Consider the following 72089-nt stretch of genomic DNA (forward strand, 5'->3'; position numbering starts at 1 on the left):
GGATTAGCCTTAAATACCTAGAATGAAGATTATCTAAGCAAAAATTCAAAGACTTGGCTTGAAACTCTTGAACCCTAGCTTCTCCTCTTCTCTCCAATCCTTGCTCTCAAAAGTTTTGGGTGTTTAATGAGAGAAAAAATCTTTTAGAAACTGATAAGGGATAGAGTTTGGTCCCAAACATCTTGGGTTAGGTATAGGAGGGGTGGGGAAAAGACAAGAAGGCCCCTCATTAAAACTAGAAACGGACAAAAAAAATACTTGGAAATCGCATTCAGGAAATGCAATTTATGAACAACTCTAAACTTGCATTCTTGGAATGCGATTTATAGCCAATTTTGAGTTTTAGCCAGATTTCGAGAAAAAATGCATTATGGGGGAGCAGTTCCACGACGCGGACTGGTCGTGCACCTTTTTGAAAATGCAATTTGCCCCAAAAATTTATCTTTTGATCCAGTTGGCCTAAAATTTAATCGAGATCAATTTCCTACATGATTTTCTCTGGTAGATATTCCGACCTCGGATTGGCCAAAAAAGTTAGTGATGATATGTTATGCGAGCGCGCTATCCTCTAGAGGTATTTTGGTAATTTTTGAGGCATAACATTATCTCCCCCTTAGAATCATTTGTCATCAAATGATGAGTAAATCAATGATGAACTCGTGGCATGAATAACAATCAAGACTCAATCATTCAACCAATCAAATGCTTTAAACAATCAACTATTTAAACTCAAGGATGGACATATCAATTCGAATTAAGAATAAGGAAATTACCTTCAACATTCTCCTCGATGGGCACAAATAGATGTTAAATCTGAAATGCGAGGGGCTATAATCTCAACGCTTTCATGAAGATTCTCCATAACCTTCTGTAAAAGAATTTCTATCATGGTCTACTAGAGACTTCTGACTATGAAGTACTGATAGGATCTAAGTGTATGAGTCAACTAATGTGGGTTCATAAAGCCTGAACATTTACGATCTGGTCAAGAGTTATACTTTGTCTGGAGCTATTTGACAGAAATATGGGTACCTCGGGCATGGAATAAGAATAGAGATACTATGTGTTAAGCAATATGATTGATCGCTTTCGAGCTTGGCGACTCTTCTTAACTACACTCTTCTTTCTATATACAATTCTTCATCAGCTGCAACTCATAACTCCCATAAGGATAAATATGACTACTTTTGTCAAGGTCTAATTCTAACTGCATGCTCTTATTGTGTTCAAGCCTAACTCAAAGTTGCAAGGTGCTACACATAAAATGTTCATGCTAATCTACACCACAAGCTTCATGTTCTATACCTCTATAGAGGATTTCATCCCAAGAGTACGACTCCTTACAACCACATCTAACACACCTCGAGTCCTAATCAACAAACACCCAATGCACTGTGCATTCATCCACATTCTATCAACACCACATTCAAGCCTAATTCTATAACCTCTCCAATTCACTCACTTAAAACCCTTAACAAGGAGTCTTAATAGCCTACTATAATCACTAACATAAAGACAACCACACATTGAAGCCTATCATTCTAACCACTTCATTTTTTTTTTTGAGGTCAAAATTATTTAAGAATTTTCATGTCTACCTTAGCATCTCTACATCCTCAATTGCATTGACTCCTACTAAGAATCACCAATATACTCTTTCCTATTTATTGCAAACAACAAGATCCCATCCCGCTCTTTCTCTATGCCTATAACCTTAAATGTAATAAGCATACCAAAACTATAACAATAAGGAACATCCACTCTTTCTCATCTACCATAACTCATTTACTATCATCAACGTCGCTGTCAAGACTGAAAAGAAAGGATAACTGAAAGGGCTTAGCGCAAAAGAACATAAGCATAATTCATTCAAGAAATCTGATCTGAGGACATTCATAACGTAATATGATCTCACTAGCATTTAAGGCCTATCATGAGTTTGTGAAACTGAGCATACCGTGAAACATGATTGTAAAGGTCATGTTTCATATATCATAGGGCTAGAAAATCTTAGATTCATGAAATAAAATCGGGATCCCTGAACGAAGTTACCACTTCTCAATCTAGGAACTGAGCATAAACATGAATGAACATAAAGTGCCTGGGTCTGGGCCATGGGTATGGCACTTATACACTAGACAGGAGTAGGGTATCGCCTCAACTGAAGTATAAAGAATGTAAGAGATGAAAAAACACTGATGTCTCATCCTGATCAACTTATCACTTCTTTAAACTCAAGACCTACTTTGGTTCAATACCTCATCATCTCCCCCTTAGCTCGAAGGTCACTACCTTGAGACTACAAACTGATTCTCTACACAAATCTAAGCTATAAGCACATTACTCCACCCAGTTATACTATACTCAAAGATATAAAACCGCTAATAGGTCTTCCTTCTAAGATATTTCTCATAACTTCTTTCTATCTACTAGGCATCTTTCTATCATCGTTGCTCTTACCGGTGCACATAACCGCTTTACCTAACTTCTAATAGTCTGACATTCCCCTTCTTAGCCTATTAATACCATCCTTCTAAGTTCATATCTACCTAACTGAAGGAAACTTGAACTGTAATGAGAGACTCACCATCATTAATATATAATCCCTTCATACAATTCTTATGAATACTATATAAAAATATAAGGCATAATAGATCATGACCCCCTAAACTTGTTGACTTTTATTTGATGTATACCTAAACTTTGTGTTGAATTAATTACTCCCTCAACTTGGTAATTTGATAGTCGCGCCCTCCTGAATGCTGACAACTCATGGATGTGTAATACACGCGCTTCCACACGAATTTTCTTTGTCCATGTGACTTTTTTAGAATAAAATATATATTTTTATCTTTTTAAGATCATTAATTATTTAATCATCTTTTCAAGGTCAATTTTGTGTTAAAAAATTGAAATAATGATATTTTAACTATATTTCTTTTTATTTGGGAAAAGATAATGATATTTTAATCAAGACCAGGAAAAAAAGAAATACAAATTAGAAAGAATAATTATTGTATCTAAAGAAGAACTAAATAAAATTTAAAATATTTTATTTATTTGGTCCCAAAAAGGAATAATACACAATTGAAATAAATAAACATTGCATGAAGAAAAAACATAATTTTTTTATAGAAAATATCTGTTTGAATTTCTTTATTTTGGCTAAACCTTCTATTAATATGGATAAAATAAATAAAGTTTCAACTAATAATCATTGCTTAAAATATATTCAGAATAGAATATGCAATGTATGTTAAGGAAAAGTACAGAGAAATATGATTAAAATAAATAAATCATTATATTGATTGTGTGGCATTGAATAGTTGAAAATACCCACTTGAAAGTTGTTTTTTTCGATTTTTCTTCCCTCTCACGCGATAAAGAGAGTGCATTCATCTCTTTGCCACATTAGCTTCCAGGGAGGCTGCGATTATCTAATTACCAAGTTGAGGTGGGGAGGGGTTAATTAAGCCAACACAAAGTTTAGGTGTACACCAAATAAAAATCGACAAGTTTAGGGGGGTTTTGATCCATTTTGCCAAAATATAATTATTACCTCAACCTTCTCCCCATTGGCAAGTAACGAATACTAACTAGGTACCAATAGAAATTCATAAACTTAGAGCCTCATACAACTATATACTATCTCAGATACATATCTTAAGTCTCTTCTTACCTAATGACTAGCCACACTTCACTATTTTCACCTAAGGGTCATAACCCCACATTCACAACATCACACTTCTTGCATGAAAAAAACAACAACAACACTTCTTGCATGTTAATATCTTAATTTCTCACATATGTTATGTCAAGCCTACTAGAGCAAATTTCCAAACCAACACTGTCACTCTCATAATGCTATCCTGTGTTCACAATGATCATTTGAAATTCAAGTTTAGAGTCTAGTGCCAACATGTATCTTACATACTTCTCGCATACTATACTATCTTACAATTGATAGGTGAAATTTAAGAAACACTCACCTATTATGACCTCATGACAAGTAATCAATTTCTATCTCATAGTCTATCTAATTACAGTCTATCACCATATCTCCTTTCACAACCTAGATACTATTTAGCCATTCATTACACCTCCTTGCCTATCTATGTTCATGACTTTATGAATATCATGAGGCTTTTCCTACAACATCATAAGTCCATCTTAGATATACCAATTCATGACAACTCATTCTTTTGGTCCACTACCAATAACTATTCTTTACTAACACACTGACACGTCACATAACTTCTTTCTAGGTTCAAGTATACTCTTACTCATTCTAACCAACAACTCTTTCTCTACCTTCTATCATGAAAGCTAGATGATACTTACTATATCTTTTGTCAAAATCAAAGAGACTTGACTTCTAACCCCATTGCTTACCTTATAGATACCTAGCTCTAGGTACATGCCTCAATCAACCACCATTCTCACTATTTGGTTTCTACTCCTCTAACTCTATCTTTCTAGCTCTAGGATCATTCTACGAATCATAACTTACCATGCCTCAAATCACATTCCATCAGATGGTGACACTAATCATTTAGAGACATAATTTTCCTCTCGAGAATAATATCTGAAATAAGGTTTTAGAGAAGGGAGTATGAAAATACATCTTTCTCTACCTCAACGTACGATTCATATAAATATGGTGCATTCTTTCAAACCAATAGACTTGTGCAAACTAACCGGCTTCTCTCAAGCCTGGTGCAATGTCTTTAACCTCTGAACACTTTATCTGAAAGTAACTCATTAATAAGGATATGAGCTTTACTGTTTCAACTATCTTGAGTATGAGGGGTAGTCGAATGGATCTGAGAACGCATGAATCTGGATAAGTTTCTTAGGGGACAACTCTATTGCATGATTTGAATTTTGAAAGAAGGGAAACTTTTATTAAATGTCTATAGTCCCCCATTTATAGAAGTAGGGCCCTCACAATCATAAATAAGATCCTACAGACACGACTTCATAGACACCCTAAGACACTTGAACTTTATGCTCTAATACCAAGTTTGTTACGCTCCAAGAGGGTACCCTAGGCATGGCTGGAACTTGTAAATCAATACTGGTCCCCAAGCGTACTACTTGGTCCGATCACTCATTCAATCAATCAGTGGAAGACTCAATGCAATAACAAGAAACGTTCTAGTGGGCTAACTAATGCAACAACTCAAATAAATAATAGTTTTTAATTAGACAATCTTTGAAAATCAATCCAATCTCATAAATATAAGTTTAAGCAAAAGAGACTCAAAAGGGACGTTAACTCCAATCTACTTAGTCTATTCTATAAAACCTCTATCAACTATCAAAAAGGTATCGAGACAAGCCCACGGCTACCTCGAAAGAAACTACTCATAAACAATGAATAAAATAATTATGATTCCTTCGAAGTTAGGAGGTCTCACAACTATCAGAAAGGAAATAGATCTTCAATGGTACTCCTATCGAGGATCTTTAATACCTAAGTTGCATCATAAAATAATGCAGGTCAAATAACGTCAGTACATGGAATGTACGAGTATGTAAATCGGCAGGAAAATAATTATAATTTTAAAGACTCTTTTAACTCAACTCATGCTCGATTAAATCTCAGTCAGGACAATCACAATTTGTATCTTCAAACTCAATTTATGCATAAAATCAAATACAATCCTCAATTAGTGTTCATGTGAATGAAAACATGAACATGTATCTCAAATAAATTATTCAAGTCATGAATACCATCAATTTGTGTTTAAATAGGCATTAAAAACTTAACAAGATAATAGATAATTCAAGAAACTCGGGATCTCAAACTCAAACTCAATTCAGGTCAATAGAAGTGAAATGGCATGTGGACGAACTCAGTCTAACATTTAGATTAGCCTTAAATATCTGGAATGAAAATTATCTAAGCGAAAATCTAAGAGTTGTCTTGAAACTCTTGAACCCTAGCTTCTCCTCTTCTCTCCAATCCTTGCTCTCAAAAGTTTTGGGTGTTTAATGAGAGAAAAATTCCTTTAGAAACTGATAAGGGATGAATTTTGGTCTCAAACGTCGTGTGTTAAGTATAGGAGAGGCGGGAAAAAGACAAAAATGCCCCTCATTAAAACTGAAAATGGAACCAAAAAAATACATGTAAATCGCATTCCTTGTGATTTATGAACAACTCTTAAATAGCACAACTCAATTCTCCTAATTCAAGACCTAGACATCTATAATTTTTTTGACGATTTCAGCCAGCGGGGAATTGGAGATAAGTCTTTTAAGATTTGGAGGAATATTTATAAGCTTTTTGAATTTTGTCTCGATCATAATTTAGTTGTTGTTGTTGAAGGCAATGTTGATGGGATTCAAAAGAGGAGAAGTTCTACTTTATAGATTTGAATTGCTTTCGTAGGTAAAGATGATGAATTTATTTTTGGGATCAGGTGTTTTTTTAATGCATAATGAGAATACAAAAAAGAATAAAAATCTTAAATTAAAAATTAAAAGAATAAAAATTTGGTGCTGGGGTGGCATGGCATGTGATATCCACCTCACTCCAAGTGGCAAGCCATGTGGATTTTAAATTGTCATGTGGAAATCTATTAAAATGAGGGGTATTTTTGTTAAGTTTCGTAACAGAAGGGGTATGAATAACTCGATCTTAACGAAAAGGGTAAAGTTAACTAATAAATAAAATATATTCAAATTTTGCCTGATTTTCTTACTATAAATAAAATATAAAATAACGGGAGGGGAGATTTGTTAGGATTTTGCCTGATTTTCTTACTATCTTCAAATTTTGCTTTTCTCTGGAAGGAAAGTTAAAACATTACCATAATTGTTTTTACTTTTTCTGAAAGGAAAATATAATTCTCTATTATTTTTGTTTATTTTTTCCTTAGAAAAAAAGCTTGGAACTCTATAACCCTTTTCTCATACCAAAGAACACAATAACATCCACAATGTACGTAGTCGTTAAAAGTGTGTTGTTTATGGAGAGATTTTCTCCCTACATATTTATGCCTTTTTTCAATATTAATTTTATAATATATAGGTCACTAGGCCAAATCATATTAATAATATATTTTTAGTATACTTTTCCTTGTCATTTGATATCACCAACATGATTTGCAATTATAAAGTTCCGCATGACGTCCTGATTATTTTGAACCCAATAGTTAGAGCCCTATGATTCCTAGAAATAATTGCTAAGTGGAAATATACCGTCTAAAAATTGAATATATAAAGTTAATATTTCATAATAAATGACTTAATATACATATAAAAAGATATGGAAAATTGTAGAATTTCTTTTAGATAAAGAGCACATAAATTCTGTCGTCTTATATTTTATATATCTAGCTTAGATTATTATCGAAAAGAAAAAGATGTCAGTGATGACATTCATATATAGCAAGGTTACAAAGCTATAGACATTTAGAGTGTGCTATCACCATACATCATCAATGTTAACTCTTTTTAAGAAAAAAAAATTAAAGTCTAATTTTAGGAGTAATGTATACCATTTATGAAAAGACACAAAAGATGATCTAGTCCTTATCCTGTGTACACATGACATGACATGATATTATAAGCAATCTTGGCAAAAATGAAGAATGTTAAAACATATCAGATAGAGATAGAGATTGTATTCATCAAGAATTGTGACTAGTTTTGTGAGAAAATCAACCATTTTGTTAGCATCTCTATAATAGTAAGAGAAGATGATATCATCTTGAACATTATTTTTAGTAATATCTTGTACAATAACACTTCTCTCTTGTAAAATGAACAATTCACTAAAGAGTCATATATAAGACTCTTTTTTTTGAAGACACATTAAATTTGAAATGCAAATCAAATAAAGAAAAACAAAAAAAATAATCGAGCATATGAGGACCATCAAAGAAGTGCCTCAACGCGCCGTAACCGCGCTACTTTTATTACTCCTTTTGTGCCCTCTTTTATTTAGACTCCACCCAAACCCATTAATTGATTGCGTAAAAGAGGAATTAGATTTTTTTCATTGAGTTAGGTCAAGTCAGGTCTAGAGGAGTACAAAAAATGGGTGATCTAAATTTTAAAGCTACATTACAGTTTTAAATTAAAACAAATCAAGTTTTAAAAGTTTTTCATTAAGTAAATCTTCGCTTGTTAATGAAATAGGTATATATGCACTATTTTTTCAATAAGAAATATATGTTTACTCAAAATCACAAAATTAAAGGGTTATTGGTAATTGGTCTCTTTACCCTTGATCTTACAGTAGTAGTGAACTCATGTCCAAGTCCACCTCATGTAGGGTCCATACCATGATGCCTATTATTATTGTACTTGTATATAAAGGAAGGAGCAGTGCTAGAGAAAATTGAGATAGTGTTAACTAATTAATTTAGTCAATATGTCGAACAGCCAATTACCAATTAGTAGTAGGTCAGAAAAAGAGGGTAATTTTGCATATGCAATGCAATTATTGTCATCATCAGTACTCCCCTTTGTGTTGCATTCAACAGTTGAATTAGAGGTATTTGAGATCCTAGACAAAGCTGATGATACTCAACTTTCTGCTTCTCAAATAGTTTCTAAAATGCCTTGTAATAATAATCCTACTGAAGCAGCCAACATGCTAGACAGAATGCTTTATCTCGTGGCTAGCTATTCATTGCTCACTTGCTCTATTAATAATAATGAACGACTCTACGGTCTGTCACCAGTGGGCAAGTTCTTTGTTCGTGATTATGAAGATGATGCATCTTTGCGGCCACTCTTGGCTCTGCGTCAAAATAAAGTAATCATTAACACCTGGTAATTCTTTTGTCTTACACTAAATATACTGTTACTATAACAAATAAAAGATTTTGCGACATTGAGTATTTATAATTAACACTCTATATATTAATAAGGAAGTATTATTGGGTATATCTAATATATAGTATATCATGTTTAGACTATTATGGACTTATAGAGAATAACTAAATGATAAATTTAAACTATATTTCACAAAGTTCGAAAGCAAATTAGACCATATCTTACTCCTTTCTATCTAATTTGAAATCACAGGTTTGAATTAAACGATGCCATTCTTGAAGGAGGAGTCCCATTTGAGAGGATTCTAGGTGTAAATGCATTTGAATATCTAAAAATGAATCCCATGTTCAGTGATATTTTCAACAAGGCAATGAATGACCATACAATTCTAATCATGAAAAATATACTGAACAACTACAAGGGTTTTGAGAACATCAAGAGTTTGGTTGATGTGGGAGGTGGTCTTGGAATCAACCTCAACATGATTACATCTAAATACCCAACCATTAAGGGTACTAATTTTGATTTGCCTTATGTGGTTCAACATGCCCCTTCCTATAGCGGTACCTTCTCATTCCTGTTTACTTTACTTGTATAAAGTATTCTTAATTTGTGTAATGTGTGAGTTAGAAAATAGCTCAAAAAGAGAGCATTATATTCATATCAAAGTTTTATATTAATTGAAGGGGTGGAACACGTCGGGGGAGATATGTTTGAAAGTGTTCCAGAAGGAGATGCTATTTTTATGAAGGTACGTACGTATCTCATGAAGTTAATTTTTAAAAATCTAGTATGAAAAAGGTTTAGCAAAAATAAAATAAAATAGTATTGTTTCTTCAAAATATTGACAATTTGTGTTTATATGATAGTGGATTCTTCATGACTGGAGTGATAATGAGTGCGTGAAGTTGTTGAAGAACTGTTATAAAGCTATACGTGGTAAAAATGGAAAAGTGATAGTTGTTGAGGCCATTCTACCAGTGAAACCTGATCATACCCATGCCTGTGTTAGTGTTTCACAATTTGATTTGATCATGTTGGCTTATAGTTCCGGAGGCAAAGAGCGCTCTCAACACGAGTTTCGAGCCCTCACAACTGGAGCTGGATTCAAAGGCACTAACTTTATCTGTTGTGTCTCTAACTTTTGGGTTATGGAATTCTACAAGTAGCTACTCTACCTCTACTACTCGACTCTGAATATCATCCATTAACTACTATGCCACTACTTTTGGACTGGAATTGCAGCATATCAATAAGATTATTGTACTAAAACTTTCTGTTACTTTATTTATCTATGAGTGGAGGGCTGGGGGTGGCGGGAGGTGGGATGATCAAGGTGTGAAGGTGGGGGGATTCAGTGGGAGTAGAGGAGACAATAAACTTGGAATGTTAATTATGCAACTTGTTTTTCCTAGCTTTATTAGGAAAATGGAAAATGACCTAAAATAACTTCGAACTATTGGAAATGGTATAAAAATATCATCATCCATTTATTGAGCCTAAAATATTCTTGACATCCACCTTTAGATCCAAAAATGACATAAAATGCCCTCGAACAATTAAAAATGGTACAAAAATGTCTTCATCCTTCTATTGGGCCTAAAATGCCCTTTTCCGTTAAAGAAAATGGTTATTTTTGGACCTAAAGGTGGATGTCAAGGATATTTTAGGCTCAATAAATGGATTAAGGGCATTTTTGTACCATTTTCAATAGTTCGAAAGCATTTTAGCCTCTTTTCCTTTCGAAAAATTATTTTCCTCATTTTCTAGAAACTTATTTTTTTAGAGAAAATATTTTTCAAAAATATCAACCAAACATATGGAAATTACCAAACACACCCTTAGTCGTGAATGATTTGGAATGAGGCAATTGTATCCTTATTTTTTCTCGATTATGAATTGTTAAACATAAATTAATATATAGAATCGTGAAACTAAAAGATTTTCACAATACATATGTAACATTATTTTAATTAAGAAAATTTACTTGAATTCATGAATAGACAAGGGTATAATTCATGAATATATCATTCTTCCTTTTTCACATAAGTCTTTTAATTGAATTATATTCTATAATTTAATTTAACTACCCTAATAATAAATCATCTAATACTTCTGCGGCAAGAACCATCACTTCGATAGTCTACCTAATAATATTATCTTAATGATTTCATGACAAATACTTCAAATTATTGGATTTGTCAACTAAAGACATAATTAGGAAATTATAAGCCATTTTTATTGTATTAGGTTTCAAAAGTGACAAAATTTTAGCTGGCGCTGTTTTCCATGCCCAAATTTCTATTAATAATTAAATTCTAGACATTGAATGTGTCAGCACAGCAATGCATATTGCTCGATGAAATGGCTAGTAATAATGCAGTAGCAATTAAGTATACTCTATATAGAAAATGTCAGTATATAATAAGATTTGATTCCAAAAAGATAAATATAATAAGATCTGCAATATGTCATACATGTCTCACATATAATTGTTTCTATGATTCAAGCATAGCACGAGTACATATACTAGTTTTCATTATTTTTTTCATTTTAATTTTTTTAATCTGATTTTAACTTGATATAGAAGCTTAAGAAAATAAAAACACTCATGTTGGGCCCGGACCGTGACCCTAGCTAGTGATACCTACTATTATTTGTATACTTATATATATGAGTCATGAGTGTGAGGGTTGCGAGATATAAAGGAAATTTAGAAAGTGTTATTAGCTAACTGATTCAAGTCAATATGTCAAACAGCCAATTACCAATTAGTAGTGGGTCACAAAAAGATGAGAATTTTGCTTATGCAATGCAGTTATCGTCATCATCAGTACTTCCTTTTGTGTTGCATTTAAACAGTTGAGTTAGAGGTATTTGAGATCGTAGACAAAGTTGATGATACTCAACTTTCTGCTTCTCAAATAGTTTCTAAAATGCCTTGTAACAACCCTATTGAAGCAGTCAACATGTTAGATAGAATGCTTTATGAACAAAAAGAAGAACAATAAATTTGTTAATGTCCACTACCGACTCCCTAGTCACTATTGTACCCACGCCACCGTAACCACCGCAGTCGGATCCACCGGACATACTTACGGAGGAGACCCAATCAAAGAGGCAATTTTTCAAAGATATTTTACTAGACAAAAAAGATGAACTCAACCACTCCGAACCAACAAGAAAGGAGGTAATGGAAATGGATGATTCCATTATACTTACTGAAGAAGAGAAATAGAGGATCCACCAGCCTTGGAAATTCTCCATCATAGTTAAATTAATGGGTAAGAGAGTTCCTCACATTTACCTAAAGAATAAACTAACAGAACTCTGGAAACCAGTGAGAACCTTACTTTGATAGATTTAGGATGGAACTTCTTCATTGCAATATTCAACATGAAGGCAAACATGGAAAAAGTATTACATAATGGCCCATGGTTCATAGCTGGACATTTTCTTTCAATAAAACAATGGGAACCAAAATTCGCACCTAGAGAATCAACTATAACACAGTGCGATCTGAATTAGGTTACTGCAATTCCCAACAAAGTTCTACGACAAATTCATTCTAGAAAGGGTTGGAAGAAAATTAGGTGCTCCACTTAAAATAGACACTTGCACCTCTGCAACTCTCTGGGGAAGCTATGCGAGAATTTGTATCCAAGTACCAATGGGCAACCCCGATAAAACAAAGGTCCGAATCGAAAATCACTGGCAAGAAGTGGTCTACGAGAGGGAAGGTACTATGTGCAAGGAATGCAGTAGGCTAGGACACACTGAATCCAGATTCTCCTTCACAATCCCCATACCAAAGAAACCTACCACCACAGGTGCTTCAACAAGCGGATCAAAAATAGATCAATGGCAAATAGTTCTTTTTCCCAGGAAACTCAGGGGCCGGAGGACACCACAAGGGCCTCAACAATCGCAGGCCACTGTAGGGTCCAAGGAGACAGGTAATGGTATTAGCAAGACATCCACTCTTCTCTCCCAACAAAAGGTACGTACTTCTCATCCTCACCAGGGCACCGGTAAACCCTCTAACTCAGGTAACTCAACGAAGCTAACAGATAACACCGCTAACTCCGTTAACCATAAACGGACCATTGGCATGACAGAGTCCATTAGTTTGAAATGGATAGTTAACCCTCCAAAAGCCTATGAAGGTACTGGAGGAGACACAGAAGTTAATAAGATGGGACCGTCTCCTAACTCATTTATGGAAGTGGGATCCACTCACACATTAACTCTCATATCTCTCTTTATCCCCAAGAATGCTCTGAAGCTCTCTCCCATAGAGATTTCACTCAGTAGCCCTCCCAAGGTGATGGAGGGTAATCATCACCCTCCCTTTGATGACATGACCATAGTTGTCATGTCAATTAATAGGCCTAACAACCACCCCCAGTTGAAAAATAAGAGGGATGAGATTTCCTCCCTCAAACCACACCTCACAACTCCAATACACTAGCATGGAAAGCCACCAGGAGATAACCCCGCTCCCTCCACTAATATTTGTCACAGATTCATCATCCGAGAACCTCCTCCCAAAATTATGGATGGAGATGGCGCTGTAAGACTTCGCACTGGAACTAGAGTTGAATATGAACCAACAGCCGGTGTCACTGCTTCTGGACAATCCCAAGTACCTAACTCAAATTGTCCGGCAAGCAATTGACCTGGCTATGACAAGACATGGCCACGAACTCTAGAAGAAAACGATCCTCCAAATGCTCTTACCCAATTTACCAACTCAAGCAATCAACCTACTCTTGAACCAGAACCAAGCCGATCTCCCTTTCTTCCCCAACCACCCTACCACTCTCAACCCAATGAGACCTCAATTTTTTCCATGGAGGGTACTAAGGATAGGGCGGAGCCAAGCTTTCAATACTCAGACAAACGCCCGAGAAAGCACACCACAAAACCCACTGGAGGGTTAACTACTCCCTCTGTTTGCGGAGCAAAAAACAGAAGTCTTTCATCTAGTAGACCGCTATCTGAAAGAACTCGAAAAGCACTTCAACAAATTGATTATTGTATGCTGTCTAGAGAGAGTGAGAGGATTCACTATGGATGTGAAGAGTCAGACGATGGACTTTCCCCTAACAGCTACACTGAACCCCCTTTTGGATCTGAACAACCCAAATCAGCGGAATAAGAGGTTAGGTTCTTTGAAAGTGCCATCATCGCAAAGGTACCTCATGAATTTCATAATTTGGAACATGAGAGGGGCTAATAATGCTAGGTTTAAGAGGCATTACAAGGCCCTCGTCAATACCCACAAACCCAGTATGCTAATTCTGTTAGAAACGAAAATGAAGGAACATACAAGTTTGTCAAATGACTTAGTTTTGAGAATCAAATCCAGTCTGCTGCGGAAGGCCTTATAGGAGGAATCGTCATCATGTGGAATGACAAAGATATGAAGCTTGATAATTTCTCTATTTCACCCCCAAGGCATCTACGTTCTTGTGAAGGTTAGTAAACATCCTAACCCTTGAATTCTTTCTGCGATCTATGCTAGTAACAGTCTTGAAAATTGCCTAGCACTTTGAGAAAATCTTACTCAGATCTCCCAGAACTATAAAGGGAATTGGTTCATAGGCGGAGACTTCAATGAAGTCTTGAACGAAAAGGATAAATTAGGAGGTAGAACTGTTAACATCAATCGTGCCAACCATCTTTGGAATTGCCTTAATCAGTGTAGCATGGTAGATTTAAGCTTTAAGAGTAGCAAGTATACTTGGACTATTAAGAGGTACAGTAATAAAAAGAACCTTATCTTCGAAAGGTTAGATAGATGTTTTGCCAATGACTCCTGGTTATTAGCCTATCTTGATGCCTCAATCACTCACCTCACTCGTACCCACTCTGACTATTGCCCCATCCTAGTCAACTGGGCAATGAAAGTCCCATTCATAGAAATAAGCCCTTAAAATTAGAGCCCATGTGGTGTAGCTACCAAGGCTTTAAGGGTCCTATTAGTGAAAACTTCACCACCAACTCCACACTCCTAAAAGCAAGCCATTCCTTTTAAATGAGAGCCATGATATGGAGCAGAACCACCTTTGGAAATATTTTTCGGAGGATGAAGTCCCTGTTAGCACTCTTGAATGGTATCCAAAACTCTCCCAGCTACCACCATAGCACCTTTCTGTAAAATCTAGAAGTTGAGTTAACTGAAGAGTATGACTCATTGCTTAAGCAAGAAGAAGACTTCTAAAAGTTAGATCTAGAATCAATTGTCTCAATGAAGGGGATATAAAAGGTTTTTTCATACAACTACCATTAATAGGAGAAGAAAGAATCACATCCTTTTCCTAAAAGATGACAGTGGTATGGAATACCACTCCCAAGAGGCTATTGAATCCCAAGTGACCCTTTACTATGAGAAACTATACTCCAATGACCATCTCTACTCCCCTAGACCCACCCACCCCCAAAACACTAAACCCTACAGCCTTGATAACCATATGAGAAACCTTGTTGATGCCCCCTTAAGAGATTCTGAAATCCTGGCTGCTCTGAAGTCCTTCAAGCCCTTAAAGGCCCCTAGGCTTGATGGTCTTCACCCTCTCTTGTTTCAAAGATATTGAGAGAATATGGGGACAAAGGCCATGGAATGGTGTAGACAGATCTTTGAAAGGTCTGTAATGGATCCTATCATGAACTCCACTCTACTTTATCTAATTTCTAGTGCCCAAATGCCACTACCCTTAAGAACTTCAGACCTATTGGACTCTGCAACACTTCCTACAAACTCGTTACTAAAATTATTGCTGGTAGATTAAAAGAGTTCCTCCCCCACATCATCAGCCCAAACCAAGCAAGCTTCATTAAAGATAGAAATTCTTCTGATAATGCCATCATTGTCCAAGAATACACTAGCCACTTTAGGAAAATGAAAGGTTCAAAAGCAAATATGATCTTGAAGATTGACCTGGAGAAATCTTTTAATAGGCTTGAATGGGCCTTCATAAAAGACCCTCTAATTTACTTCAACCTCCCCACCAAGCTGATCAATCTCGCAATGTCATGCATTACGTCTTCCTCTATCACTTTCCTAGTTAATGGCTCAAGAACCAAATCTTATTACCCCTCAAGAGGCACTAGACAGGGAGACTCCATCTCCCCTTACATATTCATCATATGTATGAAGAGACTATCCAGGACCATTGATAAGGCTGTCTCTGATAAAACCTGGAACCCCATCAACATTTCTTTCTCTGGTCCAAAATTCTCCCATCTTTTCTTTGTTGATGATTTGACATTGTTTTTCCATGTTACTCCCAACAATTGCAGAACCATTTTACATATCTTCCACTCCTTCTTCAAGGAGTCTAGGCAAAAAGTTAACCTGAACAAATTTAAAGTAGTCTTCCCTAGAAATAGCACCAGGACCAACAACATAAATTGTTCTGCTATTCTGGGCATTCATACAATCCCCCACTTTGGTAAATACCTTGGCTTCCTAATCTTCCACTCTAAACCTTTCCATGGTGACTTCCAATTCATCATTGACAGACAACATGCAAGCTAAGTTAAAAAGCTGAAAAACTAAGTTCTTTACCATGGCTGGAATAGTGGTGCTAGACAAAGCTTCCCTTAGCAGCATACCCTCTCATGTGATGCAGTTCATATATCCACCCTCCAAGAATAGTAAGTCCATTGACAAAATCCAAAAGGACTTTATCTAGGGCACCTCTTTTGAAAAAAGGAAGCTCCACCTCCTCAACTGGAACACTGTTACCAAGTCTAAAAGGGATGGGGGTTTGGGACTCCAAAAGTGTGATGTTAAGAACCAAACACTCCATACTAGCTTAGCATAGAGAATGTACCACAATAGTCAAGCCCTCTGGTCTCAGGTCCTCTACTTTAAACATTACCATAATAAGGATATATTTAGAGGTAGAGCCTTAACCATTGCACCCTGGAGTTGCATTAGGGAAGGGTGGAAAAACTACATGTTAGCATCCAGATGGGTGGTAGGAAATGGGAAAAAAATTAATTTCTTTGATAACAAATGGATTCCTAATCATGACACCATCAGAAGCTTTATCCAAGGACACTTCAATAAAAAAGAACTCAACCTCAAAATTGAGTCCCTAAGGTCTGAAGGTGCTTGGAACCAAACCAATCTCTCTATTACCATCCCTGAGTACATCATCTCTATTATCAAGGATTGCTGCCTCCCAACCCAGATTAATAGAGAAGATAAGTTAATTTGGGACCTCACCAGCAATGGCTTGTTCACTAGTAGTAGTGCTTATAGATTCCAGAATAATCTGAAGCCCCCCCAAGTCATTTCCACCCAGCCAAATTTCAACTAGATTTAGAACCTCCAAAAGCCTCCAAAAATTAAGTTCTTCATCTGGCTACTACAACATGAAAGACTCCCCACAAACTCCTTTCTAAACCATATAGTGTTGAACATAGAACCCATTTGCAAATATTGTGGAAATGCTTCAGAATGCATCAATCATATCTTCTTTCTCTGTCCCAAGGCTATTCTTTTTTGGAGTCAAATTGCAAACCATAGCACACCAGGCATTGCAATTGAATCCACTGTCATCTCCATTACCAACATGCGCCAGGTTTGGAACAGCCTTAGGAGTAAGCCTTTCAATAATTGGATCACATAAGAGGATGTCCTTTCATACTGCTTATGGGGAATCTAGATTAGTAGGAACGACAATGTCTTCAATGACAACAAAAACTGTCCCCAGCCTAGCTTAATCACTTTTTGGGCAATAGAGTACCACTTTGCGGCCTATAGACAGGCTCTCACTAAACATCCCTTGCTAACCATTGCGCTAAAATGGCAACCACCCCTAGAGGGTACCTACAAGTTAAACACAAATGACGTTGCTGGGAGAACAGTTGGCAGGGGTATGATAGGAGGAATTTTTAGAAACCACAAAAAGGACCGGATAAAAAGGTTTTCAAAACACTGTACACATACTACTCCCAAACAAGTTAAACAGCTAGCCATCCTATTTGGTCTAAGGATTGCGGCCAACAGGAACCTAAAGTCCCTTATCATAAACTCCGACTCCAAGGAAGCTATCGCTATGATCCCTAACCGATATTTACCTTTTGATAATATCATCTTGGATTGAAGGTATCTTATACAGGTCCTGGTGTAACACCTCCTAAAATGTTGTATGTGGTGTTTTAATTCTCGATGAAAATAATATTGCTTCTGTATTTTGGGTGTTATGTCGAAAAATGGACTAGAGTTTAAAATCAACTTCAACTTTTATAAAGAAAAAATCAATTTTAGTAAAAGAGAAGTCGCCACTTAATTTTTTAAAAAAATTAAGAAAACTTAATTTAAAAGACTAACAGATTTAAGTCTTACAAATTTAGAGAAAAAGGTACGAGGTTCATATTACTATTTTAAGAAGGTTTTAGCACTTAAAATAGCCGCTAATATGCGGTTGTCCAACGATTTGAAAATTATTTGACTAACTTTGAAAAAATGTGTTTTAACAATAATTAAAGTATTAAACAATTTGAAAGAAATATAAATTTTGAAATATTTTTAGATCATTTATAAGAGTAATAGATTTGCTAAAAAATGATTAAATAAAAAAAGATAATTAAATGAATTAATTAAATTAAACAAACGAACTTAAAAATGGTTTCTCTTTAAGGGATTTAATTAGGTTAAACTAAACAATTAATGTTAGAATTAACACAGGATAAATAAATATTATTAACTAAAAAATATAAAAAAATAAAAAATTAAAGACAATAGAAATTAGTGATACGTAGATGAAAATAATTTAGTTTTTAACATTTAAACTACCCCAAATATATATCAATGAAAATATTTTAGAATATACAGGATAAAATATTTCTATATATTCATATTCTTCGGATCAGTGCCGGCTTATTAATCGAAAGACAAAATATAGTTTTTGTCGTTTTTCTGCTCGGGTCGATTTCCATCATTTCCGAAGGGCCTAACTATCCCTACCCCTCCTATGTTCATTTGTTATTATAATCCTAAAGCGATCTAAAAGAAATAAAAACTAACGTCCTAAAGCGTGTCTATCGACCCAACTTAATGTACAAGAGGCATTGGATATACTATTAGGGTAGGTTTTAGACCAAAGAAAATGCAGGCGTCCTAATTGGGCCCATCGTCAAACAAAATAGATAGGACAAACAGTTAGCACATAAAATATCAAGTAAGCCTCTAGATTAATTAATTTAGCATGCTTGAAAACACAGATAAATAGTTAAGGCTATAATAATCATGTGTGTGCGTACAATCAGACGTAGGTATATAAAAACTTGAATAACATAGATGACAAATTTCATTATTTTAGATATATGAAGGCAATATTAACTACAAAGGGCGATTGTAATAAAAGAAGGCATGCTTGATAATTTAGTTATTTACTAGCAATAATCTTAAAATCTTATTAACATGATTTAGTTAAGAGTATGATGAAAATTTATTAAAATACTATAAATATGATTTCTAAATGAAATGAAAATTTATTAAAATGTAGACATGGCCTCAAAATGGAATAATACAATAAATATTTGTTAGAATCTTATAAACATGATTTTTATACATAATATCATGATAAACATTTATTGAAATTCTATAGGCATAGTTTGGATATAAAAATAATTATTAAAATTCTATTGGTGTGATTCCTAAATAAAATATCAAAGAAAAATCTTTCAAGTTAGGGATTATTTCATATTGAAACTACCTAATAATATTTTTGCCAATATTTATTACATCCATATAACGAGCTTAAAAAATATTTAGCAAGACCCATAATATTATAAATACTTAAATATTCATTAAGTCCTATAGACATGATTTGCTATATGATATTTAACATAAAATCTTATGCACATGATTTCCAAATGACTAGCATGTTAAAAATATTAGTTAAAATATTTAAACATGATATAATTAAAATTGTAAATCCTATGAACATGATGTCTACCCAAAATGGCATTTAAATCTAAATATGATTATTACTACATTCAAAATTATTTAGTAGATCCTACATATATAATATCTAAATAGTTAATATGATAAAGCTATTATTTAAAACTATATTCATAATTTTAGGCTTAAAATACAAGTTATAATGTAGAAATATTATCAAAATAATCATTTAATGAGATTTGTCATAAACAAATATAAGACGTATAAAATAGACAAATTATTTTTTAAACATATATGATGATAAATAATATTTAACAAATTATTTTTAGATCATTTTTTATTTTATTATTTTTTTATTAAAGCAAACCTCTTGTAAAAAATAAAATTTTTGTATCGTGAATAAATGAACTTAAGCATGGGGAAATGAGTAGTATAACTAATTTCACATATATTCAAGCACACATAAATTTAAGATGAACTAAAAATAAATCACTAAAGCAAGTAGCAAGTATATTCCCTCCCCATGTATTCTTCCCCCTTTTATTATATAAAGAGTTTAGTATTACATGCCGAAATGATTAAGAAAAAATAATACAAAAATAGAAATAATAGGACAGGAACTAAAACTATTTGAATCTTGTTCCAAATAAACATCTTCATGTCTTGCATTTGAAATCCAAATCCTGCTAAACCATAAAAAAAAATACAAGCGATATACAAATATATAGAGGTACATCATGATTATGTAATTTTACCACAACAAAGCAAACAAACAAAGCAAGAACACATTTCAAAATAATAAATCAATATATAAAGGGAATTGGTACTAACCTGGATACGATTAATACGAATTTATTAATATGCCAACGGAAAGCGATAACACTATTCGAGATCCAAACAAGTCGAAGTAGCAAAGAGGCAACAGAAAGAACTTAAAAGCACTAAGTATTTTTGTTAAAAAAAACCTTTTGTGTTCTAATGAATATTAGATGTAAAAATGGAAAGTAGAAAATTATTTTTTCTTCCCTGTTTTTCGTCCTTTTCTCTCTGTCTGTTTTGTGTGTCCCCCTCTCCTCAAAATGAGGATGGGTCTTATAGTGGTGAAAGCAATCAAGAAAAAAAACAAGAAAATCCATAAAGAAACGGCTAGGCAAGACTTTTTGCAACATATTATATTTCAAAAAAGGTGGCCAAACTTCAACATTTCTGAGCAAAATCTTCTTAATATATTCTTTCTAAGATTTGGTCCAATTTTTCAACAAGGATGCCTCAAGAGTCAAAAGGCTATGCCCAAAAGGGATCTATTATCATTAATTGTAGGTAAATTATTCAAACATAATGAGAGAAATAGTCAAATTGTAAACAGAAATAAACCTAAAATTAACGTTTACTAGCATATATTGAGATTTACCATGATAAAACAAATGAAGCAATCAGATTCATTTTGGGTAAGGCCAAATTAGTGTATTAATGTATGAGTAATGGCAACACCCAAGTCATTCAAATAAAGGAAGAATCTTATAAAATATGCTAAGTTAATTCACCAAAGTATTTAGCATCCCAAATTATAGCAAATTAACCACAAAGAGATGAGTAACGAAAAAATGAAAACTATTCTACGAGAAGACTGACTCAAAAATTAACGACGACATAAATTTTATTCTTTAAAACTAATTAAGGAAAAGCAATTGAATTGAATAATCAGAAATATGAGGCCAACAATTCCAACAGTGTAAAAGAAAAAATTGGAGGATCTGCTAATACTCATTACCAAAGGAACGGATCATATTCAGACTCATCCAAACAAATGCTTAATAAGACTTAAAGTATAATCACAAAGAATTTCACCCAAAAGAACTTCACAACTACTAATTACTTCAAACATAAACAAGCATGCAATTGAAATAATGAATCTTATATTGAAAAACCACAAGTAAATTAGAAAACCTGTTAAAGAATGAGATAAGAACTTGAATAAATAAGAAAAACGAACCGTGGACAGATCTATTAAGATCTGTCTTTCAGCAAACATATTATTAATATTTCCAATACTTGTTGCCGTCTAGTTCGCCAGAGTTGCTGTTGTTGTCCATCTCGTCGGCATCTATGCGTGTTGTTGCAGCTGGAGAAGGAGATGTGGACTGCTGCAGCTCGTGTCACTGCTCCTGTTGCGCGTCGTGGCCGCTGGATCTGATGGTTCAGAGATGAAGGGCAGCGATTCTCTTTTGTTGTTCATCGTGCGAGCTTGAAGCTCGCTTTTCACCGGAGCTAAAGCTCACTGGTTCGCTATTGTTGTTGATGGAGACGAGGACAACGAATGGGTTTTTGGTGGAGCTGGTTGTTGTCCGTCGATGGTGCTGGCGTCGAAGGCTGCTGTTGGAGCTGCACGTCGTTGCTTCGAGCTCGCTGAAGTCGCGTCGTGGAGCTGCTGGAGAAGCTGCTGCTGCTCGCCGTCGGTGGCTCGCCGTTGCAGCTGCTGTGCGCTGCTGTTGGAGGCTGCTGCGGCTTCTCTTCTTCTCTTTGGAGGAGAAGACCTCAAGAAGAAATGTTTTAGGGTTTTGGGTCTTCTTGTAATTAGAAATAGGAATGCGATCTCAGCCGTTCATCAATTTTGATGAACGGTTGAGATTAGATCTTGACATTTGATAAAAATGGAATGGATGGATATGATTAAAAGGTGGATTTAAGATTTTAGAATGGGTTATATATGAATTTAAATTTGGAAAAAAGACTACACTTAGAATAAAAATAGAGAAAAAATTAAATAGATTGATATTTAATCAATAATCATCATAAATTTTATTTAAGTAGTAGTATGTATATATAACATACGTATGTACATACTAAAATATGTGCATAATTAATATAAGCATATATAATAAACTCCATTAAATAATAACTTTAATGCACGTGTATTAAAATAGATATGCAATATTATAAAATATATTTAGATAAGAAATATATATATAAGACACACGTACATAATATATGCTAAATAGACACGTAAAAATATTTGAACGTATGAGGCCCGTTATTAAAAATAATAAAGATAATAGTTATAATGTTTATAAACTACGAACGTAAAAATATGTGTTTTATTGGATAAAACTAAATGTGAGTTATTTATTTAATAACGAAATAACTTTGAAAAATGTCTATTTATTAAGATAGTAATCTGAAACATAGTTATAAGTTGGTCAAAATTGAGTGTCAACATTGGGCATAACTTTTCAAAAGTTGATCCAAATTAAGTGATTCAAATTAGGTAATAACCCCAACGTTATTACCTAAAACTTTTGTGAATACTATATATTAAGATTCGGAGGATAAGTAAGTCAAATAAATTATTTTTTGTAGGACATGCTGTTGTGATGAAATAAAGTATTTATAGAAGAAAAATTATATCTCATTATAAAATGCTCCAAATTAATTTATTCTTGAACGATATGAAAGTAGACTTCTAGATCTACAATTCATATAAAGACACCAAATCCTAATTAGGAAGTTATTTTGTTTAGACAGCTCCGAAAAAAGGTTTTCCGTTAAAAGAAAGTTCATCTCACCAACCATGGAAAGATCTAGATCCATTTGACTTCACTCATGACATCAATAGTCCTCCATTTGACACCACCCATAACATCACAATATTCCATTGAATTTTCAAGATCATCCCCTGTAATTATTTTTATTTATTTTTAGATCCCTTCTCCACACCTATAAATATTCACCTTATTTTCTCATTTTATTCATCAAACTTTCTCAAGAAACTTTTCTCTCTATACACTTCTTTACTCATTCTCAAATGTAGTTTTAATTTTTAGTAGTGTAGAAATACTATTCCGGTGATTTATAGTCCGGGTAGTACACCAAAACGTTCCGATGAGGAGAAAAGGCTTGGGGTTCAAGAGTGTTCATTGAGTTCTTCAATTCGGAGTAAAGCTTCAGATTCCAGGTATGTAAGACTATTCATAGCATTGGATAGAGTTCGTCCATGCGCCCAATATTTAAATTCATTGTAATTGAGTTATAGTTGAGTTTTACCCTAATTCTTGAATTCTAAATGAGTTAATTCTTCTTTTATTGAGTTAGATATATTTATGCTTTGAGATTATTATTATTTTTATTTCATATATTATTGGAATTATTGTTCATGGCTACTTTCCCATGAACCCTAATTTGATGTTCATAAATATATTTATGCGTGTTTTGAGTAAAAATATTGGCTTTTAATATTCATTAAGAGTGATTTGAATTAATACTATATATGTATTTTATTATGTTTTGAAAGAGCAAAAGAATTGAGTTTAAATGAATTTGATTCTTTGGATGAAATGATGTTTGAGCAGGATGATTTGATGAGATATAAATGATGTTTTGAAGTGTAATGATTGATGAAGACGTAATGAGATGAGTTTGATGTTTTAAATAAAGGTCCAATAAGACTAGATGATGAGGTTAATATGAGCACATATTTTGGGAGTAGTATTGAGCATCGAGTTGGGTAAGAGTTTAATTGATTCAAATTCCAGAACTACGTAGCAAGCGTAGGATGGAGTTTATGCCTCTTAAGTCACAAAAAGAGGACTTTGATGATTGAATCCAAGATGGTGATGTCCTTTACCCGGGCAAGGTATTGGATGGGTGTGGCAACGACATCGCTTCATCATATCATCACTAGCTCATAAGTGATGGTTGTCGGTTAGAGAAACTCTCAACTGAATAAGCATTGCTTATTGTTATTTTTAAACTTGTATTACATATTGATGTTGAGATGATGTTGAGTTCTGAGCTGAGTCTTCCTAAGAGAAGTTTCTTGATATCTTTCCTTACTTTCCTGCCATTTTACATGCTCATACATTTCATGTACTGACGTCATTCAACCTGCATCATTTTATATTGCAAATACATGTGTAGAGATTCTCAATAGACGCATCGTTGAAGATCATTACTTTCCATCTATTTGGTGAGTCCTTCTTGTATTCGGAGGAACTCTTTATCCTTTTATTATTATTGAGTATTATGTTTCTTTTGAGGTAGCCATGGACATGGCATTGGCACCGTCTAATAGTATTAGAGGCTTCGTAGACAGAGTTTGATGATGTAATTGGAGTAGTTCTCCTTTGAAACTACTTCTTCTAAGGGTTATTTCTTTTCTTTGATGTTGATGATGGCGAGCCCACATAAGTGTTCTTATTTTCACTTAAGTCTTCTGCTGATGAACGAATGAGTGATGAGTCAAGTGGTTCTCTCGGAGGCTAGAGATGGTTTCTGAGTACCAGTCACGCCTAGGATACCCTCTCGAGGCGTGACACCTGAAGGGCCCATCAATTGACCACATATTCAGAAAGGAGAACAAGGCGGCAGATAGACTGATAAAAGGAAGGAGCCCAGGAAAACTGCCGAAATTTTGATGTAGTTATGCATGAAGCTCCTCCGTGCTAGTTACTAGATTATCTTCCCATAGATTACTCGGATACTACTATCTCTAGGAAAATTCGGTGTTGTAAGGACCATATAATGGACCAGAATGTGGGGAGACACCCCACCACTTTTGTATTAAACTCTTAATTTTGTTATATAAGTAAATCTAGTTTGAACCAAAAACAAAAGAATGCTTTATCTCGTGGCTACTTATTCATTGCTCACTTGCTCTATTAATAATAATGAACGACTCTACGGTCTGTCACCTGTGGGCAAATTCTTTGTTCGTGATAATGAAGATGGTGCATCTCTGGGCTCCTTTTGGCTTTGCTTCAACATAAAGTAGTCATTAACACCTGGTAATTCTTTTGTCTTACGCATAGCGGGAGCCTTAGTGCATCGGACTGCCCTTTTTATATATCGTTTAACTCTCTGTATTTGAAGGTATTATAGTAAAATGTCAAAAACACATCTAAATTTTTTTTGAGTTTCATATCTGAACTATTGAAAGTATGAATTTCATACATAACACATTTGCTCACCTTTATGGCTAACAAATATTCCCCCTTTTTATTTTTAAAAAATATTATTTAAAAGTTATAAAAAAAAAATGAACAACGAATTTTGAACTCACTCAAACTTTAACAGATTAGGTAAAAAAAAAATTATGGGCTAATTTTATCGTTTCTACCTTTTATTATCAAAGTGGCTCAAAAGTGCCTTTATAGTGACAATAACGAAATGATAAATTTAAACCATTATTGGCAAAGTTCAAAAGTAAATTAAATTAGAATTTAGATCATATCTAACTCCTTTCTATCTAATTTAAAATCACAGTTTTCGATTAAAAGATGTAGTTCTTGAAGGAGGTATTCCATTTGAAAGGATGTATGGTGTAAATGCATTTGAATATCTAAAAACGGATTCTAGATACAGTAATGTTTTCAACAAAGCAATGATTAATCATACAATTTTAGTTATGAAAAATATACTTGACAACTACAAGGGTTTTGAGGACATCAAGACTTTGGTTGATGTGGGAGGTGTCCTTGGAATCAACCTCACCATGATTACATCTAAATACCCAACTATTAAAGGCACAAATTTTGATCTGCCTCATGTTGTTCAACATGCCCCTTCTTTTAACGGTACCTTCTTATTCTTGTTTCTCTTGTTTAATTACTTTCCTTGCATAAACTCGATCTCATGTAGTGTCATATATATATAGTGTCAAGTGACATGGGAAATGGCTTCACGCTCTTAATTCTTGTAGAGTGTGCATTAGAAAATAGGCCCAAAAAAAAGGCATTCATGCATGTTACAGTTTTATTCATTTTTTAAAAATTAATTATTGTAGGATTGGAACACGTCGGGGAGACATGTTTGAAAGTGTTCCACAAGAGATGCTATTTTTATGAAGGTACGTAACTCAAATTAATTAATTAATTAATTAATTATCTAGTATGAAAAAAGATTAGTAGAAAAAGTAATTATTTATAATGACTTGTTGTTTCTTCATATATTGACAATTTTTGTTAATGATGGATATACAAAAGTGAATTCTTCATGATTGGAGTGATAGTCAGTGCGTGAAGTTGCTGAAGAATTGTTATAAGGCTATATCAGCAGAACATGGAAAATTGATAGTTGTTGAGGCCATTCTAGCAATGAAACCTGATCATAATCGACACAAGTTTCGAACACTCGCAATTGAAGCTGGATTCAAAGGCATTAACTTTATATGTTGTGTCTATAACTTTTGGGTCATGGAATTCTACAAGTAGTTCTATTTAATGAACTTCTTAAATACTTTACATTATCTAGGAGAATAATTTGGGAATTTTATAGAAGAGGGGAAGGGGATTAGTAGTGTTGGTCAACTGACGTTCAAATTAGACATTATTAGTACTACACCGTTTTTTATTCTTAATATAAGAATAAAGTCAGGAGGTTGGTAGGAAAGGTGACTTTCTTCTTTTTTTTCCTCCGATTACTTCCTTTAGAACTTCTTGTAAGGTGGAATGGTATGCCTTTGGCACGACCATTTGGCTCCTCGCGAAAGCATAGTTTAAATCCAAACATCTGATTAGGAAACGAGACAACACCCATAAAGCTCCAGTGGAAAGGAAAGGCTTGCCAAGTTATATGTACATGGATACAAAATTCTTTGAAAAAGCATGAACTGACTTGGAGACCTAGAATTTTGTCTTAATAACGAATGAAGAAAAGCTTTTCGAGCTTTCTTCGTCAGTGGCTTATCTAGTGGTCGACCGCCTTTCAATAAAGAAGCTATTGAGATTAATTATCAGTTGTATACACGTATTTTAGTTAGTTACTTACTTAATAGTATTGGTTTGTTAGAGTCAATTAGTTAGCCAGCTGTCACCAGATACTCGACCCTTATCTCAGATGGTCATTTGAATTTAAGAATCTACTTTTTGAAATGTTCACATCTTCAATTCTTGAATCAAAATCTCAGCACTTCCGATTCAATAGAAATTTCCAAAATTGCAGTTTCTTGTTCCTCTCGTTCTTCTACTTGTACTAATTCGTCCTCTTTATCACATAAATTAGTAGTTCCACTCCTTCTTCTACAATAAAATATTCCAGCTGACTCTAACCCATCTGTCAATCTTCATGGATTGTGGTTAAACAATCCTACAGGACATTCTTAGGCATGATGATTGACTCTTTGTTCGTGATGATGAAGATGTTGTATCTTTGCCGCCACTCTTGGCTTTGCTTCAAAATAAAGTAGCCATTAACACCTGGTAATTATTTTTTTAGTATTATGATTTATAGTATTTTTTTTACGTGAATTTTAAATAATCCTAGTCTCAATTTATTTGATAGTGATAGAATTTAAGAGTCAATCAGAAATTATTTTTGAAAATACCAATTAATAAAAATAATATAACAAAATAATCATATCATTCATTATTGTCAAAGTAAAAGTGAACTAGAAAATACTTTGTTTACACAACCTCTCATATAGTTTCAAGTGACATGGAAAGTGGCTTTCACATTTTTAATTCATCTTGTAGTGTGTGCATTAGAAAATAGGCCCAAAAGAAAAAAAAACATTCACGCATGTCACAATTTTATCTATTTTTTAAAAATTAATTATTGCAAGAGTGAAATATGAAGATATATTTGAAAGTGTTCCACAAAGAGATGCCATTTTTATTAAGGTATATACGTACCTCAAATTAAAAATCTATGAAAAAGTAATTGTTAATGACTTATTGTTTGTTTAGAATATTGTTAATGATGGATACATAAAAGTCGATTCACTGGAGTGATAATAAATGCATGAAGTTGCTAAAAAATTGTTATATGATCCATTTTTTTTAATGAATCTCAAAAGAAATGACATAATTTATATTGGGTAAAAATATTCACGTGCACATTTTTTTATGTTGATGTTATTGTTGATAAATATATATAAAACAAATCCATCTCCAACAGTTAATTAGTGAATCACACTATTTCATAATCCTTTTCAAAAATATCTTGGAAATCGAATGAAAAAATATCGTAAGTTAATAATTTGATCTAAAATTATATTTATCGTTAATAGTTTGATTTTAAAATGTCTCTATTATTACTTAATGATTTAAAATGTTATTTTCTAATAAATATATTCTTTATTTTTTAAAAATATATTTTATTCATAATAAAAAAGATATTACTTTTAATTAACCTTATTCTCTTGTCTTTTAAAATCACATATCTTACTAGCATTTTTGTTCATCTGATATATAGTTTAAGAACATTTTTCCGATTTAATAATGGTTTGGCCACACTTTTCAACAAGTGAATCATTTTAACCATAAAGAAAGTAGACTTTAACATAAATGAAGTAGGATTGTTTCATTATAAACAAAAAAGTCAAGTATCGATATTAAAAAAGATATTATTGCATACCTCAATTTGGTAGAATACATCAAAGCCTTAATATGCTGGTAAAAGGACTTCAAAATTTTCAAAAATGAATCAACCCAACAACTAATGAAAAAACAAATTAAAGTTTCATAGCCACCCTAAAACTTTTCATCATACATACAACTAGTAACTTTTCTCTCATAACACTAAAGTACATTCACATGTAGCACTAAAGTCCCATGATCATTATGTACTTATAAAACATGATTAGGGTGTTTTTTTGCAATTTTATTTTAATTGCTATTACTAATATTTTTTTTTTAATTATGATCACTAGATATACAAATGTTGTTTTCACAATTGGCAATGTGAACGCAAAAGATGCTACTACTATTTATTATTCTAATACGGCCGCACGTGCGCAGTCACGGACTTTTAGCTAGTCTCCTTTGACACTTGCGGCTGAAAATGATCCACTGGGTCCCACTTAGTTTTAAAAAGGTTTGTGCAGGTGCATGAACATATCCTGTAGCGGCGACATCTGATAACTGCTCTGAAATTGAGAACCTAACAAGCTATTATCGACCGTTGTGGCGCCGGTAGTGGCATCCATGTAATTAAATGGAAGATCAAGGGTAGCTTTTTCCCAGTCAGTTAGCTTCGGCTCGCTTTGCACTTCCCTCTCGCATGGCGAAAGCACGTGCTCCGAGCAGCTTGAATCGGAGTGGATCTTCGGAACTGAATCTGATGGCAGGTAGAAGAAATCGTTGTGCAACTGCTGCGGCGGAGGTGGTGGAGGTAGCGGTGGTAGAATCTCCGGTTTCTTATCCTCCGGAGATCCAACTGTATCCATATAGCTACTACTAGTATTCATTTTCCGATTCTTTTCAATCGATCCCTTTTTGTTGTATATTCTACATAGAACCCAATCATCCAGCTGTATAAACAAAAAAATAGAAACCGTCAAATCAATCGAAAACACAAATCAATCAATCCAAATTCTGTGTATTTTCATCACTACTCACCCTTAAGCTATTGTTATTCTTACGAGCAGATCGATCAACATCAGCAAGCCTATATTCATGCATGATCCAATTAGTTTTCTCTCCTTTAGGTGCCTTGCCAGAATAAAACACCAATGCTTTCTTAATCCCCACGGCTTTCGGATTTCCAATCGGCTTATCCGCACCAGTAGCCTTCCAATATCCAGTTCCGGCAGCTCGATTTGGACGTGAACCGTTCGGATACTTCCGATCTCGAGGTGAAAAGAAGTACCACTCTTTCTCCCCATACAATGCCCGTTCTGAAACACAAACACAAAAATTTTGGATTAATTCAAATTCTGAATTTCAATTGTCCATTACTAAAACAAAGTTGAAGGAGAAAAATTATTTACCAGGAAGATCCCATGGGTCAAACTTGTAGAGATCAATTTCAGCTACAATTGGTACATCAATTGGCTGTGATGTGCATTTTCGGCATAAATAGTGAATCACAAGCTCTTCATCAGTTGGGTGAAATCTGAACCCTGGAGGTAATTGTAGCTCAGCTGCTGTCATTTTTTTAAAATTTTCTAAATATAAAATCCTTTTTTTTTTTTTTTTAAAGTATAAATACAGAGTATTGAGGGGAAGGAAAGAGAAGAGAAGAGAATGGAATAGGAAAATTGTTGAAAGTTGAAACTTCGGTCACAAGGGAGAGAACCAAATATATAGAAAACGGAAGAGGGACACGTGTCGAAGATAAGCTAATTGATCTAGAATAAACGTGTTTAAATAATTAGAAACAAAATGAAAAATAAAAAAAAATGAATATGAAGTAGTGGACACGTATGCAAAATTGAGTTGTGGGGGTGGGTGGAAGGGGGTAGGGTGCATTGGGTCACTGCTTACGCACTACTTTTTGGACGTAAGTATTAAAAGGCACAAGGTGGCTCGGAGGGTTCATGGAAGTTTCTGGTTCGGAACTATTAGGCTCGGGTAGTGGACACATACACTGGGTGGATGCACGCTCGGTAATTGTGGGACCCACTATGTAATTGTTGATTATTTTAAATAAAATAAAATAATAATAAATTTAAATAAGTGGAACATTTTTTGGTGTGAGGTTGGCAGTTGCAATTGAATGAGAAGGAGATGAGCTAATGTGTCAATAATTAGTGAAGTAACGTTGCTAGGAGTGCCACATATATCACTAATAATGAATTTATTTGGATTGTAAAATAACAAAAAACATGAAAGAAAAAAAACTAAATTTTGAGATTCCTTAAAAGTAAATTTCGATTAAACATGAAGAAATCTAATGTATTTTATTATTTTTTCTCTTTTGAAATTTTGATTCAGTATACAATATCTATATTAAAATTTAATTAATCTGAATTCACATCAATTAAAAAGAAATTGTCCTTATTAAAAAAGTTTTTATATTTAGAATTCAAATTGATATCTTTAATTAAAGAAAAAAACAATTTTATTCAATACACCAATATTTTACGCATCTCTTTGAGGTTCCTTAAAGTAAAAAGGTCTGAACATATTCTTCGAATGATTTTGTATAATCAATTTGAAAGAGTGAGAAAAAAAGAACAAATCTTTTGGTTTGTTTAGACCTTTCGTAATCAGAATATGGTAACTCAACAATTATTTATTGTGAATAGATTCCAATTTGTTCTTCTAAAAGATAAGAGCGTATTTGAATCTCTAATATGATTGGCTAATTTTGAGTCAAATCAAGTCGACTTTTGCGCGGTAGATTATCGTTTCTTCTTATGGTTTTTACTTTATCCGATTCATTTCTTACGTCCTACTTTTTTTAAAGAAAAAAGTTTATTTAAAAATTCGTTTTTTTTTAATATTAAGTAAGTTTTTAATTATAGTTTTCTTATTTCACCATTCTTAATTAATGATACTTTTGTCCGGATGACATCACATCTAAAATTGCAAAATTCAAAGGTACTTTCTATATGTTGTACGCCACTACTAAAAATAAAGACTTTTTCCACATCAAATTTATAAAAAAAAAAGTTTATAAAATATAATTTTTCCATCAAATTTCTATCAATTCAACTTACTGAAAAAGAAAAACATGATGAAAATTAGATGTTTACTGAAATATTAGAAAATTTTCTAACTTTTTAGTAAGAAAATAATAATAAAAAATTAATCAAAATATTTATTATATTTTGTAAATATTTTTTAATTTTGTCATATTTTTTTATTTCTAATTTTCTCTGTTTTAATTTGATTGTCTTACTTTTCTTATTAGTTTGTTCAAAAACATTAACTCTTTTTGACAACTCTTTAATTTTACCTTTCACGTAACATGTTTAAGACGACAAGATTAAAGGACATTTGGTACATTCTACATATATTTAGTTTGGTATCACAAGATTTAAAAATCTTTTTTTATTTTCACAAACTCCGTGTCAAAACCATACAAACAAATTAAAACTGAAAAAATAACATTGGAATTGCAATTTATCTCACTGTCCATGTAACTTAATTGAAATTTAAACCAAAACTAAATGTTTATTCCATGTCCAACTTAAATGTGGGGAAAATAATAATCTTGAATGCAACCATTACACCCTATGTATTTTTCTTGTCCCGGGCAACAATTTATCCCTTTTCAATCAAGCTTTTTCGTGTATAAAGATAGAAAGGTTCAAATAATGGTGATTGTGGATGTCGACTATAAGTAGTGTTGCTAGATAGTAATAGATGTGGAAATTAGCTAGTGATAATAGTTGACATTAATGATTAATGTTAATAATCAATGATAGCGATAATGATGACTGACAATTGTGGTGGATAAAAATGATCAACTATAGCTAATAGTAACAGTAACTAATAACAATGTTTAACCATCTCACCCTAATAGTAATAGTGACCAATAACATAACGATATGTAGTGTTGTTGATATTGGTGATCGTTGATTGTCGTGATAATGTGATTGATAATGATGATTGTATATAATGGGGATGGTTGATTGTGGTAATTGATCGTGAGCGTAACTATTTTTGAGAATAATAGTAATATTTATTGTTGAGAATATTAATTGTGGATAGCGATAGTCGATAATGATAGAAGACGGTGACAATTGTTAACCGTGGAGGTACAATGGCAACAATTATTGATAATAGTGTGCAACAATAATAGTTAATTAACATGAAAGTGGGCAGAGTAATAATAAAATGACACCTTTGCAGAAATCTTTATATGAATAACATATATACAATATTAATTATTTGAACTTATTAAGCGATCATAAAAAATAAAAAAAATAATCTAATGAGAGAAATTTGAAAAAAAATTAAAATTCAAACTTAAAATATAAATATGCTAAATAATTGTTTCTTAGTGCAATGTACTTTTATGTCAAGAAAATATGCAGCCACGTTTAAAGACGCATAAGCATTTAACGTGATTCATTGCCTGGTTAAAGTTAGGTAAAATGTTATTTGACTCTAATCATGGACCTAAAAGATTCGCCAATATCATGGATACGTGGAATTTGGATAAGGGCTTATAAGTTTGGGAGGGGAAATGTATCTAATAATTTAAGTTTTAAAAATAACTTCTGTTTGAATTATGATTTTTATTATAATAACTATGAAATTGTGTTTGAATTGCATGTGTTTTCCATTCTAATAATGCATTTGTTACTTCATAAATATGCTATATCAGAGTCCAATAATGTTGAAATTGCCTCTACCTATGTGAATAACTTAGTTATATCAATGCAGCAACATGTACTAGACTAATTATTTCACTTTTTTATTTGAGAGGTTTTATTTCATCATTTTAGTATAAAAATTATTTTAAAATTAACTAATATTTCAAATCAAACATTAAATAAAGTTAATACTAATTTTATTTTAAAATTATTATTCTTATTCGACGTATCAAATGATCCCTGATTTTATCTCACCATTTATGTTAAAATGATGAAATTATTATCTCACGCAAAAGATGAGATAAAATAATTTCATGAGAGCTCCTTATTTATCCCATCTCACATATTAAATGACAGTCATTTAAATAAATACAATAAATTGTGAATTTCATTCCGGATTAAAAGCCTTCTTAAATTTACATTTTACAATAAACCTCGCAGCACTTTCATGAAGAGTCTTATCACTGTCTTTTTTCTTCTATTATAACTACAAAATTAAATCTATTCATTTTTTACATCAAGCTCGAAAGAAACAAAACCTCTCCCCCTAGCTTTTCTATTCAATTTTTGTTGTTTATGTTTTATTATAATTTCATAACAATCGTTTGATATGAGCTTTGAGAATGAGTTGTATATATACTTTGGAGTAACTAACAGGTACTTATTTTGTGGTATTTTAAAAGTAATTTAAAGTTAATTTCAAGAAGCACACATATTGTACAACACATATATACTTCTAATCTCTTATTCTAAATAAAAATTTATTTTATAATAAATTATATTTATATAAAAGAAATTTGAAAAGATTTTTTTGAATTCAAATTTTTAAATAGCCATAAAAATCATTTCTTCGCAACTTAATAAATTCAAATACGTATGAATAAATTATAAAATTACTTTATGTATTATAAATATTTTCAAAATTTAAATATAAAATTATAATTAAAAATAGAGAGGTAGGAATCTGGTTTCCATCCTATCACAGCCTTTGTGGTGGAATTTGGTTATACATATCTTGATGAGTCAGTCCTCTCATTTTAAAATGAATAAGTTAAAGTGGTCCTTCTCTGGACTATTCATTGTGGTGATCCCCATTTTTGTCCCACCATCAATTTCTATCATTCACAGAAAGAATTTATTGAACTTTTGGAATTGTTTGTTACGTGAGATGTAATAGATATTATTTTAAGAAATTAACTTTTTACTTTTTATATGAGATAAATAAATTTAAAATTATTAATATTTATAACTAAATATGCATGAAGTAAAAGTAATTCTATACTTTATAATAAAACTGTTATCTTTATAACCGCACCAATTAAACGATCAAAACATTTTTCGCTGATCATAATTACATGTTTTCGCTGGTCTTTCACTTTCGGACATAGAGTCGACTGTTTTCCTTTTAAAAAAAAAAATAAGTTCGACGTTATAAACATGTATGAAAACTAAGAGATACCTTTATTTTTTTTCACGTATTACCTTAACATTAATCACTTATTTTTTAATTTATATTCTAAGACGTAATACAAAACATTTCAATTATTATATTTTAACGAGCGTGCAAAATTTGTGGACAAATAAAAGTAAAAGCAGGGAGCAATTTGCTTAGTGGCGTGAATTAACGAAGGGGCATTCAAACCTCAAGAATTCCGGGGGCGGAATGCCAGAACATGTTATTTAACTTATACTCCCTCCGTTTCTATTTATATGTTATCATTTTAGATTTTAAATGTATTAAAAAATTAAGTAAGTTTACTATTCTGTCCTTATTTAATATTTTCTTGAAGTCAAGTTTTTAATCAAAGAACATGAATTAATTCATTTTGATTAATTAATTTGATTAATGGACATGAATTATTTACTTAGTTTTTCTATGTTGATCAAATATATATATTTTCAAAGCTAATAGGAAGAATAGTGTCATTTCTACATTGATTTATGAAATGACAAATATTAAGGACTATTTATTTTTAATAAAAACGACATATAAATAAAACGAAGGCAGTACTGTCTTTTTAAAAGTTTTGTACATATAAATACTACTTCAGACATTCAATGTCCAAAATTAGTCTTTGGACAACACCAAGTATTGGAATTTATATATGAGCGAAAATCATGTATTGTTTTTTAAGTTTAGATAAAAAATAATCGGATTTGGTCATTTTTTATTTGAAGTTAGCTATTTGTGTATGGACTTCGAACCAAACGACTGATCTCAAGCAAAAATAATTAAACTCTAGCAATTGTCCCGAAATGAAGACATCACACAAGCAAAACAATTTAAAAATAAGTACAAATTAAATGACAACATCAAAATCGAATATACGTGTACTTAAGTCCCAATTGGGTTGTAACACTCCACAACGGAAAACACACAAATATTCTAAGGAAATCTATCGTAAGATCCAATAACACAACGACAAAATTAAAATCGACAAAATAAAATAAAAGATTGTGTATGAAACCCCACTGATAATATTGTTATTATCATTTCGTAAAATCTAGTTTTTTCATGCTCTTTCCTTGTCAATTTACTACCGCAACTCTCACCATGTACATGACTTGATTTGAAAATGTACATGAATTTCAAAAGTACATGAATTTCAAAAGTATAAATAAAAATAATTGAAGTATTTGATCACATAGCATGAGTGATACAATCTAGTGATAGAATTATTCAAAGTCATGATAAATATTTGAGTTTGAATCTCATGAGTCTCTAAAAATAAAAATTGAGACTTGTATATTTCATCAGTTATCAGACGGTATTCCTCAATTTTAACTAATGGAATCCCTCATTTTTTTTTGTCTTTCAAGAGCCACCTTTTCCAACATTGTCAAATCTGTCGATTTTTTTGTTCAATTTTGCTTTTTATATTTGGCAGATGTTCATCAACTTTGTCCTTCAATATTAAGTTAACATGTGTTTTGATAGTGATTATCGGAGAGATTATCGGAGAGATTATCTCTTTCTCATATTATATATATAGCTATGATTGTAACCTTATACATATTAAAAAAAAACATTCAAAAACATATCATTCCTCCTATTACTACGCGCTTTACCTTAAACATAACTTGTTTTCTTAAAATCAAATACCTAAGAAAAGGTAACGTCAAAGACAGGCAGACACTCGTGATGAACATAAGTTACTAAAATCAGAAGTGGGGTATGAATGACTTTGTATTTATCACAGGGCTGAAATAATCAATTAAAAAGGTGTCTATGTGAAATGTACCCATGATGGAAATATATAATTTTCAATGCTTTTGTTTTGACTAATGCTCCAAATTAGTAGCAACTTGGCAGTGCCTGATTTGCAAGTTGTAGCCGACGCCGTCCTTTTTACGCCGCCCTCTCTGCAGTCTACAAAAAAATGTTGTTGTTTCTATCCCCACAAGGAATAGTGAAGGGAGAGGATAGTTATTTCGAGATTAATTATTATAGAAAAAATTATTCTATTATATATATGATATAATATATTTTATTATTAAGATATATATAGTTAGATAAATAATTTAAGAATTACTTATTATCTTTAATTAAATGCACAATAAAAATAATTTTACATCTTATTTCAAAGTTATTATATTTTATATTTCACGCTAAATTATTTTATACGGACTTGTGTATCATTTGTATTTCTATTAAGAAATTCATGAAATGTTTCTCATTCTATTTCATTTTATATGACATCTTTTAACTTAGTACAATATTTAAGAGTTTGTTCTTAAAAAATGTAATTTAATATAATTTTTAGATATTTATGTAGCTAAAAAAAAGTTTATTAAGGATAAATAAAAAAATTTAAAGTTAAATTGTTTCTAATTATAGTAAGGTGGTATTCTTTTTGGTAAATCAAAAATAAAAGAATCGCATATCAACTGAGATGAAGGGAGTATTAGTTTATAATTATGAACTCAATTAGTTATTATAATAAAGGATAGTTCGATGCATAAAAGTTTTTGCTATGCGCAGAATTCGGGGAAAGAGATTATTTTTATAAATTATGGATTAGTCAATCTCACCTTCATCCATAACTCAAAAGTTAATTTAAATTTATTCCTCCTCTATATCCTATTTTATGTAGGCCCCTTTTTTTTTAGTTTGTTTTAAAAAAATATTATTTTTATTATAATTAGAAATAATTTAATTTTAAAATTCATTTTTATCCTAAATAAAATTATTTATAGTTGTATAAATATTTAAGAATAATTTAGATCACAAATTATTAATTTTTTTAATTTTAAATACTATATTAAATCAAACAGTACTATATAAAATAAAACATAAAAAGTATGATCTTCTTAACTTGTGGGTCTCATAACTCTACCTAGCTCTTAACGCAATTCTATCGACGCCACAAATTACGTTCTTACTACTAGACCATAGACCAAAGCCAGTGGGCCAATTTATTAACGATCTTTATATGTCCTCAGACACAACCTGCATCTCGAGATTTTAGTGGAGTAGATATATACACATGAGTACTATATAATACGTTAAAAGATGTCATTGATCTATCCTAGAATGACTTGTAGTTTTCTACAACTAGGATAACGTTAACAAAGTTGACGCGTTAATATAATTGGTCTAATGAAGGATAATGACGGCTTGATTTGAATGTTATCGTCCTTGTGTGAAACAAAATATAAATGTTGAATACATCCATAGAATTTATTGATAAATTTTATTTAGATGATAGAAATATAATAGGATCCTACTAATTAAATACATGATAAAACGTATTTGTTAGACATATTTTTCCATTACTAAAATAAAAATTGTATTGCACATGTTTATAAGTTCCTATTTATGTAAAAAAAAAAGAAGTAAAATCACATAAAATGTTTTTTCTTTTAATTATACACATCAACGATAATATATTGAACATGAACAAGACTTTATAACTTGAGGTTAATGCATATAATTAAATGATATGACATATTTTAAATATTAACTTATTTACATAAATATGGATGCTTGAAAACTCAGAAAATATATTTTTAAGGGTGTATGTGGTATGGAAGAATGTTTTTCAATTATTTCAATGTTTGATTGATCAAAGTATTTAAAAAAACATTTTCTATAAAAAAAGTTATTTTAAAAAAAAAAAACTTTATTGGTGAAAGTAAAAACAATAAGTCCCGTAAATGATATAGATGATAATTGTCTTCCTCCTGTTTTGCTTAAATTATTACTATATTTAAAGGAAAAAAGTTTTAATATATCCCCAATTTTGTTATTTAGTATTTGTACGTCCTTTATCATGAAAGTGACTTATATATATTCTTATTGTTACACAAATGCCTTATATATAACCTCTAGCGTTATAAAAGTGATGCACATATACCCTTCACCGTCACCGTTATAAAAGTGGCTCCCTTTTCATCTGAACGAAATGAAAAAATTAATTTTTGAGTTTTAATTTTAAAACAAAATCATGTAGGGGTACATTTTTCGAGAAAGTAAAAAAATTTAAAAAGAATATACCTATACTTACATTTTCTTTCTAGCAAAGTTTAAGGAAATATTTATTTTTTCACACATGAATTATTTTATGATTTTTTTTTATTATCATTATTTGAGTTTCTTATTCCTATTTCATTTTTTCTTTCATTTTTTGGTGTAAAAATAAGAGAAATAAAAAGAAAGAAGTGTGTATGAAAAAAAAGAAAAAAGTAAGAAAATATTTTATACTATTTTTTTGCGGCTATATTGTAATTTAAAACTAATATTTTTGTTGCTTTATTGTAATTTAATTTTTATTATGTAAAAACAAACTTGGAGCATGTATAATAAATTTTACAAGAAAAGTAGTGAGAAAAATAAATTTGACCATCAAAATAATAAATTCAATTTAATCGTTGAATCAAAAAAGTCAATTTTTTTTTATTAAGGATCAAATACACCCCTATATGGATTATTTATTCTAATTAAAAACTTTAAAACATAAATTTAAATTATTTTTTCACTTCTTCTAGAGAAAAAAGGGTGTGTATATATATAGGGGATATATAAGTCACTTTCATAATGAGGCATATATCAATTCCAAATGAGAAAGTTGAAGGGTATATCAATCTCTTTTCCCATATTTAAATGCTCATGAGACGACTAATATGTTATGTTTATTAATCAATAAAACACTAGAAAATTGGATATGTTTTCCATGAGTAAATTGTGAAAGGAGAAGGCAGATTTTGGATAGAGAACTTTGTCAATGCAAGAAGAATCTCTTAAATTGGGTTGAATTTAGTTGACTACAAATGCCTAATGTTATCCTTAGAAATTATTTTAGATAACGCTAGAACATCCGAATATATTACGCCAAAACAAATATTAAATATATTACTATATATATAACTTTCTAAACAGTCTCCTAAATATCTATAATATTTATTTTTTCACGATACATAAAGCTATAGAGCAGTCCGATGCACTAAAGTTTCTGCTATTTACAGAATTTGGAGAAGGTTACCATCACAAGGGCCTATTATATACTGTCTTACTTTACATTTCTGCTAGAGCCTGTTTTCAAAACTTGAACCAGTGACCTCCCGATCACATGGCAGAAAATAAATCATTTATCTTATGTGTCGTCTATGCATCTTATGACTCTTTGGCTTCAAAGACCTTCTGAAATGTTCTTTCCTTTGATCCCTTATTGACCTTTTTCTCCACTGATTTTTTTTGTGCCATAATAAACTCCCTTCACCTTCTTCTTCAATGTCTCTTATAATTTGATGTCTTCTACTTCTTGTCCTTTTTTTCTTGAAGCATAAAAATGTGCAACAACAATCTAAGACTGAAAAGCATGTAGACAAAATGCACCCACATATGCCCAATTTGTATTGCAAATACAAGAACAAGAGAACTGCATATTCACAAAATTAATTAGGACACATAATAACTACTACGATAAATGTACTTATTGTCGATAATATTAGGAAAGCTATCTATGTTTACAAGCAGTAATGTTTGTAATACAGAATTAAACTCACCAAAGTAGAATAGAATTGAGACCATAGCCAGTTTCAGCAAATGAGAGATGCAAAAGTTCTCTATGTAACACGACAAATCCCATGTTGGACCGCATACTCTGCTGAAAAATCAAATAGTATTATCTCAAATTATTCCTTCATAAGGGGAAAAACAAATCCATCGCAGGGTGTAGCCTAGTAGTCAATGGAGTAGGTTGAGAATCATGAGGTTTCTGATTTAAATTTCAGCGGAGACAAAAACACTAGGTGATTATATTTTATTCTTATTTGTTCAAGCCTTGGTACATAAATAGAGTTACCGATATCTGTAGCAGGGTACCCCATGGAATTAGTTGAGGTATGGGCCAACTGTGAAAGATACTCATAAAATTAGTAGAGGTGCGTGCAAGCTAGTCTACACACCACAATTATAAAAAATCTCTAATTGCATAAGGTTTTACCCTTTTACTGTCCTCATTTTCTATGTCAAGCTTAGCTTTTTCTCTTTTCAAGTCGTTAGCAACTCAAACATTCAGTTTTGAGGGGCCAATTCAAGAAAACTTGTAACAGATTATAAAAAGGAAAGGTATCATAAATATATACTAATATATTCCAAAATCTTTGCCCCCTCTTTTTGGATTAAATGGTGAACAATGCCCTTGTACTTTTTAAATTATCTTAATTTTATTTTTCGTTATACATTGCACTCATTTATACGTTTATTATTTGTAAATAGAGGACAGTAATTAACTTTCATCAGCAACAAAAATCAGATAATTCTATCCACCAATAGAATAGATGGAAGAAATCACCTAGTTCTCGTTTATCTCCACTGATATTTGAATCTCAGACCTTATAATTTTAATTCATTCCACTGACCATTAGGCCACCCTCAAATGCTTCTTGAAGTATATATATTTTGACACATGAAAATTGAAATTCACTCAATTCAAGTAGAAACTCCTTAAAAGTCAAGGGCAACTACGAAACAAAAATGGAATCAAATTAAAATGTGTAACATATTAGAGGTGAATTTTAACCTTTTCTCTATATATATTTTTATGGCTACGATAAAAACAACTGAAAAAATCTATTTGAGACTAGAAGAAAACCTAATGTGTGTACACATTTTGAATCTTCCAATATATATAATATACATACAAATAAAATCATACTACTATTATTTTTATTGTAAACACCGGCTAATTAAAATTAAGCAAGAGAATAGTATTTACCTGCAGGATCTTCCAGCTAAAAAATCAAATGGATGACCAAAAAGTTTTCCCAAAATTGCACCAAACCCTGATAACAATGAACCAATTACGTTGTCCATCTTATAAACCAATGCCTAATTAAGTAGTTTCCGTAAAGGGTAAACTCCCTATTTACATTCTCATACTGTCATACACACTTCAATTTTCTGCAAAAACAATTAAAAAAATATATTCAGAAAACAACAAAAAGTACTATGAAAGTAGAAACTCAATTTGGTACCGCAGTGGGACCCGATTACATTTAAATTCAAGACAAAAGTTCTCATACTGAGGGTAGAAGGCTTCTAATTCCTAACAAAGGTAACGTCATACCCATCAAGACTCGAACTCGAGATCTTTAATTAAGAATGAAGAAATATTCAACTTTCGATAATACATTCACAATCTATGTAAATCTAAAAATCAAATACTGTTATGAATTAACTAACTTGACAATTTTATAAAGGAAGAAGAACAAGAGAATATGTATATAGAAAGTATTAATAGAGAGAGTAGTAATATAGAGAGAGTAATAGTAATTCTTTTGTTATGTGTTTGTGTGTTTTTACATTGAAGTTTAAGGCTATATTTATAGCCATATTTACAAGTGGAGGAAAATATTAATGGACATTTTACCCACTTAAAAAGTAAATGGATTATCCACCATTTTAAGTGGACAACCATTTTACTTGGTTGATATTACTTGGTTGATAATACTCCCCCTTGGATGTCCACGAGAAATGTGCCTCGTTAAAACCTTATTAGGAAAAACCCAGTGGGAAAAAGCCTAATGAAGGAAAAAGAGTACACATATCTGATAATACGCCTTGAGTGCTGCCTCATTAAAAACCTTATCAGGAAAACCCAGTGGGACAAAACCTTGACTAAGGGAAAAAGAGTACAGCGCGTATTTTGCTCCCCCTGATGAAAATATCACTTAATATCTCGAAGACGACGCATTCCAATTTTGTATCTCATTTTCTCAAAGGTTGATGTTGGCAATGCTTTGGTGAACATATCCGCCAAATTGTCACTTGAACGAATTTGTTGGACATCTATTTCACCCTTCTTTTGAAGATCATGAGTGAAAAAGAATTTTGGTGAAATATGTTTTGTTCTGTCTCCTTTGATGTATCCTCCCTTCAGTTGAGCTATACATGCAGCATTGTCTTCATACAATATTGTTGGAGCGTCTTTTGTCAAAGAAAGACCACATGTTTCTTGAATGTGTTCAGTTATTGATCTTAACCAAACACATTCTCGACTTGCTTCATGAATGGCTATTATCTCTGCATGATTTGAGGAAGTGGCAACCATAGTTTGCTTTGTTGAACGCCATGATATAGCTGTACCACCACATGTAAATAAATAGCCTGTTTGCGATCGACCTTTATGGGGATCAGATAAATATCCCGCATCTGCATAACCAATCAATTGTGACGTGGAATCATTTGAGTAAAACAATCCCATATCAATGGTACCTCGAAGGTATCTGAATATATGCTTAATTCCATTCCAGTGTCTGCGTGTTGGTGAAGAACTAAATCTTGCCAACAAGTTTACTGAGAAAGCTATATCTGGTCTAGAATTGTTGGCAAGATACATTAATGCACCAATTGCACTAAGGTATGGTATTTCAGCACCAATAAGTTCTTCATCATTTTCATAAGGCCGAAACGGATCTGTATTAATATCAAGAGATCTCACAACCATTGGAGTACTCAATGGGTGTGCTTTATCCATATAAAATCTCTTTAAAATATTTTCAGTATATGTTGACTGATGGACAAATATCCCATTTGTAAAATGTTCAATTTGTAGACCAAGACAAAATTTTGTCTTTCCAAGATCTTTCATTTCAAACTCTTTTTTCAGGCATTTTACTGCCTTTGAAAGTTCTTCTGGAGTTCCAATAATATTTAAATCATCAACATATACTGCTATTATGACAAATTCAGATCCAGACCTTCTCATAAAGACACAAGGGCAAATTGGATCATTTTTATATCCTTCTTTTAGCAAATATTCGCTAAGACGATTGTACCACATTCGCCCTGATTGTTTCAACCCGTACAAGGATTTTTGAAGTTTTATTGAGCAATTTTCTCGAGAATCCTTGTATGCTTCAGGCACTTTGAACCCTTCGGGAATTTTCATAAAAATGTCGTGGTCCAATGAGCCATATAAATAGGCAGTGACCACGTCCATTAACTGCATTTCAAGCTTTTCATGAACTGCCAAATTCATTAGATACCTGAAAGTAATTGCATCCACAACAGGGGAATATGTTTCCATATAGTCAATGCCAGGTCTTTGCGAAAAACCTTGGGCTACAAGTCGTGCTTTATATCTTACGACTTCACCCTTTTCATTTCGTTTACGCACAAAAACCCATTTGTGCCCTACTGGCTTGACACCTTCAGGTGTTCGAACTATTGATCCGAAAACTTCACGTTTTTCAAGTGAAGTTAACTCTGCTTGAATTGCATCCTTCCATCTTGGCCAATCATTTCTCTGTCTGCATTCATCGACAGATTTTGGTTCAAGATCCTTATCTTGTTGCATTATTTCAATGGCAACATTATAAGCAAAAATATTATCGACCACAATATTATTTCGGCTCCACCGTTTTCCTGTCGAGACATAACTTATTGAGATTTCTTCATTCTCATTATTTTCAGGTACTTGGACCTCCTCGGTGGTATCACCATTTGTTGTGTCTCTGGGCTCTTCTTGAGCACTCGCCTCCAAATTATGATCTTCTTGATCATTTATTCCTTTCCTTTTCCGAGGATTTTTATCTTTGGAACCAAATGGTCTTCCACGTTTTAAGCGTGGTCTAGACTCATTTGCCTGAACAAGTTGTCCTACCGGGACATCAACTCGAACTTGAGCATTAGCAGCTGGGATATGCGATTTAGTAACCCGTGGAAGGTTAGTAAATGCATCCGGCAGTTGATTTGCAATATTCTGCAAATAAATCATCTTTTGAACTTCTTGCTCACATTGATTTATTCGAGGATCTAAATGAGATAGTGACAATGAATTCCAATCTATCTCATTTTTCATCTGCTTATGTTCTCCCCCTAATGTTGGGTATACTGATTCATCAAAATGACAATCAGCGAATCTTGCCGTAAATAAATCTCCAGTCATAGGTTCCAGATACTTTATAATAGAAGGAGATTCATACCCAACATATATTCCCAACCTTCTTTGGGGACCCATCTTTGTGCGATGCGGTGGAGCAATTGGGACATATACCGCACACCCAAATATTCTAAGATGGGATATATTTGGCTCCCTTCCAAACGCCAACTGTAATGGGGAAAATTCATGATAATTTGTTGGCCTTACGCGCACAAGTGCTGCTGCATGCAAAATAGCATGCCCCCATACTGAAATAGGAAGTTTTGTCCTCATTAGCAATGGTCTAGCTATCCATTGGAAGCGTTTAATCAATGATTCCGCTAGACCATTTTGTGTATGTACATGAGCGACCGGATGCTCAACTTTTATTCCAATCGACATACAATAATCATTAAATGATTGAGATGTGAATTCACCAGCATTATCAAGACGAATTGTCTTTATTGCATAATCTGGAAATTGTGCTCTTAACCTTATAATTTGAGCTAACAATCTCGCAAAAGCCATGTTGCGAGTTGATAATAAGCACACATGTGACCATCTTGTAGATGCATCTATCAAGACCATATAATATTTAAATGGTCCACATGAAGGGTGAATTGGCCCACATATATCACCTTGTATACGTTCCAGAAACGCAGGGGATTCAATCCCAACCTTAGTTGCTGATGGTTTGATAATCAGTTTTCCTTGGGAACAAGCAACACAAGAGAATTCCTTAGATTGAAGAATTTTCTGATTCTTCAAAGTGTGTCCATGTGAATTCTCAATAATTCTGCGCATCATATTATAACCGGGATGGCCCAACCGGTCATGCCAAATGATAAAATCATTAGAATCAGTAAACCTTTTGTTTACAATGGCATGTGATTCAACAGTACCAATATTTGTATGGTACAACCCAGAAGAAAGTGCAGGTAATTTTTCGTGCACAATTTTCTTCTCCATATTTATTGTAGTAATATAAAGGTATTCAACCTTTCCTTCATTTGCAGTCTCAATATGATAGCCATTTTGGCGAATAACCTTGAAACTTAACAAGTTTCTTTGAGACTTACTACAATATAATGCATTATCAATTACCAATATCGTTCCTCCAGGTAGTAATAAGACTGCTTTTCCAGAGCCTTCAATTAATTTTGTACTACCAGATATTGTATTGACATAGGCCTTTTTCATAATCAAATGACAAAAATATTTCTTTTCTTTTAATATCGTATGAGTTGTGGCACTATCCAAAATGCACATATCTCCATTATTCATCTTGAATCCAATTGAATACTGATAAATTTATTTATCTTCATAAAATAAAAATGCATTGTAAGAAATAAAATAAGTAACAATTTTGCTAGAAAAACATAAGTCCCTTTTTTTTTTAAAAGTTAAATTATGGTAATTTAGAATTTAAAAAATTATATGATTCAATTATGATGAATGTTACAATAATTTAGTTTATGGAATTGTATACTTATTAACCTTAAATAAATATTATACACAAGTATTAAAAACAAATATAAAATATTATAAAACATTAATATAATATTATTCATCATGTATAGATAATTTGTTTATTGACAAAAATAATACAATCATTATATATTATTAATGTCTAAAACATTAACAAGAATAAATAGTTATTATAATGACATTAAATAAAGCGAATATTATTTTTAGTAACAATATGATATTAAGATTAAATAATAGCACACTAATAGTAATTAATTACAACATTGTAAAATAGCACAATGTAATAAATAATATACAATTATCATAAAAATGTAACCTTGATTATTATTATTTTTTCTTCAAATACATAAACGTAAAAACACAATAATTCAAAGTACATGATAACATATTGAAAAACATGAAATTAAACATCAATTAAAATCCTTAAAAAAATCTTCAACCTCCAAATGAGTAATATCATTGAGGTCATTAAAATCATTATCCCTTAAGGCCATATTTGCTTCAATATTATCATTATTCAAAGGCCTTGCCTCAACATTATTTTCGAACGCCAAGTGTGACTCTATCCGAGCATTAGAAGAAGAGGCACCACCTCTATTAGCCTTTCTTTTAAAAGAATTTTGATAAAGTCTTACAAAATGCTCAGGCGTCCGACATTCATTTTTCCAGTGGCCTTTCATGCCACAACGATGACAGTTACTTTTTGAAGGGCCATTTTGAGAACTGATATTGTTCTCCCTTTTATGTTGACCACCACCACGACGATTATTATATCGTCCTCTGCCATTGCCACGCCCACGCACATTATTATGACCTTGATATTTATTATGTCTTCTTTCAGACTGACCATGTGCTTTTACCATATTTGCCTCCGGTAACGGAGCAGTTCCAGTGGGACGGGCTTCATGATTTTTCATTAAAAGGGCATTATGTTGTTCAGCCACCAGAAGGCATGATATCAATTCAGAGTATTTTTTAAAACCCTTTTCACGGTATTGCTGCTGTAATATTACATTAGAGGCATGAAAAGTAGTTAGTGTCTTTTCTAACATGTCCTCATCATTTATATTTTCCCCACATAATTTTAATTGGGAAGTTATTCTAAATACAGCAGAATTATACTCAATTACGGTTTTAAAATCTTGAAACCGTAAGTGCATCCACTCATAACGAGCCCTTGGCAATACCGTTGCCCTGAGGTGGTCATACCTCCCTTTTAAGTCTTTCCACAATTCAAGTGGATCTTTCACTGTCAAGTATTCCATTTTTAGGCTTTCATCTAGATGATGACGAAGGAAAATCATAGCCTTTGCTTTATCCTGACTTGATGCTGTATTTCCTTCAATTATAGCATCACCAAGACCCTTAGCGGTAAGGTGAATTTCAGCATCAAGTACCCATGACAAATAATTTTTACCAGAAATATCAAGTGCCACAAATTCCAATTTTGACAAGTTTGACATGATGAAAATTAATTTGAAAGTAACAAAGATAACTTAAAAATTAAATTTCTTTAGTAGATATACCTGATATAGAAGTTAATTTTCTGAAAAATTAGAGCTTCGTGCTGATAACGTGTTATGAATTAACTAACTTGACAATTTTATAAAGGAAGAAGAACAAGAGAATATGTATATAGAAAGTATTAATAGAGAGAGTAGTAATATAGAGAGAGTAATAGTAATTCTTTTGTTATGTGTTTGTGTGTTTTTACATTGAAGTTTAAAGCTATATTTATAGTCATATTTACAAGTGGAGGAAAATATTAATGGACATTTTACCCACTTAAAAAGTAAATGGATTATCCACCATTTTAAGTGGACAACCATTTTACTTGGTTGATATTACTTGGTTGATAATAAATACATGTATGTTCTTTCTATAGTACATTTTACTCAATAATAATTAAAAGTTTATTCGTAAAAATGATATGAACTATGAGAGATCGAAAAGGAATTTTAAGGAGGACAAAAATGGGACTTACAGTTTACAAGTGAAGAAAATAAAAGAAAAAAGTAAGTTTCTGAAAATTGCCGTCTAAAATCAGTTCAGCATTTGAAGTCCATGGGCTTTATTAAACTGAATGGACAATGGGAATGGGCTTTTAAATTTTGAAAGCAATAAGGCCCAATAATGTTCCAAAGATGGACAATAGAATTTTAACATACTTATTAGTCAATACACCCTACTCAACTGACATTATATGCTAGAAAATCAAATTTTTCTCTATGATAATCTAATTGTTAGTGCAGGTACTTGATGATGAAGCTGAAAGTCACCAACTTGTCCCATGTATTTAGAGAACAAAACAAAGTTGCAGATGCTTTGGCAAAGGAAGGGACAAAGAAGACAACATTTGATGTACCCACTTTTTTGTTAGTTCCTCTGGTGTCTGTTAAAAATGTCGTACATGCAGATATTCCTTATGTATAAACGTAGTTGATATATACTCAATATATAATTAATATACATACTGATTATACATTGAATATACATTACATATTAACTAAAAATTATAAGAGAAATAAAGAATTAATTTTATTTAATATGGACTTTATTGGACTGATGTGTTATCGATGAAGGGCCCAAACTTTTTTCCCATAAGAGTCCTAACTTTGGAACTCAGGCAAGTTACACATTTAATCGATTGGTCGATAATAATTACCTTTGCTAGCTAAATATATCAAAAATATATATTAATTTTGTATAAAATATGTATAATTTATATATACAATATATTAACATACAAATATATATATATATTATACCAAAAAATTTCCAAAATCTCTCTTTTTCCTTTAACTCTCTCTCCCTCACTGATACATCACTCTTCCTCCCTAAATTCTCGCCCTAATTCGCTCCTCTTCATCAGTTTTTGAGATTTTGAATTTATGAGTACATCTGTTACTCAATTTCAAGGTTCTAACTAAGGTATATTTTAATTTTTCCTTATATGGAATCTCAGTATCTCACTTCATCCTCATTCAATCTGATTTCTCCTAAAATTTGTATCGTTTGATTTCTTTTGTAAATCTTTGAAAAATCTTCTAAAATTGATATCATTTGCTTTCTTCTGTAAATCTTTCTGTTTTTGTAACTCATATCTTCAATGATGCATATGGAATCCGTTCATGGTCTCAAACAGTCGAATAAAAATCAAGGAATTCTTATTTCACCTGATTCTGATTCATCTTGGGAAGGTTACGACGAGGTTACATCCAAACATCGTAACGATCCAGCAGTAATGGATAAGCTACGTGAGAAATTAAAGTCGAAAGCTCCAGTTAAACATGCACCCAAAGAACTAGACAACAAGATTGAATAGGTTACAACACGCCCTAATCTCCCAAAGATATGGGTTCAATTAAGGTTTTTTTTTAATGAAGTTTTTATGAAGGTTTTTTGATTCTGATACATATCGTTTATGTATCAGCTTATCATGTATCAAGCGCTAACTCTTCTGATACATAGTGTGTTTTTTAAATGCTATTTTTTGGAGATTTACTACTTCTGATATATCGTGTTTAAGTGTCAGTTTTTATTGTATCAAGTTTTAATAATTCTGATACATCTATATTTATGTATCAGATTATAATTTATAAAGCGTTACTACTTCTGATACATCTTCTGTATGTATCAGAATCTCATGTATCAAATATTTTAATGCATATGATACATCGTATTTATGTATAAAATTCAAGTTGTATTTAACCATTTTTCATGTCAATGCAGGGAATGAAATACGTCATCAAGAAGATCTCATCCCACCTATTGAGATTTGGCACGACATATAAGGCTAATTTTCTTGATGATTTTGAATCATCGATTAATTGATGAAACGCGAATTTTATTTTGAATTGATGCTCTGTTGTTTTCCTTAGAGTCGATGCTCTGTTTTTTGGCTTGAAACTTCATGTACATAACTGTCGCCTTCTTTAACCAATTAATCTCATTAATTAGATCAGTAATTGATTTAAAGAGTCAATCATACCTTATCTCAATCTACTATCCATAAATAGATGATGTGCATTAACTACTTTACAGCTAAAGTTGATGTATCAGATACATAACTTATGTATCAGCAAAACTGAAAAAAAATTGAAATCGAATTTGGTTTGAATTTATGCTCTGTTTTTGGGCTTGAATCTTCATGTACACAACCGTTATTTTTTTAAACCAAATTAATCTCATTAATTAGATCAGTAATTGATTTAAATAACTAATCATACCTTATATTAAGATACTATCCATAAATAGATCATCTTCATTAATTATTCTACAGCTAAATTGATGTATCAGATACATAACTAATGTATCAGAAAAATTGAAAAAAAAAGGGAAATTGGGTAATTTTGATACAATGAGGGATGTATAGTAACTAGACTTTTCCATTATGGGATTTAGGTAAAGTTTACTTAATAATGAGAGTATAAGTTAAGACATATATATACAATTTATACTAGTTTTGGTATAACTTGTAGATGTTGTGTTCGTCCAACTCTTGTTGCCTTATAAATAAGGGCTAATTATGCAGAATGTCAACTCATAACTTTAATTTAATTACAATTTACTTAATCCAATTTATACAAATAAGAGAAAATGATCATTCGTCCATATTATTTATCAAAAAAATGATCATACGCAGCCTTTCTCTTCTTCTTCTTCATCCTCCTTCCTCCTTCTTCTTTGTTGCTTACCCTTTTTCTTTAAAATTCGACGTACCACAAAACGTGAATTATTTCGAGAGGATTTCATATTTAAAATTTAGGACTGTTTAGAGAAGAGTTGGTCTGGATTGGATAGTCTGTATACTTCATGTATAGTTAAGTTATATTAAGCTTTATGAGTGTATCATAATTATAGTCAGTATATATCTCATGTATATACAATTTATATTCAATTTTTTGAGTGCATCATAATGTATAGTCAGTGTATACTTTCAATGGCTTTTGACTATTTTTTATGCAAATAAAAACATGCTATATTTGTTGCAAACTAATTGCTTTATTTTATATATTTGTGTGTAGATAAATTTGTATATCATAATTATTGGAGGATAATTATTCAATAACCTCCTGAATAATCGTTTTTTAAATTAATTTGTAAATTGTAATACCATATTCCTTTCTTGTCAATTCAATATATTACAAATATTCATAATTATTGTTATATATTTGTCATGATTCGCTAATGGTAACAATTGTTGTTAATGGTTGGGCGGCAAATTATTGTTTAAGTATGCGGCAGTAGTGGTTGACATGAAAGTGAAGTTTTCATTTATTTTTTTTAAAAAAATAATACTAAAATAATGAGAAAAATCACACTTAATAAATATCTTTAGATTCGTAAAAAAGAAAAAAAATCTTGATTTGGTGTGAACAACCACACAACCCCCCCCCCCCCCACCCCAAACTTGATAAGTTTTCAACCAAATTTCATTCATAATAGTAAGATGAGATTCATCCTTTTTTCAAACAACACTAGGTATAACTTTGAAAAAAATATAACCATTTTAACCATATAAAAAAACACTTACCACCCTTCATATAACACATCTAAAAGTTAAAAAGAGCAAAATACCATCATCTTTTATTAAGGATTCTCTTTAAAGTAAAATATATATATATTTATATATAATCAAAATTTTGATTAAAAAAAGAGAAATTTGCATAAATAGCTATAGTTATAGGGTTATTGAATTTGAATAGCTATAAGTATGGTATTTACTAAAAATAACTATATTTTATAACAAATTTTCGCTGTATGTTTTGTATTTTTTTTTTCTTTATTTATATATTAATCTAATTTTAATTGTAATCCACTAAATAAGGTAAACTCAGATACTATAATAGACAACCCTTTAATTAGGGTTCATAAAACCCTCAACTTACCATTATTTAATTAACAACTATTAATTTACCTATTAAAAAGGCAGATTTCATTAGATTCCAACTACTATTATGAAAATTTTGGGATACATATCTTTTTCTATTTTGTCTCCGTTGTTGTTATTCAAGATCTATATAGGTAGTCATTGTTTATATTATATCCATTGTTATTTATTCAAGATTAGTATAGGTAATCACCGTTTCTATTATATCCATTATTGTTTATTCAACTTATCATTATTTTCAAAAATAAAATTGTACTCGATTGATTATATTACTTTGTGACAGATTTTTTTTGTTTTTTGGTTGCATCATTCGGTGATACATTATCATGAATAATTTGATTTCAAACGAATACAAGTATTATATAAATTAATGTATTAAAATATATCAAGAACACAAATCATTGTATAACTTAATGTATTAAAATATCCGACGGGATAATAATAACAGATAATCATGTGAACATTTCCCATTTGAATACATGTACATTATGAATACCTATATACAATTAACATGTGAATACTTTGATTTTAAATGTATAAACGAATTATATAACTTAATGTAGTAAAGTATTTCAAGGACACAAACCATTGTCATTTTTTACATTATGGATATAGATATACAGTGAGCAGATGAATACTTTATTTCAATTGAATACAAGTCTTTGTATAACTTAAATGTATTACTATTATAGAACTTAATGTATTAATTTATCAAACAAAGGTAAAGTATATCAATTTAGCATATGAACACGATAATTTGAATACCTTTGACTTATGAATATCTTGTTGTTGAACAAAGATATGATATATTAGAATTGAAAAAACAGAGCAAAACACATTGTTCGTATCCAATTATCCAAGTGTATACTTATTCCGGTGTATAAAAACTTTAAAAATACTTGATGAAGATGAATCACAAAAATTACTCCTTCAATCATGCAAAAAGATTGCTAAATTGAAATGAATATGGGAATAAAAATAAAATAAAAATAAGTGATATATGGACATTGAAAGAAAAAAGATTGCAGATGGTAAGGCATAGGGAACACCATAAAACGTGCTTCTAAGTAATTAATTAGGCATATGGTAATAACTTTGCCATTTAATATTTATTTATTTAAATAGATATAAAAATTTAAAAAAATATTAATCTTGTATAATTAACTTTGCTATTTAATATTTAATTACGCAAATGGTAAACAATCATGATGAGGAAGGGCCGGAAATTAAAAAGAAAGAAGTCTACTAAATTGTCTTTTATGGTTAAATAGATTGGTTGTAAACACTTAAGCATAAACTATACTTATCAAAATAAGGAAAATTTATCTTCAACCAATCATAGCTATTAAAACGCTAGTATATTTTTGACCAACCATTCGTTCTAAAATTAGACTTCAACTAATTAATTAATCTCACTTTCTCTCTCTATCTTTCTCTGTGTAATTTCTTTCTTCTTCTTTCTTTTTTTTTTCCAATTATTTTTTGTGTGTTTGTTCCATGGCAGATCATTCACGGGCCACATCTCATGAGTTTTGCAGCGATTTTGGCTTTGGAAGTGTTTGTAAAGTTTGCAAATCATTCGTCTCCATTTTATCTCCTAACAAGAAAACACATCAAAAGCCCAAATCCAATATCCTCCAACATAATCATCACAAGGTATATTATTATTATTATATATATATATATACCATTTACTATTTTCAATTCAAATTGTCAAGGTTGAAAAGAATGTAAACACCATGGATGTTAATTTCTCAAAGTTTTAAAAAGATGGCTAGGAAAATCTTTTTTTTTTTTGGTTTAAGAATTGGAAAATGATGGTTCTAATCATTTTTTTAGAAACATAAATTAGACATATGAAATCAAGATAGATAATACTGTTAAATAAAAAATAATAATTTGATTTTTTTCATATGTTTGAAAAAATCCTAATTATCACATGAAAATTTTTTTGTTTTTGATACATGAATGCATCCAAGTATGCTTCACGATTTAAATTTGATGAATTGTACGTTCTCATCATTGGACCCTTTGCGGTTTTGTAATTATAGGTGTAAAATCTAATATTTGTTGAAATTTTAGTAAAGCTTTTAAATATACACACAGTTAATCTCGTTGAGTCTATGTAGCATCCATCTCTTATATTGCATTGCGTTGCATTGCATTACATGCAGATGTTAACATATGTTTTTTTAATAATCAAATTGCAGGTTAGTGTAAAGAAAAGTATTGTTGATGAAGCCATAGATGATGTTGAAGAATTTAGATATAAGCACAATGAAGAAAGACTTAATAATAAAAACAAAAGCAACGAACATTACTACTACACAAGTTCTCCCATTTCAAGTCCTCCTCATTCAAGAAGCACTAGCCCATCTAGACTCTCACGGACAATTTCTCGAATTTTTCGGACCACAAGCGTAAAAAATCACAACCTTGTTCATTCGAATAATGGCAATAATGGTGGTGGTGATAGCAGCGGAGCAGCATTAGCGAGCACACTATCATGTAATGCTAGTCATGTTGACATGACTACTCATGCAGCTCCAAAATCCTTTTCGTGGAGCGTGAGCCCAAGGAATGGTAATGGTGCGGAAGCGGATCCCGCTTCTGCACCCTCAACAACATTACCGGCCTCGTTTTCCCGTAATGCGAGCCGGAAGAGCTCAACTCCAATAATGTTTTCCAACTCGACTGGATTGGTAAAGCCACCACCAACGGAAAAGACACTCGAGTGCACCTTAGAGGAGTTGTGCTTTGGGTGTGTTAAGAAGATGAAAGTCACAAGAGATGCAATGACAGATAATGGGTAAGGGTTTACTACTCTTTTATTTTTCGAACTTAGCTTGTAGATATTACCTTTTTAATTAAAATTAGTTACTCCGTATTTTAATTTGTTTGGCATAGTTTGACTTATATCAGAGGTAAAATTCACAAATAGACACTTCTCAGTTCATGTAGTTAGAAAACAACTATTTTCATGAAGCTTCAAATTTCACAAAGTGTAACTCCGTGATCTCCATAATATTGTCATGGGGTTTCACCTATGGAATTTAAAGCTTAATGACAATGACTATCTTTCAAAGGTAGGGCAAAAAGTGACCCGGGAATATTTTTCTACTAACATTTGTGTGGCTATAAGGCTTTTGAACCTTGTGACCTTCAAATATTTCAGAACACTTGTTTGACTATAAAAGTTTCTCATCAAAAAAGAAAAAAAAATTACAGTCCGGTACTTTTGGATCATCTAGTTTACAAAAATACGTACATGTTGTATAGGTAGTGTATTCTTTATACTAAATAGTATACATATACTATACATAAATGTACATATTTATACATATAATATCCATGCATATACACGTATCATATTTAACCGAGTGTATGTGTAGTGTATACTTTGATCATATTTGGTAAACTAAATTGTCGAATGATATATATTGACAACCATTTCTCAAAAAAAAAATAATTAAATGTATCATTCTTTTTCTATCAGACTATAAATAAATAGTGTCAAACAAAGTAGAAATGAAAGAGTACTACTTATTTACAAAAATACGTACATGTTGTATAGATAGTGTATTCTTTATACTAATTAGTATACATATACTATACATAAATGTACATATTTATACATATAATATCCATGCATATACACGTATAATATTTAACCGAGTGTATGTGTAGTGTATACTTTGATCATATTTGGTAAACTAAATTGTCGAATGGTAGATATTGACAACCATTTCTCAAAAAAAATAAAATTAAATGTATCATTCTTTTTCTAGACTATAAATAAATAGTATCAAACAAAGTAGAAATGAAAGAGTACTACTTATTTAATTCCATTTTTCACATTAACTAGCCTCAAAGATAGAAGCATATGCTTACTATTATATGTATCATCTTTTCTCTTCTTACAGGTTAACTGAAGAAGAGGAAGTACTAACAATCAAAGTGAAGCCAGGATGGACAAAAGGGACAAAAATAACATTTGAAGGCAAGGGTAATGAGAGGCCAGGAACTACAGCAGCAGATGTAATCTTCGTGCTCGCGGAGAAACGACACCCTCTATTCAAGAGAGACGGCGACAATTTGGAGTTGGCAGTAGAAATCCCATTGGTAAAAGCTCTTACAGGTTGCACTATTTCCATACCATTGTTGAGTGGGGAGAAGATGAGTTTAACAATTGATGATATTATATGTCCTGGTTATGAAAAGATTATAGCAGGACAAGGGATGCCTAAACCCAAAGAGGAAGGAATCAGAGGGAACTTGATTGTCACTTTCTTAGTAGCATTTCCAACTGAAATTGCTGATGAACAAAGGTCTGATGTAGTCAGGATTTTACAAGATTGTTGTTGAGAGAACTGATTTGGTCATTTTATCTGCTTATTAGTTGTGCCACAGCTAGCAAAAACAGAGTATTATAGAGCGATGCCGGTTGTTGTCTATCAACTAGATATGCGTATGTTTCATTTACTGAACTAGTTCATTTTTAACCATTTATCACCAAATATTCAAGAGTCCCGACTAGGAGTGGCAAAATCGGATATGGGCAGGTCAAAAACCGATAAAATATTCGATTCGAAGTTAATCCCGATAGCCAACTTGCATTAGCCCACTCCTCGAAAAGCATTAGTTGATTAACCACAATATGTAGCTGATTTGGAATCCGAGCATTGATCATATTTAGTAGTGTCAATACAGAATAACAAAAAATGGAATTACTCGTAAAATTCTATTATTAATAATAATAATTAGATAATGTTTAACATTTATACAAGAAAAAACAAATTTATAGTAACGTCAGAAAATATGCACTTTATAAAAGATGTGACTTGAAAATGTGAAGGTAATTTCTGCCTCTAGGGTAGAAACGCTCTGATCAACTACTTTTAATAGTGGGTTCACAGCAGAAATCCCAGCTTCAAATTTTAAATGAAACTTTTACCACCCAATCAATGCACGAATGAGCCCGAGTATATCGCCATTTAACAGGGCTTTGAGAAATCGCGCCTTGCCAGGTGTATAAGGTGGATATCTTGCAGCTACATCCCCAGCAAAACTGCGACGCAGAACTGCCTTCTTGTGGCTGAAAGAATCGAACGAGAATTTACCATGACATGAACCCATTCCACTTTCCCCGACTCCTCCAAATGGAAGAGTGGAAAGTGCAACCTGCATGATACAAATATACAGTTCATCAATAGATTTGAGAAGTGCATTGCATATATACAAGAATTAGATAAAACAAAATTCAGCAGCAGCATGTACATTTAACATGCAAAATTTCTCGTTCAGTTTAGATACTCCTTAGCATTCGTAATTAAGAAATCTTCAGATACTCTATCTTCATTCTCGATAACAATTTGAAGTCCACAAGTAATTAAGATATACTTGAACAGTACATGTTGACACACAAATTACTTTTACCTTTGCTACTTTTTCTAGTTCCCAAGAATCTCTTTTGAAAATAGTTTTCTCTATCCCTCTGAAGTAATGCTTTAAGATTAAACCTTCAGACATTGTATTCCTATTTCACTATCAACTTCAAAAAATCTTAATTGAATCTCCACTAGGAATAATCTTACGAATTATCACTTTGAATCTTCTCCAAGTTCCCCAACTCTATCGAAAGATACCTATCCACAATTTCACATTTGCTTGTAAAATATAATAGTCTAAGAAAGCTTGAGATCAGCATGAAGACTTAAAGTATATTAATGTGATGATTTCAGTGCACGTCTCATAAGCAGATAAACAAGAAATTTAAGTCATGTTAGCACAAGTCAATTAAGAAAATTTGGTTAGTAAGCAAAGATTGAATTACTTGTAAAGTGGTGTCATTGATAAGCAGACCCCCTGCTGATATATTCATGACGAACTCCTCCTCCAGTTTCTTGTTGCTTGTAAACAGATATGCTGCAAGTGGCTTTTCTCTGGCATTAATGAACTGTATAGAGTCCTCCACTTTATTGACCTTCACAAAAGAAAAGCAAGACTTACTCAAGCCGAGAATTTCACCAAGGCAAAAAGTACTGTCAACAGACTATAAACAGAATTTTCTGCAGCTCTCCTGCTTGAGCTTTGTTAATCCAACAAAAGTTAAAACTTGGTCATTCTAAACTTAAAGTTTCTCTTAAGCTTTCACAAATGGCCTATGGTTTAAAACTTCTATGCTGTATTTTGTTGTATATGGGTAGAAATGACATAATAATTTCCATGAGGATTGAACTGCCAAAAGAGATTATCCTCATTTAGGCTGGTTCGATTAAAGTAAGGGCAATAGACTTTCATAGTTATCGAAGCAGTTTTGTTGCTGATGAATTTCAGTACCAAAAATACATGAAATTGAATAAAATGTTCAGGAAATATGGCTATCTTGTAGACGAATTTAATTCATTAGGTCATAATTCAAAACTGTGTGACCATTGTTATCAGTGAACTTTTGTTACCAAAAAGGGATGTATAAAAGACAAGTCACCTTTTACAGGCAACGCAGATCTTACCGTGATAATAGGAAGTAGAGGACCAAATATTTCCTCCTTCATGATTAAAGAATCTTCTGGGACATCCAGAAGAATTGTAGGAGATATCCTTCTGAGATGACGAAAAGAAGATGAATAATAAAGATTTCTCATGTCATAAGCAGATATCTTTATAATTAATAGGTTAGGGGAGACAGAGTGTGGTCGACTTACAAGTTATTTTCATCTCTCTGACCTCCATGGACTACCTTATCGACAACCTTATTATCATCCAATAACTTTGATAGTCGATGAAAGTGGTTAGCATTCACAATGCGAGATAGATCTCCTGAATTTAGTGGATCCTTTCCATAGAATTTCTCCAATTCATGTTTCATGGCATCGAGCTGGCGAAGAGGAATCAGAAGAGAGAAAAAATTTAAAAACAAAGAGTAAAAGATTTTGCATAATGTCACACATAAAAGCTCCTTGGTCTCCTAAAACGCACCAATTTTGGCACATTCTCTTTGGTAGTAATTATATAATCAGGAGAGATGCACGCTTGTCCATTGTTACAGCCCCACTTGCCAGCAATAATACGCCTTACTGCAACCTTAAAGCAAAAATAATTTGATAAATAGAAAAATCGAGAAAGCTTATTATTAGGAATGTTGGCATTATATGTTCCAACAACTCAGAGACTGTGAGCAAATAAGAAATATTACCTTGTAATCGATGTTAGAATCCACAACAACTGGAGATTTACCACCTAGCTCCAAAACCACAGGTGTCAAGTGCTTTGCAGCAGCAGCCAACACAATCCGTCCAACTTTTCCATTTCCTACAGTATTATTTGTTTGATTAACATAACCCACTGGTTATCATCATTATCAACACCAAATACATCTTGCAAACAAAACTTGGTAAAGTTAGTATCTTTATCACAATATAACTAATGCATGTGTACCTTGCAATCCAAACTAACCGCAAGTAGTACTTTAGTCGATCAGACTTATTATTGCACGGAAGCCCACATTCACATATAAGGGTGGGCTGACAGATCAATCTCTATCTCAATCTCGATGCTCTTCTTTTTTATCAAATTTCCAGTAAGAATATCAGAAATGGAGAAGATGATATCCCATTGTAATGAAATCTAACAGTAACACAATTTCACTTAGTTGTGTTGTCTTTTTTCCCCTTCCATGGGAGAAGGGTATGTGTACACTTCCTTCTCTACATAAGGCTGATATAGTTGGTTAATAAGTGAAGTATCAATCAATCCAATCAACTAGGACTCAATTTCAAACTAGTCGAGGTCTACTATATGAATCCTTTAAATCCATTTTGAATAATCGGGGTTCATTTCTTGGCAATATTAACTAATTTGTCTTTTAAGACATATTATGGTTCTTTAAAACTCGAGGTTCTCTAAATCTCATACTTAGTCCCCAAACTGACATACAAGCTGACAAAGCCAAATCTAATGCAAGTCTAATAATAGTACCTTAATCATAATCTAAACTAGTTTAATTGATTGTTTGCTTACAGAGTTCTGTTCTTAATAAGTCTGTGTTAATTCAGTGAGATCACATGTATGTTGAGATAAATTCTTTATATGTACCCTGTCCCCTTTTAGAACCTTCAATAATTAAAATGTAGTACCCATGAACCAACGTATTTTGAGGTAAACCTAAGATATTGTTATGCCAGGACACCACCTGTCTTATTTAGACAATAAAAGACTTGAAAGCAAAAAATATCACCACCGGTCATTGAACTGAGGGAAAATTAACACATTGTTAACCAACCAGTTCAGTTGTCTCCGAAGCCTAAAAGATAAAAAGAAATTATGTCGCCACCACATATGGTTACAGATTTGGGCCATTCTCCATCTTTAAATAATCATCCCAGATATTTTATTCTATAAATGACATGGAGATAAAGTCGACCAGTAACGAAGTTTTTCAAACCTGTATAAAATATCTTATCCCATTTTTGCTCTAGTAGAGCAGTTGTCTCGGGTACTGTGCCTTCTACAACTCTAATAGCAGACACATCCATATACTCCCCTAAAAGCTTTGCAAGCACTGAAGATGTAGCTGGGGCTATTTCTGATGGTTTCAGAACTACAGCATTACCAGCAGCAATAGCTCCAATCACTGGGTCAAGGGACAACACTGGAATAGAATAAAGGGGGAGGGAAGAACATAGTATCAATACCTGATTAACATCCAGACTGTAACATTTGATCTAAATATCATAAAACAATCAGACATTACTAGTAAATTACTGATAAAGGATAATAGAAAACTCGCCATCAACAAGAACAAAGGCACCTTGGAAGACTTGCTAGCATCAGAAAAGGATAAAGCATTACTGCAAGCTGCTTAGTTTTTGGCCTTCTTGTTCAGGAAAAACAGAAAATAGTTTGACCAGAGTGAAAATTTTATACTAAAATATGACCTAGTCTTCCTTGACAGATAGTTCAAACACAGACAATAAGTGTAAATGAATGAGGGGTATGTTTCTCTCTGCATTGTGAGTCACGCAGACCTAAAGTTGCAAAAACAAAAAGCAAGAAGAATCATCCTAACATTCTCAGTTATTGACATTACTCATCCATATTAGTATTTACTTTTAAGAATCGTCAAAATTCTTGATTATAAAGGTTTATAACACAACAAAAATTTCTGCAGAGGAAAGTGATTAGTCTGGTTTCTAACTTGAGACTTGCTTAAAGATATATTGAAAGGAGAAAATAAGAGGAACAATAATCACATGCATTTATGAAGGAGATTAATAGACAGTTTTTCACATACAAAACGGATAGTTCCATGCTGATATGACCAATACAACACCGAGGGGTTCTGGAACTATTTCAGCTGATGATGGAAATGAGGTTAATGAAGCTTTGACCTGTAATTTCCAAATGTTAGCATCAGTGGGCTTCTATTAATTAGTATCAGTGGGCTTCTATTAATTAGTAACCAAGATAGTATGTATATCTATAAATAGGTGTAAACAATTACTTTTTCCGGCTTCATCCACCGTTTTAGTTCCTTCAATGCAAGCTTACACGATGTTTTCATCATAGAAATCTGCATTAAAAGAAAAGAAAAGAAAAGTGGGTCAACATAGCTAAGTTCCTTGACTACATAGCCCTTTCCCTGAACTTCTATATCTTCACGAAAAACTATTTCTGCTATTACCAAAACAGAATAAAAAAATGTATTTCACCAAAAACTTCAATGTAACTGAACTTTACTGGACTTAGATATTTAATTTAATCAAAAAAACACTGTTTAGATTAAAATTGAGCCTTCCCAATACTACAACTATTTCCAGAGCAATTTTATCATCATAAAACTCTTAAAAACAGCAACCTTAGTCAAACCATCCAACACATTCTTCCGGTGACCATTCACATTGATCATATTGGCCACAGCTAGAAATATGTACGCTACCAGAATTTCCTGTTTGTGAAATGTATTTTTACTTTAAGTAGATAGCAGAAGATCAAAGGTGTTACAACAAAATTTATTTCAGGATAATGTATTTGGTATCTGCTGCCTAACTGACTGTCCTCCTGATCCATTGATGACAATCATTTTTCTTGGCACTGCTATGTCCTTGTTGTTACCAGTTGTCACAAATATTTCTTCTCTCTATCTATTGGTGTAAATTGTCAGTCCCTCACAAGATAAAAGACAGTTTCATGTATTGCATGATTGTCCACCAGTTAACCTTCATCAGGAACAATGATGACCTTTTTATTTTGCTAATGCCTGTCACTCTAAAGACCCTATGCAAAGCACAATAGCCAACATTACTCTTTTAAACTGTCAAAACGTATTTAATTCCAGAAAACTAAACATGAAAAGAGAAGAGAACTCATTTTGCACTAACTATCCAACTAAAATCTGATACTCAGAAAAAGAAATACCACTTTTCTTCTACAACGAAAAATACTCAAGTATGTTATGTACCCTTATTTCATTAAGAAGAAAGAAAAAACAAAGGAAGACAAAAAACCCAACATAACTGATTTAAAAGCAGAAAAATACCCAACAAAAACAAAAGGAGCCTGTAAAAATTTTAATTATTAAACCAATACTAAAATCGTATAATTTTGAGTCTTTGAAAATATTTTACTAAATCTTTCCATGTGATTGTTCAAGCAAATATAAAAGTCAGCAATGGCAGAAAAAAGATAAGTCCGCAAAAATTCAATGATTAATTCAGAAGTCATAAGCTTGTAAAACAAAATCAGCAGAGGAGTGAAAGCAGAGTATATACTTAATAAAAGCACGCAATAATTCCAATCCCAACTTTATGTTCCATATTGCTGGAAACTCAAAATTTCCGATCAATCCTCAACTTTATTGTTCAGATATTAAAACAAGAGATTCGACATCTTTGTGTATTTACTTGTTTATGAACATAATTTTAACACTCCACCTCTGGTTGCTGTTTATGTAATTATATGTACATACTTTAAATTTAACTGAAAGCGCATATAGAGAGAGAGATAGGCGGATAATGAAAAGAGAGAAGAGTGATAAACCTCATGAATAAAGGCTTCGAGTTCAGGCTTAGAGAGGTCAGAATAAAGAGCATCGGCAATCTCCTTTTCATGATTCTCACCAATCTTCAACAAAGCTTTCAGCTGCGACACTCTCCACTCGTAACTCTTCGTCTTCCCACTCTCGTACGTCCCTCTCAGTTCCTTCACAATCACCTCTGCATCAACAATCGCCATTCCTCTGTAATATGCAGCCTTGATTCTATATCTATACAAATATGTATATATATCAGTGTATTGATTAGGTCTACGACTTTTTGCTCCTCGCCTATGCTTCGCCGGCGATTTTGTTTTGTGTTTGTTTGCTTGCTTTTTAGTATTATATATTATATAGTTATAGACGAGAATTTTGGACGTATAAATAGTTGAATAGTATTCCCTCCTTCCAAAATAAGGATAGTTTTTTTCTCAATGCTATTCCTTGCGTACATAAACACTTTCTATTTTATATAATAATTAATTATAGAATTAAAATGAGAAAAAATTAATTAGTTTGATCCTAATTTGTAAGTAAATAAATAAATACTTAAAATATATTATTTAGTGTTTATTTAATTTAACTTATTTTAAGCCGTTTATATAAGCTATTTTCAGCATATAAATTTTTTTAGATAAGTTAAATCAAATAAATTTAATTATTTCTTTGACTTATTTTAAATATAAAATTATTTTAAATTAATCAATTAAATACTTAAAAAATAACTTATAAATAATTTATAAATCAAACGGAGCTTAGTATTATTTTTAGCTGAAAAAAATTAAAATAACACATATTTTGAGATATGTGTTGAAATAGAAATTCGAAAAGCCTGCAGTCCGGTCAAAAAAAGAAGGGACTGTAGTTCACAGTGTCGAGTGCACGTGATCTCGATGGTCTTTTACTTCACATTCTTTGTGTCATATTATTTATTCATATTATTAAAATAATTATTTTAAATTACTCATCAAACTTTTAAAAAAAATCTATTTTTTCTTAAATTATAAAATTTTGAGAAAAATTCTTTCATTATTATTTAGTAGTTTTAATAGGCATATTAATAAAATATATTTAAAATAATTACAGAATAAATTAATAAAAATATTCTTTTTTTATGATATGTAAAGGAGGAGACGTTTAGGAGAGTGATTGACAGGCTCCAACCAAAAAAAGAATCCTCACGCTCGTAATTTTTGGGGCGTGCCGATTAATAAAGTTAGTTACTCGTCCACTTTTAATTATCAAACGGTATTAAAAATAAATTATTTTTTTATTTAATTAATTTAAAAATTAAGAGTATAATTTTTGTTTTATATTAGCTGTCTAATTATTAAAATTAGTTATTTTAAATTACGTTTTAATTTATAAAAATATATTCATTATTGTTTTACTTTATTAGCTGTCTAATTATTAAAATTAGTTATTTTAAATTACTTTTTAATTTATAAAAATATATTCATTATTGTTTTACTTTATCTTATAAATACATATTTTAAAAGTGTAAATAAGTTTGTAACGTTTCAAAAAAAAAATTGGATAAATTTATAAAACTACACTTCTTCTTTATAATTTCTTAAGGTGTGTAAAGATGAAAGTGGATAATTAATGCAGAAAAGAGGGAGTATCATATTATACCAATTTTATCAATATTATTAAATGTTTATCAATTTTTTAATAGTTAGATGACTTATAATAAATAGGGATGAAATAATAAAATTATCATTTTATTTAATATTTTTTAAGAGGTTTGTCAAGTGAAATATTGACAAATAAAAATGAACGAGGAATTAACATATTAACTAAAGGACAAATTGTTAATATTATTCTTTTTACTTATTTTCAGATATTTTTTAACTTAGAAATAATGGAAAATGTCAAAGAAAAGATTATCTTTTAAAAAAATAATTTATTTATTTATCTTATTTTATTTTTTTATGTCTGTTTTAATATGACAAAACGTGAAGGAGACTACCATATTCTACTAATGGATAGTGGGGCCCACCTTCAGTAAAAAAATTGGCCAACTCCCCTGCCTACCCTGTTACTGTTACACTCTCTCTCTCCTCAGTTCTCTCCCATTTTTGGGTAATTGGTCATGTTTTGTAATAAAATTAAAAAAATAGTGTTTTTAAAAAAATTAGAGTTGTGTTTGGCTATAAATATGAATTAAAATTATTTTAAATAAAAATACCTTTTTATTATTTTTAATTCATGAAAATTATGGCAACTTCAATAAAAAAAATTGATTTTTATGATCAAATATATTTGAATTCCATCAAAAACATAACTAGACTAATTAGCTTTACGGTTTCCCTGTGAAATCAACAAAACGTTTTAAATCAAAAATAAAGCAAACCTGCGAGTTGAACTCCAGAAAAAAAAAAGAAATCATGATCAAATTTTTGATTTATTTTTATTTGAAAATCAATATTTGACCATGAAAATTCAAAATACAATTCGAAATTATATTTGAAATTTGAAAAACACCCAAATATATATTTGTATGTATATACAAATCAAATATTATTTGTAAAAACTTTAATCAAACACAACCTGCAACTTCAAAAATTGCTGGTATATGAGATTCAATCTGTGACAATACAAAAAATATGATCAAATACAACTCCAACTCAAAATCCAAAATATTGTATTCCATACAATTTGGTATGAAGTCATTTTCAATACCTAACAAGATTAATAATTATTTTATAATTAAATACACAATATTTTGCAATATTTACTAATATTACCCTCGCTTTTGTAAGTTTAATGAATTTAAATATATATTTCTCTTGACTTTCAACATGTCCCCTCAAACTCAAAGGAAGTGTATATCTTAAGCTTGCTAATCTATACTACTAAAGAGACAAAGGTGAGAATGACGAATTAATTGACATTTATCTTATTGTAAAATAGCAAATAATGTCTACATTCTAAAATATGACGGTAAATAATTAAATAAAGGGAGCATAAAATTCAATAACAGGTGATAAACATGTAAATTTAACTTAAAACATTTACTTTTAAGTAATAAAGTTATGTTAACATCAAATTAATGCTTACTTCAATATATATAATTTCACAAGTAGGCCTTAGCATAGTCCATTTTTGGCACACGATTAATGCATAATTAAAGATTGTATCATAATTCATAGATATTAAATTAGGGTATTTTATTTAAATTTTATTGTGAAAAAGTTCAATTACAATTTATTTTGACTTTTTTGATAATTATCCGAATTTTCTTTTTTTTCCAGATTTCTGATACATACGAATGATGCTGATACATCGCGATTTGATACATAAGTCATTTTCATGATATATCGCTAGTTGATATAAATCAAACATTGTAATATCAATAAAACCTATGAATCAGCTTATAACACCTAATATATCATGAACATAATAAAAATAGCAGTAAAACTTATCTTTTACTGATACATTTTGTGTTTGGTTTATATCAACTAGCGATGTATCATGAAAAGGACTTATGTATCAAATCGCGATGTATCAGTATCATTCTTATGTATCAGAAGAAGAATTTTTGAAATTTTTACAAATGGTAGGGAATAATTGAAAATATAAGAATATAAGACGTGTAATTTGATAATTTTTTCATTAAATTAAGGGAGTTATCGGCTTCCTTACATACTAACATCTCGCCACGTGTATATGGTGATATTTGATCATCCACCAAATTACTAGGGCTACATCTATCAATAATATTTATTTTAATAACAAGCTCAACTTATTGTCTGCCATGATATGATACATCTTACATCATCCCTTATTATACATGCTTGATCATGACATTTTTTCGCTTTTTGGGGAATTATTGTTATTGTTATTTATTTATATTTTTTTAATATTTAGATGACTTATAATAAATATAAATGAGATAATAATATTAACATTTTATTTAATAGTATTTTTTAAAGGATTTGCCAAGTCAAACATTGATAAGTAAAGTGTGATAGAAGTGAGTGGTTATAAATATTTGATTCTTTCTCAAATATTGTTACGAATTGAATATGAATTTTATAGTACTACTACTATTCTTTTCATAAAAACACAAATGTAATTTGCAGTTGTTGAGTAAGTTTCAAGTTCTTTAAAATTTGAGGTATCACTATTTTGCTGAAATAAATCATTTTATTCTGTAAGGATATATTTCAAAACCTCAAATACTTAAAAAAAAATTCTTTAAAGACACATTATACTATTATTTTTTAGTAGTATTGGCTCTCTCTCTGTATATATATATGTATATATATTAGATGCGGATTAGCACCTTATAACGGACAACAATATATACTTAAACCATTTGATAAGGTGCTTCAACATACTACTTCTTTCATTTATTTTTACTTTGTCACAATTTGATTTGGGACATTTATTAATAAAATAATTATTGATATATTCCACCAAAAAACAATTATTGATATAGGTAGTTTAACACACTATTCCTATTAATTAAAGTTTAATATTAGGTCTTGAAAGAAAAATTGAAAAATAATATTTAATGCTAAAGATAAAGCATGCAAAAAAAAATAATTATCTTTTTTTATATGTCAAAAGTGATAACTAACAAGTAAAAATAAAAATATATTTTAAAAATAAATGACAAGTAAAAATGAACAAATTGAATAATTTAGATGTTAAACTGTAAATTTTCATGGATAAAACTTTTAAAGAGAGCATATAATTTTTTATTTTATTTTAATACTTAATAGAAGCCAATGTTTTGTCATTACATAGGACCATAAATTATAAACAATTATACAGTTGGTGATACTTGCATATGCTTATTCCTACATATATACACAAATTAACCTAAATAATATCTTTCTCATGCATTTTATAAACGTGCATACTTTATAGCACCACTACACTCAGGTTGTCCCGAAGTGGATCACCCCGATGCCGGTAATAAAAGGACAAACTTTCATTAGCTGTAAATTGGAAGCGGATTCAGGATTTGAAGGTTTTGAATATTATACCATCTAAATAGAATAAACAGGTTGATTTGTTCAATTTTGAGCTTCGATTCAGTCACATATCGTTTTCAATTTATAAAGACTACTAATTGATCGAATATGAAAAAAAATTAGCAATATTTCCTTCTTAGATATTCTAAAATTAAATATTCCTAGGCAATTCATTTTATTCTAATAAAAGGTCTTATTTTCTAACACTTTGAGAAAGAAAATAATTTTCCACGTTAAAAATCTGAATTTGTATAAATCATCTAATACCATTACCTCTCAATATATATTTGTATTTGGTCTTTGTGTGTTGTTACAAATACATAATTGTGAAAGAATCGAGAATTGTGGTTTCAACCCAATCATTTTCACTCAACGCGAAACATTAGTAAAAGAATAAAATAACTTTTAAATTTTAAAATTCATCTTCTTTTAAAACGCAAACCTTCTTATTAACGAAGGCCTCCGAATAGAGAGGTAACCACCCACCATTGTACATAAATCGGCCCCTGTATAGCGCCAAAATTAGTTTGGGGGTTTTGGCTAGCATGGCTATTAGCCATTAGGTGAGCCAAAACCAAATTCATCCAAGATGTCCGACCAAATTATCTACTTAGGCTACCAACTAATCAATAATATCAATCATACTTATAGAGTAGAAATGAAGGGATGACTTTAAAAAGAGCAAATTCCAAATTCTTTGCCTTTAGGGGGTTTTGGTGAAAATTGGTAATATAGGCAAAATTAAATTAATTAAGGATTTGGAAATCTTATACGTACATCTATATTTTTATTATTTTTTTGGTACATTGGAAAACTAAATAAACCTCGTAATTCTATGATTGCAGCACAATTTAAAGAAACCTTGGGAGATCAAATTCTATGATAGCAACGCCCGACGTCCATGGTGTGATCGATATATAGGTGGAAGCAGATTTTGAATTTTGAATTTTTGAGTGTCACACTATATTAAACAGTAATTTATGAAAAAAATTTAATATAGAATAAGATATTATTTAACATTAATTAGCAAATATATATATAAATTTTAGACTTGTTTTATTGATTTAGTTAAGATTTCACTCACAAGAGACCTAAAGTTCTAATCTACTTATTCCCAATTCTTTTTACAATAAATTCGTTACTGATGTCTTGCATAAAAAAATCTTTTTTAATAAAATACACCCCACAGCAGGACTCAAACTTGCATCCTCACAATGGTAAACTTGAGCTTTAACCACTGACAACACAAAACTCACTATTTATATATATATATATATAGAGAGAGAGAGAGATTTTCAACTGAGATCAAGGGGTGGCGAGACACCCCATTCTATACACCTAGATCCGCCTCTGTATACAGTAGAGCCACTCTAAATTAATATTCGATAAATTAATAAATTTTTTAAGATAATATTTTTTTTCTAGTCCCGATATGGTCCAATGGAAAAAAATTGATTTCGATAAGAAAATAAATTTTCAGAAGACTCCTATATAAATGTATGGTCCCATTAATATTATAAATTAATAATTCTTTAATATTACAAGAATATCTAAGACAATTCAGTGAAATATAATTCTAGTGTTTTTTGTTTGTTTGTTTGTTTTGTTAAAATTTAAATCTAGTTGAAGTTCATTTCTAATTTTTCTTATTGTATCCAAAAAAATTTGTGTTGTTGCCTTTTCAAACTGCACCAAAATATTGTAAAGAGTTTTAGACGCGATAAGTGTTCGCTTATATGTAACTGGTTCTTAAGATATTGTAAAGTATTCAATTTCATCATCAACATTATTTTCTCCAATGGTATCCATAATTTTTTCTAATCTCTGGACCTCTGAACATGCATCATTTTCACTCGGGTAATCTAATAGGCCATTGACATCCATTTTATTGTGATAATCGAGATTATTAATTATGGCTTCAAATTCATGAATGTCTTTCACAAGAGGGTTCATTTAAATTTCTTGAGGCTTCATCCCCCGAACGATGTAATCGAAATTAACCTTTATCTCGAAAACACTCTTTAAATTTATAGATTAAATAATATCTCTATAAAATAATAATATTTTATGGTCTTGACAATATTAATTTAAAGAGGTTTTACTGTATATTAATCTCACCTATCCCTCTCTCTTCTTTTTTGCAATCGCGCACTTTGATCAATGGTAAAATCTTTTTTGGGCCTGTTTAGTAGGGGCGGCAAAGTAATTTTTTGTGGCCTAAAGCCAAATTTTAAGTAGAGGTCTAAATTTCTTTTTCAAGATAAAATATTTTTTATATATTTCAAACTTTTTGAGATGTAAAATTATGAGCAATTGTCTTACAAGAAATTTCTTCTCCTAATTTTTTTTTTCAATTTTTATATTTAAAAAATTGAAATTCAATTTCTAAAGAATTTGAAATTTAAAATCATGATTCGAAATTGAAGATGAAATTTTATATAAATATCAAAAAATATATTAATTTTAAATCAAAACTTGAAATTGAGATCCCAAATCCAATATCAAACATCTACTAATTCGATTTCATCTTGATCTCTTTCTAGGCATTTTAGCCCCTTCTCATTTTAAATCAACTCCAAAATTTACTAAATTTCAACACATATTCCCATGAAACATCAACCACAACATTTATCTCTCCAAACAAACCAAATCAATAACGTAGGCAATTTTAACGTGCATAACACAAATCTTCCATATTAATTTTATATTGATTCTATAGCTATCAAGACATGGCATTTCATATTTCATTGTTATTGATTTCAAGTACCTTATCGTAAAGGAGAAAACCTAAATTATCTTGTTACTTGATCCATATTACAAAGCGTTGTTGTATATAAAATATTTTTTTCATATCAAAATACTTGCCGCGGCTTTTATTTACATATTCTTTTAAGAAAAACATTAATTAGAAAGGCAATTGGCTATTTTACTCTTATTTATATCTTAAGCTATATATAAATTTTCTTCATTAAATATTTATTCTATTTATGTATCATTATTAAGGTATTTGTAGTTTTTAAAAATAATTACTACTAAGAATAAAATAAAATAAAAATAATTTTGACTTGAACTTCTAAAATGGCAATAATTTAAGACATACATTTTTAGTAAAAATGATAAGTAATTAGGGAGCTCATTCAGTTAAGGAACTCATGGGTACTTAATACTCCCTTTGTCCACTTTTATTTGTTCAATTTAAAAAATAAATAAATAATTTACTATTTTATATTTATTTTATTTTTATTATTAAATATTATTCACTTGTTAACATTTAAATAACGTATAATTAATAGCTTTTAAGTTGTAATATGAAAAGAACGACAATATGGCGATATTAAATTTTATGCAGACACATATTTTTCAACATCGAGAAGGTAACAATCATTACATTATAATTAACATTTTTCATTACATAAAGAGGAAAAAAAACATTGAGAAAAATAATCAAAAACCATAAACCTGGAACGTGCAACCACGTGAGTCGAAGCGAGAGTGGGATCTTTACTAATTAAAAACTCTCGATCAGTACAGAGGATGGGTCCCGCCTGATCCTTTTCTTCTGATTGGCCTATTTATTATTAATAATTCAGTGGCATATGCAGAAAATCCCCAAAATTATAAAAGGAC

General features: G+C 31.3%; 4 protein-coding genes and 1 pseudogene across 4 annotated transcripts; 3 read left to right on the plus strand and 2 right to left on the minus strand.

The window, feature by feature from the left end:
• Positions 1-8368: 8368 nt before the first annotated feature.
• Positions 8369-10772, plus strand: LOC129900050 (cathecol O-methyltransferase 1-like; the record flags this gene model as incomplete). The annotated part of the gene is made up of 4 exons (XM_055975026.1): positions 8369-8787; positions 9043-9353; positions 9477-9541; positions 9660-10772. Coding segments are annotated over 4 exons (1095 nt in total), but the record flags the coding sequence as incomplete, so codon positions are not given.
• A 767-nt stretch (positions 10773-11539) lies between these two features.
• Positions 11540-26919, plus strand: LOC129900051 (cathecol O-methyltransferase 1-like; annotated as a pseudogene).
• A 2112-nt stretch (positions 26920-29031) lies between these two features.
• Positions 29032-30697, minus strand: LOC129900537 (NAC domain-containing protein 2-like). The gene is made up of 3 exons (XM_055975528.1): positions 30417-30697; positions 30046-30323; positions 29032-29957 (listed from the first exon to the last, which is right to left on the minus strand). Exons 1-3 carry the CDS (start codon positions 30577-30579, stop codon positions 29514-29516), a joined length of 885 nt encoding a protein of 294 aa, XP_055831503.1. The 5' UTR covers positions 30580-30697; the 3' UTR covers positions 29032-29513.
• A 23176-nt stretch (positions 30698-53873) lies between these two features.
• On the plus strand, positions 53874-56897 carry LOC129898660 (uncharacterized). The gene is made up of 3 exons (XM_055973287.1): positions 53874-54098; positions 54653-55251; positions 56366-56897. The coding sequence occupies exons 1-3, from the start codon at positions 53940-53942 to the stop codon at positions 56805-56807; spliced, it is 1200 nt and encodes a 399-aa protein (XP_055829262.1). The 5' UTR covers positions 53874-53939; the 3' UTR covers positions 56808-56897.
• A 262-nt stretch (positions 56898-57159) lies between these two features.
• On the minus strand, positions 57160-63889 carry LOC129898661 (aldehyde dehydrogenase). Its single transcript, XM_055973288.1, has 10 exons — positions 63480-63889; positions 61945-62013; positions 61735-61831; positions 60886-61092; positions 59638-59753; positions 59421-59525; positions 59147-59319; positions 58955-59045; positions 58276-58425; positions 57160-57623 (listed from the first exon to the last, which is right to left on the minus strand). The coding sequence occupies exons 1-10, from the start codon at positions 63672-63674 to the stop codon at positions 57393-57395; spliced, it is 1434 nt and encodes a 477-aa protein (XP_055829263.1). The 5' UTR covers positions 63675-63889; the 3' UTR covers positions 57160-57392.
• Between the last annotated feature and the right edge of the window lie 8200 nt (positions 63890-72089).

Source organism: Solanum dulcamara, chromosome 8 (genome assembly GCF_947179165.1).
Source record: "Solanum dulcamara chromosome 8, daSolDulc1.2, whole genome shotgun sequence".
Classification (NCBI taxonomy): Eukaryota; Viridiplantae; Streptophyta; class Magnoliopsida; order Solanales; family Solanaceae; genus Solanum; species Solanum dulcamara.

Bases quoted from the DNA above. Each gene is read 5' to 3' on its own strand.
- LOC129900537 (XM_055975528.1), bottom strand. From the start codon at position 30,579: ATGACAGCAGCTGAGCTACAATTACCTCCAGGGTTCAGATTTCACCCA. The intron at 30,324-30,416 runs GTAAATAATTTT...TTTGTGTTTCAG, and splicing joins TGACCCATGGGATCTTCCTG to AACGGGCATTGTATGGGGAG. The intron at 29,958-30,045 runs GTGAGTAGTGAT...TTGTTTATACAG, and splicing joins AGAATAACAATAGCTTAAGG to CTGGATGATTGGGTTCTATG.
- LOC129898660 (XM_055973287.1), top strand. From the start codon at position 53,940: ATGGCAGATCATTCACGGGCCACATCTCATGAGTTTTGCAGCGATTTT. The intron at 54,099-54,652 runs GTATATTATTAT...ATCAAATTGCAG, and splicing joins TCCAACATAATCATCACAAG to GTTAGTGTAAAGAAAAGTAT. The intron at 55,252-56,365 runs GTAAGGGTTTAC...CTCTTCTTACAG, and splicing joins GATGCAATGACAGATAATGG to GTTAACTGAAGAAGAGGAAG.
- LOC129898661 (XM_055973288.1), bottom strand. From the start codon at position 63,674: ATGGCGATTGTTGATGCAGAGGTGATTGTGAAGGAACTGAGAGGGACG. The intron at 59,046-59,146 runs GTAAGTCGACCA...TCGTCATCTCAG, and splicing joins CAGAGAGATGAAAATAACTT to AAGGATATCTCCTACAATTC. The intron at 57,624-58,275 runs GTAATTCAATCT...TGTATCATGCAG, and splicing joins TCAATGACACCACTTTACAA to GTTGCACTTTCCACTCTTCC.